Here is a 72,089-nt window from a genome sequence, read left to right as displayed (position 1 = left end):
TACATATTTTATCCTTTTCTTCAGCATCTACATGCCGCCACTGGCTCAGATTATGGGATAAAGAATGTTACCTTAATTATGCAGATGACACACAAATTTACATAAACATGTCACCATGGGGACAATGAATCGAGTCGACCTGCAAACACAGCAGCAACAACAAGCCTTTGGGAACAACGAGCAAATCAGCGATTGGGATGTGCCAGACTTTTCTACACTAAAAAAAACTCAAAAACTGTTATGTTAAGTTTTGGGAGCAAAGGAAAAATGAATAGAGGTCTAGTGCTCAGCTTCAATCTGTGATTCGGTATTGCTAAAAACCACGACCCAAGCCAGAAATATTGGATGTAGTCATTGACTCAGACCTGAATTTCACCAGCCACCAGAGCTGGCCCATAGGTCCGTCTATGAGGCACTGGGCGAGATCTTGAAAATGGCCTTTTATTGCCTTAGAACATGAAACTTTTTTCTTTCTTTCTATTCTGATACAATAAACCGACCTCTTTGTAAATGAGAATGTTCTGCCCTTCCTCGAGTCTTACTCAGCTCAATTTGCAACTGCAATCATAAAGTACGAGGGGCGGCCATAGCTGAGTGGTTAGTGAGCCCGCCTAGGGAACCAGCTGGCCCCTGGTTGCCCCAGGTTCGATTCCAGGCTATCCCAGCATATGTGCCGATGATATGAAATTTGTCCCTGAGCAAGACTCTTAACCCCAATTGCTCACAGGTTCTCATTGGAAACAAGACCGCAAGGACTTTCATGAACGACCTGTTAAAAGGAATTATCCTTATCCTTATCCTTATCCTTATGTGCACTATAATCATTATTATTGATTGTTTTTCGGTTCACTTGCTATTTTTGGTTCGGATTGCATTCACACCTATAAGTGAACCGAACTCTGGTGCACCTGGAAGTGAACCGAGACCCCGTTTTTTTGGGCGGACCAGAGTTGGTACGCATCAGAGTTCGTATGAGCGTTCACACCAGCGCAAACGAACCGCACTTTCCCACAATACGCTCCAGGGTTCGTTTTAATCGAACTAAAGCGTCTGAGTGTGAAGGCACCCTAATGCCAGTGAGTGAGCAGTCTAGCCCACGTTGACTGGGAGGTCAGATGACTGACAAATTGACAAGAATTACAATCTCACCCATTATCACGATGTTTATTAGCGTTTCTCTCAAATGTGCATCGTTTATCAATGTGGGTATAATAACTAAATAAATAATCAAAGGTAGCAGATCCACAAGCTCGAAACGTGGTGCGAATCAACGTGTTTTGAGCTTGTAGATCTGCTATTTTTGCTATTTTTGAATTTTAATCCTGAAAAGTAACAGTTTTAGACATATGAGGTTTCCACCCGGCAGTGACGATATCAACGATCAAAGGACTTATGTCTCAGCCCGATTTGGAAAAACATTGACAAACTTGCATTCATCTTCAGTATTCGACTACTGTATCGGTGTCTTTACAAAGCTTCCCTGCTATTCCCGGCTATTTTCACGGGGAAACAGCAACACTGTCGAAGTATGAATCTGGCTTAAGTGTTTAATTTACACTCCATCGCGCGACAGTGTCGCTTGTGGAAAAGAGCTGATTTTCAACTTGACAGCGCGTCACATCTTGTCAAACTCAGCAAGCAACAGGGTCAACCTGTGGGTCGGGACCCCCTGGTGCGTCCCCAAATGATTTTGGGGGGGTTCCCAGGTGATTGTGCAACATATTTTTTTCTCACTCAACAGTAAACAGACCAACATACAGTATAAGTGTGTATTCACCTGTTTCCTAGGCTGCGTGGGCATCACTTCCTGTCGATTTGATCCAATGAAATCCAATGAAACTGGTCAGATGACCAATGATATCCAATGAAATCGACAGGAAGTGATGCCCACACAGCCTAGGAAACAGGTGAATACAGGGTATCTGCACATTTCTAAAGTGACAATTTAAGGACTTTTAAGACCTTTTAAATACAGCTAAAATAAAATGAATTAAAAAATATATATAAAGACCCTTACTGTGTCAAAGGTAGTCAACAAACTATACCTATACAAATGGCCAAACATTGGCCAAATTGGCAAAGATTCTGAAAATAGTAAATCTACAAGCATATAGATCAGCTATTCTCACAATTTTTATCTGTGGAACCGAGTCAAACTAACTCAACTGCCTCAACTCTTAAATTCTACCATTCCAAGTGCTTGTCACAGTAGGCCTAGTTGGTAGAGCATGGAATAGAACACAGGACTGTAGTAGTGTCGGACCCAAAGGTTAGTGTGCTTTGGAATTGGTGTGTAAATCAATGTAATTGAATTACCAGGGTGACTTTGAGCGATTGCCGGGCGATCTAAGACGCCTAAGAAACGCTTCCAAGGCTCTTTACTGTGTCACTTCTGACTCCTCCTCACTCCAACACTCTGCAGCATTAATCACTGCTCAGTGCTCACAGCTCAATCACGCCATGACCCTTTGACACAACTCTGTGTGTGTGTGTGTGTGTGTGTGTGTGTGTGTGTGTGTGTGCGTGTGCGTGTGCGTGTGCGTGTGCGTGTGCGTGTGTGTGTGTGTGTGTGTGTGTGAGTGTGTGTGTGTGTGTGTGTGTGTGTGTGTGTGTGTGTGTGTGTGTGAGTGTGTGTGTGTGTGTGTGTGTGTGTGTGTGTGTGCGTGCGTGCGTGCGCGCACTTGCGTGTGGTGTGCAGGTGTCGCTGTGAGTGTTTTATTAATGATTCAGAGATCAAGGAGGTCCATGCGACACACACACACACACACACGCACGCACACACACGCACGCACGCACGCATGCGCACACACACACACACACGCACACACACACACACACACACACTACTATCTACTCAGCTATTGATTGATACGACAACGGTGTAACGCCACATATACAGTACACATAGTGACCTCACATATAGCATGTAATATTACATACAGGCTACTGTGAAGGTGATATTGGAATATAAATCATGACAAGTGACGGCCAACACTCAATTCCAACGTGTGCGGAGCTGCATGCTGCATGAGTGCAGGGCTGCAGGCGCAGGGCGCAGGAGAGAATGCAGCGAGGAAGACTATCAGAAGAAGTGAGGCAGTTCCTATAACACACTGTTATTATATCTGACACAGAGACAATTGGAGAGAGAGAGAGAGAGAGAGAGAGAGAGAGAGAGAGAGAGAGAGAGAGAGAGAGAGAGAGAGAGAGAGAGAGAGAGAGAGAGAGAGAGAGAGAGAGAGGGGTGGAGAGGGGAGTGGGTGAGAGAGGGGGACAGGGAGAAGGCGGGAGAGACAGAGAGAGAGAGGAGGGTGAGAGAGGGGGACAGGGAGAGGGAGAGAGAGAGAGTGGGGGTTGAGAGAGGGGGACAGGGAGAGAGAGAGAGTGGGGGTTGAGAGAGGGGGACAGGGAGAGACAGAGACAGAGAGAGAGAGAGGGGGGGGAGTGAGTGAGAGAGGGGGACAGGGAGAGGGAGAGAGAGAAAGGGAGAGAGAGAAAGGGAGAGAGAGAGAGAGAGAAGGAGAGTGAGTGAGACCAGAGGAAACAGGAGAGAAAATGACAGGCGACGGGAGAAAGACCTGAAGTGGGAAGTGGGAAAGGGAGGATGAGGATGAGGGAGGTAGAGGTTTAATCAGTGAGGGAGGGAGGAAGCCGAGGAACAGAGAGATAGAATCTTTCCCGGCCGTCTCCTCATGTTATCTCAGAGATCGATGGAAGTCCTACAGAACAGTGGATCTCAGACATTTTTTCATGTCAAGGATCCCCAAACTGATATGAATTAATTTACCCACGGACCCCCATCTGAAAAGATTTTGTGTCAGGGACCCACAGGCCCCATCAGAGAAGATTTGTGTATTTTATTTTATTTATCTCAAAATGACTTCAAATGTTTCTAGATTTAAAAAGAATTCATTTGAAAATAGCCGTTCTACAAGCTCACAACGCAGAGGCGTTGTGAGCTTGTAGATCGGCTATTTTCGAACAGCCAAGCCAAAGTATAAGTAGGGTTAAATTGGTAAAAACTGCATTTTGATGCAATCGTTTTGCTGGGTGGGGACCCCCTGGAACCCCCTCAAGGACCCCTTGGGGTCCCCAGACCCCACTTTGAGAGCCACTGTCTTACAGAACATATTATTTATTATTTTTGAATAATACCTGTGCTGCGTCCTGTGGTCAAACAACTTTCTTTAGTGCAATAATAGTCCTATACTCCTTGTGTAACCGTGCTCGACATCTTCATTAGTGGGTGATTTAAGGTGTGATGATTAATATAATATTTGGCTATATTTTTTCTCAGAGAAAAAAAACAACACAGTGTGTCTGGGATTACTGAATAATAACACTTATTGGTTGATATAGAAACCAAGTTAATCACCAGTGTTCTTCTTATCCTAATATTATTGAAAAATAAATAAAGTCACAAGAGCCAAATGTCGATAAGGAGTCTCAAATAGAAGAAAATACTGGCTTTGCATTTTTTGTCACTGTCCTATATCTACAGCAGACTTAAATAATGACTATTAATCATTACAGTATATCAACCAACCAACCAACCAATGATGATCCTGTTCTCATGCACCAGGACAGGTAGATAGGTAGACGGTCTCCTGCATGCGGTCAGGAGGAGGAACTCACCTCAGCGACCAGGGAAAAGGATCCGAGCCGAGCCGGAGGAGAACTTCACAGCCGTGGTGGTGGACTTCACAATCACGGATGATGTCTCCCAGTCTCCGGAGACCCTGGCATCTCCCTCTCTCACCTTCTTTTTGATGTTTGTTTCTCGGCACCCCTTTTTTTGTTTGTTTAAACTACAAAGCTCGCAAAGGGTTTTATGTTGACAGCAACCGAATCCTAAAATCCCCACCACCACCCCTAGAACAGACGAGAAGATGCGGTCCGGTCCGTGGTGCTGCTCCTCCTGGTGTTCCCTCTTGGTGAGAGATGAGGAGAAGAGGAGGAGGACAGTGTCTCTTGGTGAGAGAGGAGGAGGAGAGGAGGACAGTGCAGCCAGTTAACAGGAGTTTGTAATCCGCTCGCCCCAGCGGGGCACCGCGCTCTGGGAATACCGGTGGTGGCCGCAGTACACGGTGCGATAGCGGCATCTTGTGGCTCGGGGGAAGGACTGCAATTATTAGTCCATTTTTTTAGCTCGTCCTATTTCAGGACCGTTATCTCTGTTTGTTTATTCCAAGTCAACACAACTGATTTGGAGGAAAAGCTGACAACGCAATTTTTACATATATTTAAAGACAATAGTTCCGTCTTCTTGGCTGATTTGAAAGCCGTATATTTTTTCTTATTACCAAAAATATGACAGATACCCTGCTATAGCATTTTAAAATAAATGAAGACAATTTTATTCAGTTATATCCTGTCCCAATTCCGTACATGGAAATAAAAATGTTCACCTTTTTTTTTTTTACCAGGATTAGTCCCATTGAGATTAAAAGTTTCTTTTACAGTTACACATAAAAATAACACACAATCAACAAAAACATAAAATCCAATAAAACAGAACAGTATTACGTTCAAAATGCCAGGACATGAGCAGACAGTGGTCAACAAGTAGTGCTTTATCATATATATATATTTTTTTAAACAGCCATGCAGTTAACCCCAGTTTATTCATGTTCATGTATGTTCAAGAATTGTTCGCACCTACATACATAGGGGAGTAAGGGGACCCCAGGGGTCCTTGGGGGGTAGGGGGTCCCCAGCAAAATTAGTTAATACAGTGTCACAATCATTTTAACCACTTTAACCATATTTTATACTTTGACTATATTTAAAAAATAGCAGATCTACAAGCTCTATGAGCTCATAGAGCTCATAGAGCTCTAGATCTGCTATTTTTGAAAAATCTTGAAAATGTGTACAAATCTTTAAATATATATATTTTTAAAGGCGAACATTTTACCAATATATTGATCACTTTGCCAGATGACGTGATAATTGTGTTTGTCTTGGGGGTCTCCATAAGAGCATTGCATTGTGCAGCCAGCCCAGCCAGCCCCAGACCCAGGCAGGGCCACGCCCCATGGCCGTGTGAAGCAGCGGGCCAACACGGCACTACATCCGGGCGTCTGGGCTCCCGGTTGGGTTGACAAGCCTGCGAAGATGGCGACTTCAGGGAGGAGTGCGTTATTATCCTCCACCTCGGCAGGACCTAATAAGAGCACGCTGGAGAACCAGAACAACCCGGAGGACGACGACGGACAGAACCTATGGTGGGTGACGGAACGAAAGATGTGTGGGGGGGTTTTATTATAAGGGTTTATTATAAGAGAGTAAGCAGGGTTATAGCGGGCTGTGCCTGTTAGCGGGGAGAGGAGAGGATGGTTGGTTTGACAGCTAGCTTTAGCTAAAAAGGGTAGCCAGCAAGCAGCCTGGGCTGGATGGTGACAAAGCAAGCAAGCTCCTTGGTCGTTTTTGTTAATGAATGATGAGCCACGTTCTTTGCTTCTTTGTTCTTCTGATAAAAGGCGTGTTGTTGTTGTGTTTTGCAGGTCGACCATCCTCAGCGAAGTATCGACCCATTCCAGGTCGAAGCTACCGTCCGGGAAAAATGTCCTGGTCATGGGTGGGTATCTGTTGTCTGTTGTCTCCCTGTCTGTCTGGTGGTGGCTATACTGCCGACGCTTTCGGCTGGCCTCCATAGCCAAATACACAATAATAATAATGGTAATATAGGACACTAGCTGGCGATCATTAGCCTATACCGTCTACTCTTTATGTTCATAATATTGCTTGATCGCTAGCTAAAGCAAGCGTAAAGCTTGGTCTGTGCCAGGCAGCTCACACGCCCAGGCTGTGCTTTTGTTTTCCAGCGCCTGCATGGTGATTTGATAAGGCGTTCATCCATCCTAGTGTATATTATGAGGCTCTCTCTCTGCCCTGGGCTGCTACAGGGGGACAGGTGCGTTATATGAGCGCATCCGTCCATCCACGGCAGCCCAGCCTCCTCCTCCTCTAGCTTGTTGATGATGATACTGGGCTAGTTGTAGGCCCTGCTGCTTTGAAACAGTGCAAGTCATTCTAGCCACTGATGCTTTACGAAGCATGCATGTTGTGCAGCGTGGAGATGTGAGGTGATGATGATGCTGAGAGGTGGATGAGGTGGATATTGTGTGCTCCCTGACTTGAATGTATTTGTATACATTGGATTATTTGTTGATTTGATTTGTGTCTACAATATATCCCTGTTTTAATCTTCTCTCTAATGGACTCCTAATGTGCCAGCCCATGATGTTTATTCCAAAGTGCTACACATTTTAATATGATAGTAGCCTATTTCTACATTAACCACTGAGACAAAATCTAAATGTGAGGTTGTAGATCTGCTGTACACAAATAATTACAATAATTTCTCCATCTCATTCAAATTATATACTAAATTTACCGGCACAGTTGCACATTAACTTCTGGGATATACAGTTGTGTTGCTTAGGTTAACTGCTGTAAATGTTTTAACTGTTGGAGATGCTCTATTATGCCTTATTTGATTACATCACTGTTTGACTATTGATAGTACAGTATACATCATCCACCCCGGTAGCATCATCATTCTCTGGGTAAATCCTCTGTCTGCTCGGCTGCCTTTTGCAGCTAATCAGCGTTGGTTGTCCATCTATTCTATACAGTATCTCTGGCCATCTCAGTCCTGTCTGTAAGAGTAGCTATCAGAACAGCAGCAGGCTTCTGCGTTACTAATGCATTGACCCTACCCCCCCCTACCCCCCCTGTCAGCATAATTCTGTCACGGTGCAGGAAATGCTGTGGCCTAATGGCAAGCCCCTTCAGCCCCCTTACAATAATAAGGTGCATTGATAAGTGTGTGTGTGTGTGTGTGTGTGTGTGTGTGTGTGTGTGTGTGTGTGTGTGTGTGTGTGTGTGTGTGTGTGTGCTTTATAAGTCAGAAATGTGAAAAGCATGTGGTACTGTCAGACATTAAGGCCTAAAGGATAACACAAAAAAGTCCTGGGGACTTGTTTCCATTGCGGTCCTATGTATTCAATTTATCAACATAGCATTGAAAAGAATAACACAATGACAAACATTTATCTCCCCTTGTGGTCTCCTGATAAATGATTTTTATTTGTTTACCATGAAAAATGTACCATGTTTGTTCTAATAATAATGAAATAATAATAATGGAATAACTAAACTTATGGCTGGTGGTCGGCTGGTGGTCATGGGATTAACATATCCAAACTATTCAAGCTATGTGGCTGTTCTCCCAGGGTGGGGGTGTATGTATGTGTGTGTGTTTGTGTGTGTGTGTGTGTGTCGAGAGAGAGATGATATAGTCTACCATGAGAAAATAGAACAGATGTTAGTTAGTTGTGGATACACATTATTACACATGACATGATAGATATTACAGCACATGTGGAAGGTGTTGACAGACACAGGCTCACGGTCGCCATGGCAACGTATTACAGCAATTATTAGATACATCAGGACAGCTCTGCTCTACCTCTTATCTCCATATTTTAACTTTTTGTGTTTTTTCGTAAATGAACGCCCTACTTGATCATACTACAGCGTCTTTACACAAAAGCATAAAAAGTAGCAGATCTACAAGCTCGAAACGTGGTGCGAAGAGTGTATTTGATGCCATCACTGACATGCATATGTTAGATTTATCCTTAGTTATGCATACATTAATTATGCATGCATAAACTAAATCTGGTGTGTTTTATCAGTGTTTGGGACATTTCCCTGATGGCCTCTGCTGCGTGTCACTCCCTGCCTCCCTCTCCCTGTTTCCTGCCACTCTTCCACTGTACTGTAACTATCTAATAATAACAATAATAAAAGTCAGAAAAGCCCCCAAAATTATCTTAATAAATAATAAATAAATAATGATAATGTGTTTAATATTATACCCAAAAACGACGGCCAATTAAAAAAGAATATATATATATATATAACCGTGTTTTAACCACAGTACCAAAGAAAATCATGCATAACCTGGACAGTATAGTAGGTGAGTGCTTTGGTGGTCTTCCTAGGGAGCATGGTGGATGGATTGCATATGATTTGTGAATCTAATTTCTGGGTTTGGGTCCCTTCCACTTCCTTTTGCAAATTCAACATTCAAGTTTTAGTTGTATATGTATCCTGGCCTTGCATAGTTATGGTGTAAAGCATAAATCAAAATATGTCTTTTTCACCAGTTTTCAGGCTACAGGCAACAACAAATACGGATAAAAACTATATATATATATATATATATATATATATATATATATATATATATATATATATATATATATATATATATATATATATACATATATATATATATATATATATATATATATATAATATTATTCTTCATCGCGTTCTGTGTTACGAGCAGATGTCAATCCGGGAACCCATTTGGTAAAAAAAGTTGTATTCCTTTGTTTTTGCCACCTTCTTTTTTGTGTAGAAACAGGAACTCTGTTTGGCTCCTCCCCTTTCTTAGTCCACTTCCTCCTGGGTGCTTCTGTGTTTATTCCTGCTAATAACAACACTACATGTTTAGGGCAGTAGAATCTGTCTTGAGAGATTAGGTACGGTAGATGTAGACACTGGGATCACTTTGTTTGGCAGGTTGTAGATGCAGTGTTATTGTTTGTTTTGATTAAGATGCAACCTTATGAATCCGGCTTCATGGTAGAAGTACTACTTGGAATACTTTGTTTGGTATGTCCATGTTTTTATTCTAACTCATAGCAACTGGTGAGACTATTCGTTTCAACACTTACGTGGGGGAACAATAACACCGCTGCACAAACCGGACACAGAATATTTTAGAGAAGTCTCTAGAGTCTAGACCGATCACCGATTCAGAATAGAAACAAACCAGGCTTTCCACAAGTACTGTGGAAAGCCTGGTGGTGACACCAGGTTAGATAGATGTTCAGAAAAGGATAAGACCTCTCTAGATGGTGATTGGTTTCCTCCCAAGGTCACTGACAGAGCAGGCAATATCTCAGCCATACCAAAACGATATCACCATTTGCGTGGTGATATTTTCCCACATTGGTGTTTGTTTGGCACAAAGACTTGACTTGACACAGCTGAAGGAATCTAGAGCGAGGGACTGCAGCAGAGGGAAGTGCATTGGGCCGCTGTATAACATGTTATGTAACAGACTGCTCTTACTGTACTCTAGCATTAGCCTTGGATCAAGAAAGACTATCATATATGTATTTTATCGAGTCTGACTTTTGCTTTCGTATCTATGATAGTCTTGGATAGTCTCTATGGCCCTATAGTCACTGGAAACCTGCACGCAAAAGTGCTGACCCTGTAGCCACGGATGTTAACTCGACATGAGGACCCTGTGTTTACTGTATTAGTCCGCATTTTTCAATAGATATGCGTTTTAATACCGCCTATGCCTGAACACCGTTTTATTTCCTCATTTACGTCCTGTTTACATCGAGTGTAATACCGGCTTTCACCTGATGCACCCCGCCCCAACCACCCACTTAGGAATACAGGTAACACAATCCGACACAGACATACAGGATTAAAACACATACTGTATCTATTGAAAAATACAGACTAATACAGTGCACACAGGTTCCGAATGTCGAGTCAACATCCGTGGCTACAGGGTCAACACTTTATATGGTTTTGTACAGGCTTTGCACGTGGATATCCAGTGTCTATAGGGCAAAAAATAAGAAAGCAAAAGTCAGACTCGATAAAATACATATATGATAGTCTTGATCCAAGGTTACTTTAGCATTACCTGGAATGCTCAGACGAGCGCATTGCCCTACATCATCATTAAGCGTTGTGTGTTTTTATTTGTGTGTGTTTCTCTATGTGCAGGTGAAGTCGGATCGGGGAAAACCACACTTGTTGCTAAACTGCAAGGGATTGAAGAGTACATGAAAGGGCGTGGCCTAGAATACCTCTACTTCAGTGTCCATGACGATGACATTGACGGTAACCAAGCAACTGAATGATGTCCCGACTGTATCTTAAGCCTGATTTGTCTTAGTCTTAGTTGCCTGGCGAAAATAGCCAAACTTTTGCCAAGTTCACAATGCGTCGATGCAAGCTTGTAGATCAGCTATATTCGCTGTGAGATAAGTATAAATTAAGTAATCCACTTCTTTAAAGCTAAAATGGAAACGCCATCAAATATGCCACAAGTAGGACATGGCCATTTTTACAGTTACATTTTTTTTATACAGAAAACAGAGTTTTGTGCAGATTGTATGCTTTCAAATGGCGTGTCATACTTTGACATCTGAAAATAGTTAGAAATAGAAGAAATACTATTCTATCAGACCCTGTTACATTTTATTCTTGCAATATTGTTAGATTAGATCATCTCTGTGACAATAGTGTAACCAAGAGCAATGATGTGAATGTGTGTATTTGTATACCCTCCTGATGTAATTCTTGTGTTGTGTGTGTGCGTGTTTAAAGACCACACCAGGTGTAATGTGTGGGTGTTGGACGGGGACCTGTACCACAAGGGCCTTCAGGGCGTGGCCGTGCCCGTGGACTCCATAGACAGCACGTTGCTGGTGATCACGGTGGACATGTCGCGGCCGTGGAACGCGCTGGACTCGCTGCAGAAGTGGGGCGCCGTTGCCAGGGAACACATCGACAAACTGCGCATCCCCCCGGAAACGCTGCGGGAACTGGAGCACAAACGTGAGTCGGAATGTTATAGAATGCGACACAGAACAGGAGGAGGGGGAATTCTATACAGGTGTGTGTGCGGGCGTGCACGTGCACGTGCTTGGGAGAGAGAGAGACTGTAACTTATTGATTGTTGCAGTGCTGCCCAGCTCTTCAGAGGAAGTGAATGCACTTAAAGGGATTGTTCACCCAAACAATAACTTTTTCTATCGATTAATCACCCCATGGAGACTTGAATTCATGGATATTTCTTTCCAAGCCAATAATTTGATGACCGGCAGCGGTTCCGTATGGAGACACATAGAGTCTCCTTTGTGTCTCCATATGGAACCGCTGCCAATTATCCATGAATTAAAGTCTCCATGGGGTAATCGATAGAAAAAAAAACATTTGGGGGGTGAACTATCCCTTTAAATAGTGAATACAAATCCCTATTAACTCTTCGGAAAACACACTAATATCAAGTGTACAAATAGAAAACAATTGTAGTATGTATCACACCTTATGTGACTGTAAACTGTCAATCCAGTCTGCCAAGTCCTGTGTTATTACGTCATTGTAGTTGGCCAAGAAGTGTCATGTGTGAGGTACCTTCATTATTTATAAAACTGCTAACGAGAACAGGCGTGTAGAATTAGTTCACAGCTGAAAAACATCATGTGCACATGGGCAAACACCATACTGTACAATGTTTTTCTAATTCGCGGAAGACAGTAGACTGGTTCATAATAAGCGACACCTGGTGACAAAAAGCCATATTGAATGAATGAAAGACAATCACAGAAGACTTTTCTAACGGGACATTTCACGTTTTGCCCATTACAGAGACTTTGCAAGTGGTTGTGGTATACTGTAGGTGGGATAATGAGCTGTGAGAACTTCATTTAAAGAAAATGTACTTCTTTTTTTTTTTGGGGGGCTTTTTCTGCCTTTATTAGATAGTACAGTAGTCTGATAGGAAATGAGGAGAGAGATGGGGCGCGTGACACACAGCAAAGGCCGTCGGGATCGGGATTCGAACCCGCGACAAGCTGTCAGTGCCCGGACCGCTAGCCTAGCCATAAAGGAACTCTTAAGGGAGGAAAACAGTTTAACCAAGTATAAATCAGGCATTACATGTTTGTACATTTGTGTGTGTGTGTGTGTGTGTGTGTGTGTGTGTGGGTGTGTGTCCGTTTGTAGTGGTAAGGCAGTTCCAGGAATACACGGAGCCCGGGGACGAGGGCACTCCACAGAGGAGGAGCGAGGAGGAGGAGAGCGTGCTACTACCTCTGGGAGACAACACACTCACACACAACCTGGGCATCCCCATCGTGGTGGTCTGCACCAAGGTACGCACGCACACACACACACACACACACACACTCACACACACCCTGGGCATCCACATCGTGGTGGTCTGCACCAAGGTACGCACACACACACACACACACACTCACACACACCCTGGGCATCCCCATTGTGGTGGTCTGCACCAAGGTACGCGCGCGCGCACACACACACACACTCACACTCACACACACCCTGGGCATCCCCATTGTGGTGGTCTGCACCAAGGTGTACACACACACACACACACACACACACACACACACACACACACACAACCTGGGCATCCCCATCGTGGTGGTCTGCACCAAGGTACACGCACACACACACACACGCACACACACACACACACACACACACACACACACACACACACACACACTTTTACATGTTATACTTCAGGATTTCAGTTGACTCTCCACAGCAACTTGCAAGTAGAATTTGAGTGTCTTGCTACGGGACACAATGCAGCTTTTGTGAGGACATGTGGCTACAGCAGAGGTGTAAACTCATGACCTACATGTTGGTACTTGGCCAGCTTGCGTACTCACTGAAGACGGTGGCTGTATACTGTGTATACTGTATCTTTCATTCAGTATATTTCATTCAGCGTTGTGTAAAACCCTAGTCACTCACTACACAGCAATTGCCAGCAGCAGGATACTGTAATCGGTCCTGTCTGTTAGAAAAAGAACTAACCGGTTTTACGAAATAAAAATAAAAACATGATAGGGTGTAATCACGGCATGGCATCCATGTGGACTTCATGTTGCAAGTCTGTGACTTCAGTCACCTGTGATGTATCTATCACGTATGACAAGGTTTCAGCCTACTCTGACCGCCATTGACTTACGAAGTTAAATGCCCCCTTCCCCCCAAAAAGAAGACACACACAGACATACACGGACTGACTGTCTGATTCACTCACTCATTGACTCACTTCTAGACGGCTCGCCTCCTACAGATCCAAGTGCTGTAAAAGTATGGACACACAGGAGTAACATAATTTCACCATATATTATGCAGATTTGCATAATATCTAAACCTTAGTAGCTCCATTTGGAAAGAATGTATCACTCTAGCAATGATTAGGCATTCCATTACGGGGGAGAAAAGAGAGAAGACCGTTTGCTGTTTTATTAGCCTCACCGGGACACACAACGGGCGCGTTGTGTGTCTGCTGATGAAGACAGAGTCGAAACGCGTCCGTTGTGGCTAATAAACTAGTGAACGGACACAACTGAGTGCTGGCTTCCCTATTCTTTTATTGTACTCTTTGGCCGTGCACCTAAAAAGCCTCTGCATTGTGGGGGAGTGTTGCAGGAATTTTGGTTTCTCTACATTTCAGTGTGGTTGACTCAACATAACACCTGCATGACACAAAATGTGTTTGTTTCCAAGAAGTCATTCAAGGTAGTGTAAGTGATACTGTTTTTGTTCAAATAAGTGTTAAATAGCTCTATGTTCAGATAGTAATCATTGTGTAGAAATTAGAGTGTTTGTTCAGTTACAAGAGTCTCCCTGTTTCCAGCTTTTTAGAAATCAGACAATGCATTTTCAGGTCAGGATTCCAATTTTATATCCAATTAGGAGAGAGAACTCGCACAGAATACAGATTAAACAAGTGAAATTGGAAGTGATGACACAAAGAAATGAGCAGACAAAATTGAAGCTGGAACACTATAAAATTGAAGCAGATGAATGGGTACTCTCTCCTGAATCGCTGAAATGTAGCCACCCACCTGAAAATGAGTTTTCTGTTCATCAAAGAGCGACAAAGAGAGACGGGGAGACTGTTACTGAACAAACACTGTAGCAATGATTACTTTCAGAATGTAGTGCTTTAACCTTTTAACAAAACACTTTTTGTTTTAACCACAAAATATCACGTACCCTACCTTTTTTAAATTATTGTTCTTTTATCAGATGGACTGTACTGTTTTTATTCCAGATTAGTCATAAATGTGAACATTGCATTGTTTTCAAGAAGTACATTATTACAATGTGACTGACCCTATTTGCCTTAGCTATCCTTTGCAGTGTCACTATTGTATATGTTTACATTGTAGGGTCGATGCTGAAACATTATTATACAGTATTGTGCAGCCCTAGCAGATATTCTTGAAACTTGGTTGGAATAATGAGTAGGCTGCACCAAAGCCGTGATTAACTTTTGGGTGGTTGCGATCGAGGTCAGACACTTTTTTGTCTATATGCTAATAACTTTTGTATTAGCCACTTCAGTAGTTCACCCAAAAAAATACTTATTTTCTATCAATTACACATACACACCCCATGTTAGTTTATGTCGTATTCCTTAGCCAATAATTTGATGACCGGCGGTCTCTCCAGTAGGAGACTCAAAGAGTCTGCTTTGAGTCTCCTACCGGATACATTAATCAAATTATTGGCTTAGGAATGTGACATAAAATACTTTTTTAAGGTGAACTACACCATTAAGCCCTGGCATCCCAAAATGTCTCAAATTCGTACTCACTTTTTCTCACCATTTCTAAAAAAGAATGGCCGATCTAGCTCACAATGTGTCACGATGTGACGTGTTGGGGAGCTTGTAGATTGTCTATTTGTGAATTCTACATGATCAGTTTTATGAAAGCATCAAGGAAATCATACTTTTGTTTTGGAGCTACAAGGGTTTTCAGCCTACGGCAGCACTATGCAGATGCACTGCATTGAAACATACACTCTCTGGTCCTCTGTGTGTCCTCAGTGCGATGCCATCAGCACGCTGGAGAAAGAGCACGACTACAGAGATGAACACCTGGACTTCATCCAATCCCACATCAGACAGTTCTGTCTCCAGTGTATCCTTTCGCTGTCATCATGGCGCACCTGCCCTCACCTGGGGGCTCTCAGCTGGTATTGGCACCGGAACCCGGATTATGCCCTGACCATGAAGTCAGGACCGAAGTGTATTGGATAGTACAATATTTCCTTTTTATTAGAATTGTTAAAGGTTGTTTGTAGCCTAGTCAGAGCATTTCACTGCCCACTTTTGTGTCTCAAACCGGTTGAGAGCAGCTGAATTTTTGACTGGTGTTCACCTGAACAGGGTTTGGTGTCTATTGAGTGTCTTTTTGTTTTAGTTTTCAGACGAAAGTGTGGAAAAAATGAGCCAAAAATATTTTTATTTTTGTGGGCGTCTGGGCGGCATAGAGGTGTTTTTGGCGGGCGTTTTCTGAGCCTTTATTTGATAGGTATACAGTGTAGAGAGACAGGAAACACAGAAAGACAAGAACAGGGAACTCGCTCTGTCGGGCATTAGAGCCCATGGGGAATCAGAATCAGCTTTATTGTCACATCACAGGTTTACAGAAGTAAAAAAGTGGGTGAATTTGCTTTCGTGCAAGTTTTCGTTTTGTTATTTACATAGAAAACCTAACCATGCATCCTAACCATGCAGTCTTATGCATAGGTTAAATGTAATTGAGATAACATGCTATTTAGACAGATGAGAGATTCATTGTTGACCTGGAATCCTATAGTATGTATAGTTTCAATGTACAGATTGATGCTAGGTCCTTCGTTTACCTGTGATCCTAGATTTACTGAGGCACTACACTGTCTCTATGCATTTGATGTTATGTTGTTTTATCTCGCTTACTGTAAGTCGCTCTGGATGAAGTGACAGCCTAAATTGTAAATGTAACTATTATCAGGTCGCCACAATTATTGTATGTGAAAACATAGAAAAAAATATAGGTATACTTATGGATGATGCAGGAATAGTGTCCTTTTAGTCAGTGTCATTACTGACTGCCCTGGGTAACACTTGTGCCAGTGAAACTCCTTGACAGTCCTGCCAGACGGGGCGTCTCTGCTCTACACGTCGGTGAAGGAGATGAAGAACCTGGACGTGTTGTACAAATACCTGGTTCACAGACTCTACGGCTTCCCCTTCCACTGCCCTGCACAGGTGGTGGAGAGAGACGCAGTCTTCATGTAAGAGACTGTCTGTGTTTTAGGATGGATGAGTGCGATTTATTAGATTATTTTGCATTCTTTTTTACATTACGCGCACGCGCGTGTGTGCACGCGAAACAATTTGAGGGCAAATCTTCCCCTTTGTGTGAACATTCTAGGGGCAGTTGATACAATTTAGATTTATTATAAAGTGTATATATATACATTTATTATACCTGGAGTTGCCGCTGACAGTGTGGTGTAATAACATCATATTAATATGAAAGCTGTTAATCACTTAAACCCTAAATACTTAGTTTTACATAAAATTGTGAAAATGGCCAATTTACACGCTACGAACCGTTGTGAGCTTGTAAATGTAAATGTTCGCCTATTTAGACATGCCCAGAAACGGGATACTAGGTGTTTAAATTATAAATAATTTAAACAGAATTTATGGAGATAATTTTATAGCCCTCAGTGTCCATCTCATTTTGATTCTGATGCTCACAGAAGTTGCATGTTTCTGTGAATTTTGTTGTGTGAGTGTGTGTGAGAGAGAGATGTGTGATGTAACTGTCTCTCTCTCCTCTACCAGTCCATCAGGGTGGGACAATGAAAAGAAAATCGCCATCCTCCACGAGAACTTCCAGACGCTCAAAGCAGACGACAATTTCGAGGAAGTAATAGTCAAACCGCCGGTCAGAAAGGTACGGACGCCCATCAGTACTGGACAAGATTCTCTATGACACTGCAAGAAATCTGGGACTTGCCGTACACTAGATTATTTCAGGCTATCATATGACGTAATCGTTAACTTTAAACTAGCCATTTTTACTGTAATGTAACTGACGGAAATGAAAGAGTTCTGTTTTCTGTTTTGTTTTTGCTCGGATCTCACCAGTTTGTCCATGAGAAGGAGATTCAGGCTGAAGACGACCAGGTGTTTCTGGTCAAACTGCAGGTGAAAGAACTTTGCCGTTCATTTTGTCTGTCTTGCGTGTGCACTGTAAAATATGTGTTCATTTAACTCTGACCCATTATGGGTCTGGAGTTACAAATGAATTTGGAGTTTCAAAAGATTTACACTGAGGATCTTACCGTGTATTCTCTTCATTAGTAAGTTAAGATCATTCTGGGTTGACATGAGCATTAAATGAAATATCTTAAAAGTTCTATTCGCGCTTAATTTAACGCTAAATTGTATGTGTGTGTACACCCATGTGTATCTTCCCATTTCAGTCGTTGCTAGCCAAACAGCCTGCTGTGACAACAGGCCGACCAGTGGTGAGTTATCTCACGTCCAATTATGTCTCTCTAGATTGTTTCCTTAACTTGCACAGGCACTGCCTGTGTGTTTTTATCGTGTATTTAAAAGGAACTCAGTGATGTCTTGTTCTTGCTGATCGTAGGACCCCACTAGCAGAGCGCCCAGCGGTTCACCCCGGACGAGTACCCCCCGCTCAGCAGCGGCTAACGTAGCCAACGCAATGCCTCAGTCAGGTACTAAAATCCTTTGTGTACGTTTTATATACTGTACATGTTGATGTCTTTACCTATTGTATAAAAGCACCCATTCACCAGATTAAAGGTAGGGTAAGAGATAAATGTTTTTTGTTAAAAGGTGAAAGCTCTATATTATAATACTAATCATAAGAGTGTTTGTTCAGTAACAGGGGTCTCCCTGTCTCTCCAGCTCTTTAATAAACAGAAAATAAATGTTCAGGTGGGTTGCACATTTTCAGCAAACCCATTTATCAGCTTAAATTGTAGTGTTTTCTGCTCGTTTCTTTGTGTCCTCACTTGAGACGCGTTGCCTGATAGACCAGTCACGCATGCGTAGAACCACTTCCGTTCTACTTCCTATCACAGCTGTTTGTTTACACCGATGTAATAGCATACGCGCCGTGAGCTGACGGTTCCTGACGGAGCCATGATGTCACAAGTTTTGTCGTTTCCCCCGTATTGCAAGACACAAGGTGGAGCGTTTTCAATGATTTCCACTCTGGAAGAAATATCACTTACCCTACCTTAACTGTGTGTGTGTGTTTGTGTGTGTGTGTGTGTGTGTGTGTGTGTGTGTGTGTCCAGCAGGTCAGACCAGTGAGGGGGTGCTTGCCAACTTCTTCAACAGCCTACTGACGAAGAAAGCCGGAACGGGCGGTCCTGGGACGCCCGGCGGGGGAAACAGCACTCCAGGGACTGTACGCAAGTCAGGTGCGGTCTCTCTCTCTCTACACACACACACACACACACACACACACACACACACACACACACACACACACACACACACACACACACAGAGTGATTACAAGTGGTTAAAGCTGCAGTCTGCACCTTTTTTTTATGTCCTACCCAGGATTCAAATCTGGGTTGAGAGCCGAAATTAAAAAGGAAGGCCCATTTGGGCACAGGAAATATTGTGCTTTGAGCTTCATGTAATGCCACTTGTCAAACAGTAGTGGTCCTACTGTACCTCCCCACAGGTTCTCAATAGAAGAGCAGGAAGACCAACTACAACCACCAAAACATTTTTATTTCTTTTTTGGCCACTCGTTTGGCACGGGGAGTGTACCGAAACCGAGCGGCCCCGTACTGAACCGGTTCGGTATGGGTATGTGTACCGTTACACACCACTGTTATAATCTATTAACATACTCTGCCATATAGAGTGGTCAAAATAATGTTTTATTCACTAAAAGGTAATGGATTGCAGATTTAAGATATGCTGTTCTGCTTACTTAAGTTGTATGTGTTTGTATGACAGAGGAAATAAAAGGGGTCGTTCATTCCACCCATATAGCATGTGTCTGAAAGAATCGTCTGATTTCTCATTCCTCAATCTTTCTCTCCATCGCCAAGCTTCTCTCTTTTTTTTCTCCCCCTCTTCCATCACACACAATTTAGTTTTTCCAACTGTCCTGTTCTGTTTTCCAGATTTATGAAAATGACACATGCTAAAGGGGTCCATGACCGGGGCAGTCCGTCTGTCTGTGTCTCACACACACACACACACACACACACACACACACACACACACACACACACACACACACACACACACACACACACACACACACACACACACACACACACACACACCCATCATGAGGTCTCTATGCCTGATTTGTGATTGTTGTGTGTGACAGTTCCATTTATTCATCAACATAAGTCACAGTGTTCGTAAAAATGCCATGTCATTAACATCATTCATAATGTGTGTGTGTGTGTGTATATGTGCTAGTCAGAGGATGCTGGCCACGTTAAGGTGTGTGTTTGTGTGTGTGGGACACTCTCATCGTTTGCCTGTGCATCTCATACCCTGGTTACCAACCCCAAGCCTCATGAACCCCTCCCCTCCCCCCCTACTATCCCCAGCAGTGTTAATTTCGTCGACTAAAACTATGACACAAAATGTTCGTCGACTACCTTTTCGACGAAAACTAAATGAAAACTAAGCTATGCTGACTAAGACTAAATGTATTGACAATTTCGTCAACAAATAAAAACTACCGGTAGACTAAAATGTTAGGGAGGGACTATAGTGGAGAAGAGATCCAGTAGAACTAAAAGACAAGTCATTGTATGTTTGTTTGCGCTCGGGTGTTGCGCTCTGAAAATAACAGATCTACGAGTTGTGAGCTTGTAAATCAGCTATTTTCACCATGCAACCAAGTGTAAAATCAGCCATTACGACGCCATCAAGGCACTGCCAAAATACATTTTTGTCGACAAAATCAACTGATATTTAGTCTACTAAAACTAGACTAAAACTTTTCAGATGACTATTATGACTACATTTTTTTCAAAAGACTGTGACTAAACTAAATAAAAAAAATTGCTGTCAAAATTAACACTGGTCCCCAGCAACATTAACACTGGTCCCCGGCATTCTGTCAGGGAACACCGCCTGGGTCCACCCTCTGCTCTGGCGGCAAATTAACTTTTGTTTAGACTCGACCCGTGAACCACATCTGCAGTTTAGAATTTCATCCTTCAGGGAGGGGTGGCTGTAGGCTGCAGATTCTTTTGAGGATACAGTTCAGTCTCATTAGCGTGACGCTGACGTTGGCAGCAATGTCTGCTTCTGGGCCTGGTCTGTAGCAAGGTTATTACAGTTTTACATTTTTCATTCTTTTTTATTTTACTTTCTTTTGCGTTTTAATTACTTTTCAAAGAGGGTTTGCTAGTTTTGTTCTTTTTATTTGGCTTGGTTAAAAGGCTTAGTTTTAGTTTAATTTGTATTAGTTTTAATGTTTAATTGTGTAATAAAAGCTCAACAAAACACTGTACCATTTATAAATGTATTGACAGAATACTGGGCTTACGTAAAGACGAAAACCAAGGACATTTTCTCCATGATTTCAGTTTGTTTTAGTTGGTTTTGTAATTGTAAACAATAAGAGTTAACTTATTTCAGTTAACTATTATTTTTACATCTAGTTTTTTGTTATTTGGTTTTGGTTTTTAGTTCACAAACGAGTGCTTCACACGTGAATGCAAACAATGCAGGAAATGTCTTCCTGGGGTCTGGAACCAGGCGAGGGGGGGAAAAGAGAGTCAGCGCTGTGACAGGAGTCTCCTATTCATAGTGCATGACACACGTGCATAACTATAATTCCCAACAGTTGGGGTCCCCTAAATTGTTGGTCAGAATACAGTTGTGAGGATCTGGGATCAGTGTGGCCAGGTCGCTGCTCAGAGCCATGCTCCAAAGACAGTCTATAAGACGCTGGCCTCTGCTCTTTCATAGCCATTCTTCCCTAATATCAGATTCTTATGGCGCCAGTGACCCTTCTAACTGGTAAATACTCCCTCGCCACCTCACCACCTTTGATCAACTAACTCCTCCCCATCTCAAAGTTCCCTCCCTCTGAAATCCGACCCGGTCCGTTTCTCATACCGGGTCTCCCGGCATGCTGCATCACATCACTCATAACCATCTGTCTTGTACGTCGTAACGCCAGCCAGCCGTGCATCATCATCATCGTCTCTCCCCTGGCCCTACACCCCCCCCCCCCGACCCGACCCGGCATCAACTGAAGTATGCACAGCGGTGTTTGCATATGCATGCTCGATTCTGCACGTCTCCTCTGTGATCATCAGGCACTGATGGTGGTTTTTCCTTTTTTTGTGTGTGTGCGTGCAGGTTCGAAGCTGGGCCTGAGCGACGTGCAGGCGGAGCTGGACCGCATCTCCAACCGGGAGTCGGACTCCGAGCCGCCGCCCAACGACGTCGTGGACGGCCAGGACACATGAACAACCTCCCCCTTCCCCCGCCCTGCCCCGTCGCCTGCCCTGTCCACCCCTCCTCTCTCTATTCCCCTCTATCCCTGACCCCGCCCACCCACCCACTCCTCCCGCCCCATCTCCCATGCAACCTCCTCTCATCACGGAGAGGGAGATGGATCGTGGGAGAAGGGGGGTTTCTGCAAACCCCCAGGCCCCCCACCACTCACCCTGCAGGACCGCGAGGAGGCGGCATCATTTCCTCCCCTCCTCCACATATCCCCCCCCTCCAAACCTTCCTCTATCCATCCACCTCTCTCTCTGTCTCTCTCTCTCTTTTCTTCTGTAAGACCGAGGGAGAGCAGCCGTCACTGTTACATGAAGAACTGTTTATCACTCCGAGGGGAAGATGTAAACGAAATGGGGAGTACGGGTTGGAGGGGGGGATAATAAGAGTGTGAGAAGGAGGGAAGATGAAAGGCAGATGGATTGAGAAGGTAGATGAGAAAGATGAAATTGCGAGAGAGAGAAAGGGGGGGGGGGGGGGGGGGTGGACAAGTGGATGGATGGAGAGGGAAGGACTGAACGTGAGTGGGGGAGAAGGAGATGCTTTTTATCCATCCATCTGGTGTGATGGTATGGTTAGTCTTTTTACTGTAGGAGCTATTGAAGGTTGTGTGTGCGTGTGTGTGTGTGTGTGTGTGTGTGTGTGTGTGTGTGTGTGTGTGTATGTGTGTGTGTGTGTGCGTGCGTGCGTGCACGCGTTTTACATAATGTGGGTCGAGGTACTGTATACCTGGCCAGTAGTTTGGACTGAGAAAATAGAAATTATGAAAGAACAAAAAAGAAATTGCCTGAAACAAAACTTGTCTTGTTTGCTAGCAGAAGGGATTAACAAACATACCAGTATTAGTGTGTGAGTGAGTGTGTGAGTGAGTGAGAGAGAGTGTATGTGAGAGAGAGAGGGAGAGTGAATGAGTGAGAGAGAGTGTGTGTGTGTGCGTGTGTGTGTGTGTGTCGGTGTGCGCGCGTGCGCCTGCATGTGTGTATGAGCTAATGAATGTGTGTGTGAGCGCCTGAAAATGGGGGAAAGTTACTTTGACCTAGAGCTGTACTTCAAGGGATTTTGGCTGTTGGCATCGTCGACCAAAAAAAGATAACATGGCTTAACGCTCCTTACACTACAAGCTCTTACAACAACAGCGCATCCACTTTTATCACTATTAGAATCATTACACTGCTCTGCTCTCCATGCGCAGCATTCCACCACCACTACAGGAACCAAACTTGACAATGACTACAAACAAAATACCACACTACAGCACACAACTGACGAGCACTTGTCTCGCGTGGAAGGTGCACGCCTTGGGTCCAACATTGACCATAATCGCACCGCACGGCCAAAGATGGCCGTCCGCCGTGTGAATATGGTCTGTGGCACCCAGTTGCGACACAAGTCTCCCCATGCGACACAAGGCTTCAACCTCTAGACAACAAGACGGTGCACTGAAGAAAAGATGGGTGAGAGAGGGAGGGAGGGAGGGAAGGAGGATGGGTAGCCCAGCTTTATTTGTACAGATAGGAGCACTAGTGATGCAACTGCATAGTTTCTTTGGGTGGGGTGGGCGGGCTTAGAATGGGGGGGGGGGGCTCAGGTTGGGGGGGATGAGAGGGGGGGTGTCACGTTCAACAAGAATGTACAGTCATTGTCTCGCTGATTGGTCCTGTTATTTCAGAGCTCCGTGTTGGCGTTTGTATAATCAGATCTGTCAATTAAAAGGTGTATTTATTCGGATTCAACAAGCCAGTCTCCTCATCCTTTGACCCTTTATCTCTGTTAAGTAAGATCTCTTAAGTAGCAAAAAAACATGTGGATTTTACTGTCATTGATGGGAAGTTTGGACATACACACAGAACCATCAATGATGTGAACCGATCACTTTAGCTTCAAATCTTCTCTGAAAAACAGCCTACTTTGACGTACTCTCATTGTTGATGATCTCTAGATAGCGACTTGTTTAATATGATGACATTTCCAAATGTTTTAAGCTATTTATTAGGTCTTGCGACCTTTAAAACGTGAAACATGAATTCCCGTCTCTGTCAACGCGGATGCCTCTTTAACACACAAGGGTAGCTTATTCAGGCTGCATTCTTGATATTTCCACAGTGCTGTGTATGATTAATAACCCATGCTAAAAACATATCTGGAGTGAATCATTTTGACACGATGAATCCATTTCACCCACCAATCATTCTAGGCCACGCTGCGGCGCATTTGGGTGAATTACACGTATCACAAATCTATTTAAATGGGCGCCCGCATCGCTTCTTTCGAGGGGGTAATGAAATATGTCCATAATGCATGAAATTACATAATGATTGCCAACATGTGACTTTGCATTAAGTTGGGTTCATTAACATTTCAAGCACATGACTGTTCCATTCCATGCTCCGTTAGGTATAGGAGTAGGATATACAGTAACGCCTCATCTCTTTGTGTGTAAATGCTAAACTCTGGAAATATGAACCACAAATCAAATGTTTCAACTAATAAATACTCCTTTGCACGATACGTCGCCCCCGATGTACATCATGATTAGGTTGAATTAACCACCCTAGTATATACTTACAGTAGGGATACCAAATAGTTTCAGCAAAAATAGCCGATCTACGAGCTCACAGCGTATTGTTTTGCGATGTATTGTGAGCTTGTGGAGTGGCTATTGTTGGCGAATGTTTACCAATCTTTGCTGAACATTCGGCCTTGTATGACATGCCCAGAATAGGGGCGCTCTATGGTTCATCTGGTTAAGTAACTTGTGCTGCTGTAGGTGTTCTTCATGCTAAAACTCACATCTATTTACCTGATAAGGGGTTGTGTCTCATTCACCATAAGATTAGGACATTGAATAAGGAAATGTGTCATCAGGTTTGCATTTGAATAAGCCATGCCTTTATTCCATTTTTGTCAATTCTGAATAGTTTCTTTGAGAAAGGCTCCATATACTGTGTATACTGTAAGTCACATTAGAATATCATTTTACATTTTGTATGCCAGAGATGCTGGCATGACAACGGACTTTGATAATGCAAACATACTAAGGGCATACTAAAGTGACTAAAATCACATGCATCTGCAAATTTGGCCCTCCTTGTCTTTTGTTTACAATAAATCATCTTGACAAAGCAAACCTACTATGAACTGTCTTAATTGCAACTACTTGATTGGGTGACAGGTCCAGCTTAGGCAATATTCCGATGGGGTTATTAGTACTGCAAAAACAAGCATTTGAGAGGGGTCTGTGGTTCGATTCGCTGCCTGAATGGGCTGCGACCAGTTCTCAACCAGTGAATACACCAAAGGTCTCTATATGCTTGTTTCCAAGGTGGACTAGTGAAACGAAACCAAGGCTCTGAACTTTTTTTTTTAATATATAAAAAAGAGCCTAAAACTAAGGTGTTGTGCCACAAAATCAATCAAAATCAAGCCAAACGTCAATGTGAATTTACATCATTAACTTGCATCATCTCTAGGTAACAATGCAAGATGTGAAATGGCTCGAGACAAGCTATCAGATGAACTCAATCTCATCCTATGCTTAATACAATGTGCTGACCTCAACCTTGAACTTAACCCACCAAATAGCAAGTTTAATGACCTTGTGTTGTGATGTTAAATTGGTAAAATGTGTATTGAGTCATTTTGGGCAATTAATACATAGACTGCCTCATTACAATAGTTTTGCAAATTTTTCAATGGCTCGATTAACAATGTCCCTAGGTTTCAAGCATCATAAAAACTGCTGTACAAGTATTCTTATTTTTGATTAAAACAAGAAGTAGAGTAACTTCAGGTATTATAAACAAGTAGTAGAGTTGAAACCCTTTACAATGTGTACTCTGTGTGTCTATATTTATTCCCTCTGCAAATGTGTGACTCATGATTTTCTGCCTTGTCATGCGCCACTACACATTTCAGTCATACTATTTTTTATTATCATTGATATGGATGGAATTACGTGAATAACGTAGGCCTAGTAATATTAATGAGCCAGACTAAATCCCTGTGTCCTTGTCCTGCTGCACTTAGAATGTATTAACCCCCCCTTTCAGATAGTGACTGTACTTTGACCTATCCTGGATGAACAAATGCTGAGCTATACACACACCACATATGGATAGCTGAAAATAATATTTTGCCAGTGCTTTAAACACATTGACCCTGGCGTCCTTATTTCTTGGCCATGTCATTACCCTTGTGGTTCTCAAACTTTTACATTTCAAAGATCCCCCATAACTCTGACAATATACAAATGGAACCAAATGGACCTGTTAGGGTCCATTTGGTTCCATTTGTATACTGTCAGTTACATTGTAACGGTCAATTTAGAACCCACGGCTCAAGGAACCCTGAGTCTCTGGACCCTACTTATGAAAGATCCCACACACTGTCTAGACACTCTAGAACTTACAAAAAAAATCTTCATTACAAAAGCAATGAGTTAGACCTTCATCAGGACAAACATGCATGTTATTACAAAAGTAGTGACAATAGCAGATCTACAAGCTCACAACACGTTGCCATGCGACCTGCTGTGAGCTTGTAGATTGGCTCTTTTCACTGTTTGTTGTAAATAATGCAATATATAGGGCTTTGGTTTAGGCTACATCACTCTTTCTTGGTCTATCAATCATTTAATTAATTAATAAAAGACGATGGGATTATGTTCTGTTGCCTCAATTTAAATTACCTATTGCCTACCCAAGGTACCTTGAGTTTCTCAGTGAATTGTGACTTTGAAATTGGGATTTTTGCATTCTTGTGTCAATGTGTGTCTCTTCATCATACATTTCATGTTGATTCAAGCCATTCTGGTGTTATTTGTTTCTCAGGTGATATGACACTTTGTAGCCTTCACCTGTAGGCTACTTTTTGATACAAAAGTGAGTTCAAGGCCTTGGAAAAAAAAGTGAGCGAGCATGTTTACATCCAATCATTAAAGTTGTGTGTGTGTGTGTGTGTGTGTGTGTGTGTGTGTGTGTGTGTGTGTGTGTGTGTGTGTGTGTGTGTGTGTGTGTGTGTGTGTGTGCGCGCGCGCGTGCATGCGCGTGAGCGCGTGTGTGTGTGTGTGAGAGAGAGAGAGAGAGAGAGAGAGAGAGAGGGGGGGGGAGAATTGATTGACATGGTAGTAACGCCAATGATTGCCACAGTAATGACAGGAATGAAGATAACTGTCTTTGTGAGTGAGTTACACAGCATCATAATTCTCATCCTTTCTCAGATTACTGCCCACCATGGCTCACAGACATTCCAATGTAATGAATGCACCTCGCCCTTCTTTACAGCACTATCGCAACGCAGCGTTGCCCGGTTGTGTGAGAGAAATAAGCAAACGGGATCTCTACAAGCCCAAAAGAAGCAACTTGAGCTTGAAAGTAGCAGATCTACAAGGTCACAGTAGATGCTTTCAAAAACAACAAAATTAAATAAAATGTGGAATATTTGGAAGATTTTTTGAGACATTCTAACAACACAAATCTGGTACGGGGGGGCTCCCTTGCACATTTTCAGATAGGGGTTATGGATGGACAAATACATAATTAATTTGGGGGTCCTTGACTTGAAAATATTTGAGAACCACTGATTTAAATAATATAAAAAAACATTTTGAAGCAAGCCTAAATAACAAAGTACACTTTGGAAACAAGCCCAAAAAAACGCAAATACCAGTATCAGAAAAAGGAGCCCAAAGTCGCTTATAATCAGCCGACATGGCAACAGTAATCGCAACTATTGCTCTTATTTTTTTCCCCCACTATTAACCGCTATTAACCAAGTGACGAAAAAATATTAAAGTTTGAACGCTCCATTGTTCTCGGCAAAATAACACGGTCGATGATGTTGCGGTCAGTGTGACATCCGTGCAAAACGGACAATTTGGTGGTCTCAATAAAGTTAATTTTAACAGCACGCCCTATATTAACCGAGTGCGGCAGAACCCTTTTTTCCACATTCGCCATCTTGACGTCGCGAGCAGTGTTGCCAGATTTTGCGAGAGAAATAAGCAACCGGGTCTAGAAAAACAAGCCCAAAAAAGAAGCTAGGCTGATTGAAAATTGCAGATCTCCAAGCTCACAACTTGTCGTGATGCGACACGTTGTGAGCTTGTAGATCTGCTTTTTTTTTTTATGGGGGGGGGGGGGGGTCCCCGGAACAAATACATATTAATTTGGTGGTCCTTTCCATGACATGCAAATGTTTGAGAACCACTGGTTTAAACAACATTTAGGAAACCTAAAGCCCAAATAAGCAACTACACTTTAGAAACAAGCCACAAAAAAACGCAACTTGCTGCAACTACCAATATCCACAAGCGACTTTACAGGAAAAACAAGCCCAACGTCGCGTATAATAAACAGACATGGCAACGCTGGTTGCGAGGAGCGTATATTATGCACACGCGGCGGAAGGATTCCAGTTCAGTTCGGCGGAGCAGTCAGCAAAGCGGTTGTAGTGCGGACGGACAGTTTTTTTTTACGGGTAGGTTCACCTCCTCGTCGTAGCTCTTTTGCTCCCATTTTAATTTAAACCCCGGAGAAAAGAGGACAATCGTCCCGACAACCAAGACGGAGGAGCCACTCGACACTGGTAAGAACACGCGGAGTTGTGCGGTTGTCTCGCGGCGCGTTTTATTAAAAAGAAGTCGGTGTCTTCATCAAAGGAAAAAAAAAGCCGCCGTTTGTCCGCTGTGGGGCTACGGGGTGGCAAGGCAGCAGGTTCTGGATCTACTTTTCACAACGAGCTAGCTTGCTAAGCTAACACACCTTTTTAGGAGGAAAAAAAAACATTTGTTTGTTTGGAGCGTGGATGTAAAAACGCTTGACTACGTCGTTGGAAAGATACTTCATTCTAAACACGCGTGTCGCCCTCTTGCTTTTCTTGACGACACGTCTTGGTCGTGTGAACTGGTGAGCGGAGGTTGGCTCTATAAGCGGTGTTTGTTTATGTTAGCTAGTTAAAGCTAGGCTAGCTTAAGCGTCGGCTACGGGTTAGCTATAGCCAACCTGTTAGCTTGCTAATGGAGGGTTAACGTTCAATGTTGAATTGACCACTTTTCAACCTTGCGTCCCTTATTTGAGACATGTCGTTGTATGGCGTTGTTTGTTTGTTAGCCCTATCTAACATCTTAAATGAGCTTTTAGGTCTGCTATTATAAAAAATAAAAATAACGGGGCTTATGAAGTGGTAAAAAAAAAAAATCGTATGGAGGTGATGATGATGGGTGAATTAACTCAATCATAACCAGGTTCATCATAGTATTATTATTGTCATGCGTAATTATTTGTTTTAATAGTCCTATGTATCTACAAGATCGCGACATGAGCTTTTAGGTCTTATTTTTTTTAGATTTTTTTTTAACTGGTCTTAAAGTGGTTTAAAAACATTCTTATGGAGGTGATGATGGGTAAATGAACTCAACCATAACCAGGTTCATAGTATTATTATCGAAGTTAAACGTAAAGAGCGAGAAGTGATTGAGGGGGCATATATATATATATATTTTTTTTTAGGTATGCTATTTTGTATGCGTTTTTACCAGGGCTTAAGAAATGGTTAAACATTCGTATGGAGTTGATGTTGGGTGAATTAACTCAACTATAACCAGGTTCATCGTAGTATTATCAATGTAAGTTAACGTGAAGAGCGAGGAGTAGTGGAAGTGATTGAGGGGGTTTAGGGTTTTCTCTTGTGTGGAAACCCAAGCTGCTGCTCAGTGGGAACTTGGCCGTGGTGGAGCTGTTGGTTGGTGGGGGGAGGGGGACAAATATGCCTTTGATGTTTTTTTTTTCTGTGCCGCTGAATGGTGAATTGTGTTCACGTTGGCCTGGAAATACCCACCGCCCCACACTCTCCTCCTCTCTCTCTCCTGCTCCGTCCGTACCGAGGAGGTGGAGGAGGTGGCATTTCCCCTCCAAGAGAGGGCTGCGTTTACTAAGCAAAACACAAGCGAAGTTGAGATCAGTCTGGGAGAACTGTGGCACAGGACAGGTACACATTTGAGTCTGAGAGGTTACACATTTTGTTCCACTGTCTTTAAAAGGGGGACTTCAAAAAAGACTTTAACAAGACATTTGCCTAGAACTTTTTCTTAGCCGTGTATAGTCGGGGAGGGGGTCTCTTGCCATTGCTCTGAATATTCATTAATGTTTTAGGGTCTTATTATATATTTTAGGGTCTTATTTTTAATCTTTTATTTACTTTTTATGCCATATATCACACATCATTTGTGTCAAATATATAAAGTGCGTTACAAATAAAATTAATTATCACTCAGAGCTGCAAATGCCCACAAGACAACATTGGGAGTGGACTAATATCAATCCTGAGGGAGCTGGTTCAGGTAGATTGCAAAATCCTCTTTGTTTAAATCTGTGATCCGTTTATGTCCTCATCTGGAATTTGGGTGCCCTGCGTGGGAGACCACATTTACTTTTTGCTCCTTCCAAGAGGGAATCCCTGATTTTGCCAGGGGAGACATTGGGCTTATGAGCTTCAGACGGTACTACTTGGCAACCAGTGGGTTGTCCTCTCCTACCCTTTCTCGATGGGAGAGTAGTTAGTTGGACCACCTCCAACCACTGCAGATGTTTTAGTTATATTGGATTTGGATTAACATACTGGTTAAAATAACATTGTATTCAAGTGCAGTGGGGTTTTTTTATGCTTGCGAGTGTAGAACTGGATGGATAAATAAATAAATGACACTGAGGATTTGACTGTAGCCCCAGAAGACGACATTGGGACTATTCAGTCGGAGCCCCGTGTGGATGTGAAATATATAAACATTAGGTTTGCCTTGGCAAACACGATTAGAGACACCGCTCTCATGTGTGAATTAATTTTCTTTTGCACACACAGACTTCGAAGCTGTGCGGACTGAGGGCAAGCGAGAACAATGGCTACCCAGTGTGAGTATGAAAAAAAAATTGGGACCCTTTGATCTCCCAGTGCATTCCGTAGAAATTCGGGTGTGTTTACATTTCTGAAAAATACTTTAATTACACTTAATACGCTATCTGTGTTCTTATGAATATATTGAACGTGTGTTCAGGTAAGCTCTAAGTCCTCAAAAACCATGGAATTAAGTGGAATTAATATCTGTCTCTAGCCCGAAGTGAGCAAACTTTAGCCAACTTGGTTTCTTTTGAAGTTGAGGATAAAAGCTCGTTTGATTCATTTAAATGGAATTTGATGTTCACACACCCAATTTAAAACGGAACACCTGGGTATATCAAATAAATGTGAGTTGTTTGCTGACAAATGTGCTACCTAGTTGCATGCATGTGTTTTCTTTCATGTTTTTTATTTTATTTGTTGCGTCTCATATGAGTACACTAGAGTAACATTCTTTGGTTTTGGTTCCTCAACATTGTAGCAACAAGAAATATTTAAGAATTATACAAAGTAAGTAGAAATAGCTGTGCTTGAGTCAAAATATTATAGTGTTGCTGAATTGAATACATAGACCACAATGGAAACGAGTCCTGAAGACTTTTGTGTTATGCTTTTAGCCTTAATGTCTTACTGTAGCACTTGCGGTTTACATTTCTGACTAATAAAGTATTCAATCAAAAAGTAGGGGTGCAACAGTTATTTTAAAATTTTAAAATCATGTGTGTAATGTTCAAAAACGCTATTGCCATCTACAAGCTCAACATGTCATGTGAGCTTGTGAATCTGCAAAAAACACCCGTTGTACAATGAAGTATTAAATGGGGCCCGATATTGTATGCATACACATTTAAGCTTTTGACTATGTTCAACTGGAATTCTTATGATTCTTTTCCTACCTCGCCCCCCACACTTTCCCTCCCTTGTAGCTGATTTGATGGAGTTGGACATGGTCATGGGGGACAGCAAGGCTGCAGTGACCCAGTGGCAGCAGCAGTCTTACCTGGACTCTGGCATCCAGTCTGGCGTGACCACCACAGCACCATCTCTGAGCGGCAAGGGCAACCCAGACGCAGAGGAGGATGACCCCGGCCTGTACGACTGGGAGTTCAACCAGCCCTTCACCCCCGAGGCTCCAGGTATGCATGTGCCGCCGTCTCTCACACAAACCCAACCAAATGATCAGTCGAAGTCATCATCTTTGAATTTATTCTCTTGTATGACGTGTAGTGGTAATCCATTGTCCCCTCTTCTTTGCCAGACATGGAGGGCTATGCCATGACCCGGGCACAGCGCGTGCGCGCCGCCATGTTCCCAGAGACACTGGAGGAGGGCATCCAGATCCCGCCCACCCAGCTGGACGCGGCTCACCCCACGGCGGTGCAGCGTCTGGCTGAGCCCTCCCAGATGCTGAAGCACGCCGTGGTCAACCTCATCAACTACCAGGACGATGCAGAGCTGGCGACACGGGCCATTCCTGAGCTCACCAAGCTGCTCAACGACGAGGACCAGGTTGGTGCACAAGTGAAACTAATTAAAGCATGGAAGTTCGAAGTCGCCACGACTGATTTCAGTAATTTGAACACAAACCAAAATGAGCAAATCTCATCATAACTAAAATCTCGAAAATGGGTTAATTGGGAAACCGTGGATGACTAGACACTGGTTAAATTATAATCCAACACTCCGTCTCTCTCTCTGACAGGTTGTGGTGAACAAGGCTGCGGTGATGGTTCACCAGCTGTCCAAGAAGGAGGCGTCGCGCCACGCCCTGATGCGCTCGCCCCAGATGGTCTCCGCCGTGGTGCGCGCCATGCAGAACACCGGCGACGTGGAGACGGCCCGCTGCTCCGCCGGCACCCTGCACAACCTCTCCCACCACCGCGAGGGGCTGCTCGCCATCTTCAAGTCCGGGGGCATCCCTGCCCTCGTCAAGATGCTGGGGTGAGATTCATAGCCCATTAAGACCTGAGGCCGATTCTACAAATGCCTTCGAATCTTTTCTGGAAAAAACGTGTGTATGTTCCTATGTATATCGTTGCTGTTGGGCAGAAACCTTATCTCCATATTTTTTACTTTTTGTGTTTTCTTTTTTGGTAAATTAATGCCCTACTTGATCAAACTACAGCATCACTCAAAAGTATCAGATCTGCAAGCTCGTTTTGAGCTTGTAGATCTGCTACTTTTGCTATGTTCGAATTTGAATCCTGAAAACGAACAGTTTTCGACAATGGCCATGTGATATAGAGCTCTCTCTCACTCACTCATGCATATGACACGGATGCTTTCCCGATTTTAATGGGTTAACACCAGGAAACGAGAGGCATGGACGTTTGTTTATGAATGTTTGGGGATTGTGCATGCACAGGCTTGGTAATGTTTTTGGAGCACCTCTGCAGCATAGAAAACAGTTTGGAGACCAATGGGCTTTTGATTAAAAGCCGCATTTCGGTTGTGTTAATATGCTAATGGCTGAAGTATTGGGCAAGCAGTCAAACATTTGGAGCAACAAGACTCGATGTTGTGCCTTCTTCCTTTGCAGTATGCACAGGCCTTTAGGTGGAACTTAGTCTTTCTAGTTTCAGTTTTGTGACCATAATGTGTTTATATACAACTCTGGATGTGACTTCAGATACGGATATCCTTGCATGATTAATTGCACAGATTTTAAGGAAATGTGATAAAATGCCTGTCGGAAATACTCCTTTTCATTGTGTATATTGCTAATTGGCTTGGCTAAAAACATCTCATCCCTTTTTCAAATATGCAGTTCAGTTTTTTTCTAGCTACCTTTCCAGTAATTAACTATTTATTTGATAAAGTTTGTGGTCACGTGGTTGTTTTAGTGGTTTCACTGTAGAATGCACAGGTACACAATACACTTTGTAGCCCTGTTTGTTCCTAAAGACATTAGTGGAGGTTCTTATTTACATGATTATACCAGGAACTGTGTTCGCGGGTGGATCTTGAATTGTCTTGGTGAATATACATCCCTCTTAGCCTTTTTCAACCGTGTCCTTATTTTCCCCCTATTCATTATAGGTGGAAATGTATAAATTACTTTCAAAATTACAATTCTACAAGCCTCACTACAGATCGCATGGTTGTGAGCTTGTGTTGCTGCTGTTTTTAGTATTTGTCATACAACAACGTATATCTAGGGTTTTAAGTGGTTATGGGTACTCTGCAGATACATGGCTGCTAGGCTGCTATATCTTACGATGCAGTAGGAATCTGTGTTATTGAAGTGCTGTGATGGAGAAGGAGAAACTATCTCAGGTGAAGGATTATGCAAACTTTAGACGATCCCGTTTCTTTTGACCGTAGTTGCTGAAGGTTTAGTCACTGAGGGTTTGCATGCAGGTGAAGACGGGAACTTAAGCCCAACCACAAGGAAATCCTTCACACCATGTTAAATGAACAAATATGAAGGTCTGCCTCTTTGGAGTTTTTGATCTGATGGGAGGACAATAAAGTCTTTAGTTATCTACAGCCTTTGATCAGGAAACAATCTATTTGGCATGTTATACTATTAACCACTTTCAACCTGGTTGTGTTTTGGGCATGTCATCATTGCCAAAAATGGCCAACCTACAAGGTAACAATTGATTGATTGAATATTTCATTAGGCAAAAAATGTAAAACAGCACAGTTACATTTAAAATACTTTGTCTAACAGGTCCGTTCAGGAAAGTCCTTGCGGACTTGTTTCCAATGAGGGCCTTGGTATTCAATTCATAGACATGTATAGTGGCACCACAGTTCGAATATCATTAAAAAAAAAACAGCAAAAATAAATAAAAATAACACTATGTACAAAAATAAATAAATAAGGGCTACAAGGCATTGTGCGCTTGTAGATCTGTTGTTTTTGCTATTATACGTATACTCAGTTGAATACATATTCTGGGGGCAACTATAGCCAAAGATGGCAGATCTACAAGCTCACAAAACATATGCTCACTCATTTTGAGCTCGTAAATCAGCTATTTTTGGCAAAGATTTGTTGTAGGCTGGGGGGGAAAAAGTGTCAGACTAAGTACAAGGCCAACGCTGTCCAGTTTACCAAGGCTAGAGGGGTTCTATGTGGTAAAGCCTCATGCTAACATGGTGGAAAACACTATTGTTGAAACTGAGATATTAAATGGGGTTTTCTCCGTTTGTCATCAGCTCACCGGTGGACAGTGTCCTGTTCTACGCCATCACCACCCTCCACAACCTGCTGTTGCACCAGGAGGGGGCCAAGATGGCCGTGCGCCTGGCCGGCGGTCTGCAGAAGATGGTGGCGCTGTTGGCGAACACCAACGTCAAGTTCCTCGCCATCACCACCGACTGCCTGCAGATCCTGGCTTATGGCAACCAGGAGAGCAAGGTAGGAGGAGTGCTTTCACACTCTGTGGAGGCGGGCATTTGCATGTTGGCGTCTCTCCAGCCCCCATAACGGGCGTCGTATGCACGGTGCAGCCACACATTTTTGCATAATAGCCTCCGCACGACCTGTACCAGATCACTCTGTCACCAGCAACTAGGGCTGCAACTATCGATTATTTACTTTAACTACATTTTTGATAAATCGATTAACCTGAGGCCAATTCAAAAAATGTCTATCCTCAGTTTTCTGAAAAACGTATGTTACTATATATCAGTGGTTCTCAAACATTTTCAAGTCCCACCCAAAATGATATGTAATTGGCCGCCAACCCCATTGCCGACCCAACACATTTTCAAGATTTTTCAAAAATGGCAGATCTACAAGCTCATAGCGTGGCACTCGGTACCACGCTAGCTAATAGCTAGGCTATTTTTGAATGGCCAAAGAAATCTAAAATGACACCGCTGCTTCCCAGGTCTTAATGGCATAAGTTGTGAGCTTGTAGACGGACTATTTTTGGTTATTGGTTAGTTTAAGAATTGAAGTGTTCAAACTGGCAATAGAATACATGTTCAGTCTTAGCCTGACACTGAGGCTGAATTTTCATTTAGTTTCACCCCATTATTCAGCCTTAAAGCCCTCTCAGTGGAGCCGTTTTCTGATATTTCATGAGGGCAAAGTTTCTCAATCTGCATTTCTTCAACTTGGTTGGCTGTATGGCTACCAGACTTCAGAATTTTATACATTGTGCTAATTGCTTATGAAACACTGTGTGAGCTCCTTTCACGCCATTTCTCAAATCATAGTTTAGGACTTGGCCTAATCTTCATTTGATTAAAGCAACATCTTGTTTTGCTTTAATCCCTGCATAGACTGGAAGTGAACGTGACACTGACACGGATGTGACTGTGCACTAACTCTCTTTCTCTGTTTTTGTCTTCCTAGTTGATCATCCTGGCCAGTGGTGGCCCTCAGGCCCTGGTCAACATCATGAGGACCTTCACTTACGAGAAACTTCTGTGGACCACCAGCAGGGTGCTCAAGGTTCTCTCGGTCTGCTCCAGCAACAAGCCTGCCATCGTGGAGGCTGGTATGTGTACATACGAAATAGTCCATTACTGGAAGCTTAAGTTTCTTTTGAGGGCTTTCTTTACTTGTATTGTCACTAAAGTGTACTGTTAACTCCTCGAGTTTATCACAGACGTTTATACCAAATACTCTGTTCTGATTGGGCTAGAGGGTATGAATTATTTTCAGTTAATTGTTGGTGTCCATAATGTATCTGGGATAATCAACTCGGAGCAAAAAGCAATGCACTCTTGTAGAGTGAAGCGTAATTAACCCCACAGCATCACATGCATTTTTATAAGAACACTCGTATCTTTTGCTGTGGGTGTAGGTGGCATGCAGGCACTGGGGCTCCACCTGACAGACCCCAGCCAACGACTGGTCCAGAACTGCCTCTGGACCCTCAGGAACCTGTCGGATGCCGCCACCAAACAGGTACAACACTTTAAGCCCTATATACGCCGTTGTACAATGAATGGCAAAAATGGCTGCTCTACACGCTCCCATCTGATGCCTTGTGAGCTTGTAGACCTATTCTGAAAAACATCCGTTTTTTTAAATGTACAAAAACACCTAATGAGGTATAATGGCACAAAACAGCCCATGAAATAACGCATTCCTTTTGTTCACACATTTGCTCTTTTTCCATTCTCCAGGAGGGAATGGAGGGTCTTCTTGGGACTCTGGTTCAGCTGCTGGGCAGTGATGACATCAACGTGGTGACATGTGCTGCTGGCATCCTGTCCAACCTCACCTGTAACAACTACAGCAACAAGCTGATGGTCTGCCAGGTACATATGATCACACGCATGGATTAAGTTCTCAATCACCACGACTGATATCATTCATTTGGATTGGATGCATGTAATGCACTGAAAATAGGCAATCTTTTATTTTAAAAGTGGTCAAACTAGCAACAGAATACGTTGCGACTGTTCAATCTTCCAGAAAATCCTAATGATCTAAGATATTCCATAAAGGCAAAGGTTTAACCCTCTAGAGTCTGGCATTTAGTTTTAAAATACAAATTACCTTTTTTTTTGTCAGGGCTGTAGGGAGTTTCGCATCAATCTGCGATTTCTTCATCTGGTTGGCTGTATGGCTAGTTCAAAACATAATTATTCTGCGTATTGTGGTGTTTATGAAACGGAGCATGTGTGTGTGTGTGTGTGTGTGTGTGTGTGTGTGCGGTCTACTTTCATGCTCGCAGCACTAGTGCGTGTGGGGGAGGCTATTTTCATGCTGTTTCACAAATCACAGATTAGCACTTGATCTAACAAAAGATTTCATTTTGCTTTAATACATGCGACACACTCTTATCTCACACTGACACAGTTTGGTGTCTTGCCTTATCAGGAATTTAAAGAGACTGTATCCCAAGATGGCTGTCTAGAGTGTCGTCTCTGTTGCTAAACTGATATATTGGCTCCGTTATGTTTATTTATTTGACATAGACATGACAATCACATGCATTGTTTAAAGTGTGTGTGTGTATATAGCACAAGTGGAGGCATTTCTAAATGGAATAACAGTAGTCTAAAACCCAATTAATCATAGTACAAAAAAAGAATATATTGTAATGATTAACATAATCAAACTAAATCATTTCAGATAACCAGTCAGAAACTATTCATGCGAGTGCAGTTGATTTCATTTCAACTATAGTCTGAGTCCTCTGTTAAACGCGTTTGCGTTCTCCACGCCGGTGTCCCCACATCGGTCTAATGTTTGCTCCCTGACTTGGCATTGGTTCTCAGGTTGGCGGCATCGAGGCCCTGGTGCGTACGGTCCTGCGTGCTGGTGACAGGGAGGACATCACAGAGCCAGCGGTCTGTGCCCTGCGTCATCTGACCTCCCGCCACCAGGATGCCGAGATGGCCCAGAATGCCGTGCGCTTGCACTACGGCCTGCCCGTGGTGGTCAAGCTGCTGCATCCACCCTCCCACTGGCCACTCATCAAGGTAAAGCCTGAGACTTAATACTTGATGTGGAACACTGAAAATAACTACAAGCTCAGTGTGAGCTTTTTAAAATTTGCATATTGTTCAACTGTCTATTGTATTTTGTGGTGTTCAACAGTCTGATTTCAGTAATTTAAAGACAAAACATGGGACAGCATTTTTGAAGTGTACCGTTAAGGCTTGTGTTATTTGCTTAGACTACTTATTGTTACATTTTCTTGTGTGTAGTTGCGTATATTATTGGATGAAATGCCAAAATATATGGTAATGAATATCATGGTCAGTGGAATTATAAGTTATCAGTTAAGTGTTTTACAAAAAGTTTTAATTCTTCATTATCCAACTTTGTTACAGGCCACGGTCGGTCTGATCCGCAATCTGGCCCTTTGCCCGGCCAATCACAGCGCTCTGCGGGAACAGGGAGCCATTCCCCGATTGGTCCAGCTGCTGGTCAGGGCCCACCAGGACACCCAGAGGCGCACCAGCATGGGAGGCAACCAGCAGCAGTTTGTGGTATGGGAGCTCAAACTACATTGTTTTTAACTTTAGATTTAATACTTTATTAGTCAGAAATGTAAACGGCACGTTGTACAGTAAAACACTAAAGCTAAAAGGATGACACTAAACAGTCATGGGCACTTGTTTCCATTGTGGTCCCATGTATTCAATTCATCAACATGGCATACAAAATTAACAATGCATATCATCTACAAACACTATGTACAAAAGGGATGGGGGAGGAAATTTACATTTACCTACTCTTATAGTCTCTTGATGATTTCTTTTTTCTTTTTTCTAAATTTGGGTGGTACCAGATCATGGTCTCTCCCTCTAGTGTTGTGGGTGTCATTCACTTTGGAGAAATAGTTCGACATGTATGAGGGCAATGTCTCTGACTATCTTAAATGCCAATTTCGAAAAGTCTTCGCCAGGGCTGTAGAATATTCAAATTTTTAATAACTAGGGCGTACACATTTTGATCAGTTTCTGGCATCCCTAGTTGGGAGTTGGCTGTCCATTTGGTTGACGTTTTGTGTCTCACACAGGAGGGTGTGCGCATGGAGGAGATTGTGGAGGGCTGCACAGGGGCTCTACACATCCTGGCCAGGGACGTCCACAACAGAATTGTCATCAGAGGACTCAACACCATTCCACTCTTTGTCCAGGTATAAGAAACGCATTTATCCGCAACGTGTCACGTTTTTATATTTACTGTTATTGGTCAGAATTTTTCACCTCGCTTCCCATGTTCATTTCATCCTTCTCATTGGCTGTGTCTCTCATTGGTTATTCATTGGTTTTCCTCTGTGGTTCAGTTGCTGTACTCTCCAGTGGAGAACATCCAGCGCGTGGCAGCTGGCGTGCTGTGTGAGCTGGCCCAGGACAAGGAGGCTGCAGAGGCCATCGAGGCCGAAGGAGCCACCGCACCACTCACCGAGCTTCTGCACTCCCGCAACGAGGGCGTGGGTAAGTGTTGACAAAACAACGTTCTAGACACGCTGTGCACTGCAAGTGAGCTTGATTTCCATTTGGGAACTAGAGCTGGTTTAATATTGGATCATTGAACTGCTCACATTAGAGCAGCGGTCAGCAACCTTAGATGTCAAAGAGACATTTTGGACCAAATACAAAATCTGTCTGGAGCCACAAACGTATTTAAGCCTCACAATGAAGGCAACCCGGGCTATTACCGTAAGTGTGTATTAGCCTATCAAAATTATTAAATACAAAAACATGTTTACGAACATTCATTAAATATGATAACTTCTCGGAGCAGACTCAAACATACCGGTAGTCCAGCAGCATTGGCAGTGACTGTCACTGTCACAAACTATTAAATTCTCTGCTTTCCTCAGTTATTTTTTGCCTTTTTAATCCATTATGTAGCAGAGAATCGCAACGGTTTGTTTACACAAGCCACCTGGCTGGCGCCTCACCAATAAATGTGTCGCATGCTGTGAGGCAAAATTTAGTTGGCAGACTTTTTTTTTAACTTATCATTTATTCTACACAATTTTACATTATGTGTCATGTTTGGCCTACTAAGCAACGATAAATAAGAGATGAAGAAAATAAACGTAGAAGAAAACCTTGCCCGATAATCGCTCCTAAGGGGCGGGCATGCCACCCCTGATTGCCCCTTCGAACACCAAATGTCCCCGCTATCTTGCGCTGCGACGCTCAACGAATGCCCTGCTCACATTGTGACACGTGAGCTTGTAGATTAGCTAATCTCATTAAACAACTAAGTGTAACTACACAAAATCACATTTTATCTGTTGCTTCCTCTTTTTAATCAGTTTGATTTAAGTACATAAAGTGGTACATTTGTTGACGTGTGTGTGTTCTCCCACAGCCACCTACGCGGCAGCCGTCCTATTCCGTATGTCTGAGGACAAGCCCCAGGACTACAAGAAACGCCTGTCAGTGGAGTTGACTAGCTCCCTGTTCAGAACTGAGCCTATGGCCTGGAATGAGGTATGCATGCACTCGCACTCAAATGTACAGTATTCCACAATGCAATGTGTCTTTGCTAATCTGTGATGTGTCATTTCCAGACTGGAGACCTGGGTCTGGATATGGGGGCTCAGGGAGACCCTCTGGCCTACCGACAAGACGGTGAGTGTTGTTGACGTCACACTGATGATCCATCAGCCTGTGCAAATAACATCACAGCCCTGAAGCATCTTTTTTTTTTTTTTCATGAGCATCATGAAGGGGGAAACCCAGAGCCTCGTCAGACTTTCATTTTCCTGTCAAACTTCCTCTCAGCCGCAGCACAAGGTTGCATTGAGCTGTCAAGATACAAGATTTTGTCATTAAAGATGACAAATGTTCTTCTGTGCGACTTTGGCTCCAGTCCTCTTTGCCCTTGACTGGCTCACAGTGAAACGCAGAATACACTTCAAAATGCCACCTACAAGGCCCTCGACAACCTAGCTATCCCCTACCTCAACCAACCTCCTCCACCATTTTGTCCCTTTCTTTAAATTTTTATCCCACGATTTTGTAACCCTATTTTTTACACCCAGTGCCAATTGTCTATGTAATCCTGGGCACTACCTTCCCTCTGCCAACCTAGGGAGGCCAGGGCCGAGCTCATGCCTCCTTCAATGCATGAGAGCCAACTGACCTTGTCACCTGACAGGGGAGAGTTTCCCTGGTTGGACGTAGCGCGTGGAAGGAACACGTTATTCCAACCAGTTCCCTTCCCCTCCATCAGGCGCCCCGGCTGGCCAGGGGGAGGCAGTATAGTGACCAGGATTACTGCATGTTTTTGTGAGGGTACCTACCCTAGGAGACACGGGGAGAACATGCAAACTCCACACAGAAAGGCCCTTTCGCGAACCCCACCTAGGGTATGGGCACTGATGACGCGGAGGAGAGAACACGCCCCCAGCGCCCACAGCGTCCCCTGCGGGAATCGAACCCAGGACCTTCTAGCTGTGAGGCGCCAGCACTACCGACTGTGCCACCGTGCCCACCATTTTGTCCCTTTCAATCCTTCTCCCTCGTGTCCAGTGACAGCCTAACATCCTGGTGGTCCCTAGGACCAAGCACCAGACCTGGTGTGACGGGGCCTTTTCAGGTCCCACACCCAACCCAGATCAAAGAAGCCCTCACCCTCATCTTTTAAAAAACACACCGCTTCAGACTTTCCTTCCCCACCTAATACTGTTTGAGTTATTTTAACATTCTATTTTTAACAATATTCAAATTTAAAATAAACTGTTGCTTAAGATATTTTGTTAAAATATCTTGAGTACCTAGAAAAGGCACCCTGTATGTTGGATATATTGATAGCATGACAATCTCCTATTCAGATGCCTACCGGGCCTACCCTGCTGCCTACGGCCAGGACTCTCTGCTGGACCCCATGATGGACGGGCCTGACTATCACGCCGACGCCCTGCCCGACCTGGGCCACCACACCGACCCGCTGCCCGACCTGGGCCACACCCAGGACCTGATGGACAGCAGCCAGCTGGCCTGGTTCGACACCGACCTGTAGGATAGGTAAGAACCACAACTAATTTGCATTATACTAATGTAATGTATACAGGATGTCATGTGACAAAAATAATAAATCTACCAGCTAGAAACATGTTGCACCGTGATAGTGTTGGTTTGTAGATTATTTTTGTCACGTGGCGCCTTTGCTCGAGTCTGTCTTGGGGCATTGATGGCACATTGGAGTAAGAGCCTCATTATTGCACCGTATGATTGCTATAGGCTTGGAGATGGGGTAAAATACTTTGGGGGTTTTGAAAATTCTTTGTTAAAAATGTGTTAAGCCTGAGAACCCTGTATGTATATCTCTTCCTTGGACTTTACATAGATTATAGCCTCTACAGTGCCATAATTTGGATTAAAAAAAATACATTATGGGTGATGTCTCGCACAAAAGGCTGAAATACCCCTTTATGGTCACAACATATTTCCCACAGGTGTATGATATTAAAGGGGTATTTTTTTTTTTTAACACTTAATTTATCCCTGTCTGTGTCTCATTTGCAGGTGTATTCCCATAGAACCTGCATTGTGATTGGCCTGTATCGTCTGAAGCTGCGGTGGTGATTGGCTGAAGGTGATGGAGAGGGAGGGATCTTAGGAAGTGCCTGACACATGAACACATGGAAGATGGTTACCATGGGGAAAGTTGGAGCAAGTCGGAGCAGTGGGGGGGAGGGGTGGGGGGTTTATAAGGCATTAGTAAGAGGCGTGGAAACACACAGTGGTGGTTATGGAGCAGGTTGCCTAAAGACGGATGCGTGCACATGAGTTGGATCTTAAAAGATGGAATCACATATGTTTTAGCCTTGCCTGTATTCTTATCATTATTGTTTTTGTTTCTTACTGTTTTCTTATTCTATTTTTTATTTCATTTTTTGTATTACTCATTTTCTGTTATGGTACTGACCCAGCTTGCCTTGGCATTATGCCATCTGTTAATTTTCTTTTCATTTGCCAATCATTTGTTATCTTTTTTTCTCTTTTTTTTGTCTTTTTTTAAAAACGTATATTATGTAGTGTTAAGTTATAGTGGTGTTATACAATGTTCCTTTTTGGTTTATGGCCGAATGTGTAGAACACTAATCAGTTGAATCGTACTCTGACTTAAAAGTGTAACATTGTGTAGTTCTTTTTTTTTATATAATCTCAACAATGGAGAATTATGCATTCTTAATATGTGCTTGTTAAAGCATAAAGAAAATATGTCGGTTGTCAAATGTTCTAAAGGGGGGGGGGACACGGGGTCAAATTGAGGGTGGGACAGGGGATAAATCTAGAGTCAAGTGTTTTATATACTGTATCACTGGTAGGTTAACAACTATTTTGTATGCTCATTGGATGTCTGATAGAAAAAAGTCACTTATGCTATCACTGTTGGTGGTCTGATAAAACCAAGTTTTATGTGCTATCAACGGTAGCTATAGGTTGATGATGAACCAGTTGTAGTCCTGCTGTGCTTTTGGAGACATGGTTATGACAACGGCTGAACAATAAAGTGGCATTTTATTTCACTTTTGGTGTCTTTGTTCTAATTTACCAGTTCTTGACCTGCAATTTCCTATTGCAATGCAGCATAAACATGGCCTTTTATTTTGCCCCATTAGAGGTAAAAACTGTTTATTCCACCACATTTATCTGATTCTACTGTTCTGGAATGGTTCCCTGAGTTGACCATAGTGAGAAGGGAGATTTTGACCACACCACCACCAGGTTTTGGGATAGAAATTCGCAACCAGGTCTATGAAAACGAGCCCAAAAGAAGCGACTACAATGGGCCACATGAGCACTTCATGTACATCGGCTATTTGAAAATGGCTGATCTTCAGCTCGCAACGCGTTGCAGTTGTGAGCTTGTAAATGTACTATTTGCGGCTGGCATAATGTTTTCAGAAGGGAACATGTGGACAATTTCGTATTCATTTGGGGAGTCCTTGACAAACGTTTGAGAACCTCAACAGAAATTATGTTTAAACCTAACATCACAGAAATGATGTCTAAACCTAACCTCAAAACCCTGTCCACCTGGGCGAAACGGCAGGAAAAAATACTCTCCCATTGGTCACAGAGAGAACAGTTGGACTGAAGAGGAACCATGTTCCATGTACAGCAAGGAGCATCAAAGAGAATTAACTCCCTGGTGAGGATGCTGGCAGATCCATGAAGTTCATGAGTTCTTTGACAGAAGACCTAGCACTTGTTCCTTATTTCTACAATTACTGTATGCCAAGTATGGACTATTATTTAATCCTGACCCTGATAGTGATGTTTTCTGTAAGAATTAATTGTTAGCTGTACTTCACATCATACTTATGGATTGCAGTTGAGCAAAAAGCATTAAATTTTTTCATTTTCCATGATTACATTTATTTAAAAAATATAAATGGATCAATATACACCATACGTATATAAATGGAGTGAGCTGAGGCAAAGGCCCGTGTCCACCAAGATGTTTTTTCCTGAGCCCAGCGCATGTTTTTAATTGTGTGCTGAAGGCAGCCTTAGCAGCAGAATCAGAGGATAACATGGATACATTTTGTATGTCTTGTTTCCATCCACAAAGGTATGACACAGGGACTCAAGTAAAGACCATTGCTGCCCTCTTGTGTTTATAACAGTAGTGCAGTTATATGATGAATCACCAGAGGTTATGATCAGTATTTTGTGCATTTAATGTAATTTTCAGTGGAACCAATAATGACACATAAGCAATTACAAGGACAAAACAAGGTTGAACAATCTCGTCATCTTTAATCAGTATCATCGTTATTGTCACATCACAGGTTTACAGGTGTAAAACAGTGGGTGAAATTCGTTTGTGATTTGTTTGTGTTGTTTATGTTATTACAACATTTCTAACATGCATTTACAGACTGGACCCTGTTGTCTGACAAGTATGTCAACTGTACATTAACATTCACACTGCTGTTGGATTTTTATGAATCAAACTTTAAAAATCAGATATTCAATGTGATAGATCTCTATACTTAATAAGCATAACAGGGCGGACATGTGCTCGCCAGCACTCAGCTTACCGCATGTAACTTTCATATATATCCCTGAAGTGACAGTTCATCATTAGAGTGATATCATTGTGGAATGTGGATTCCCCCCCCCCCCTTTTTTTTTTCTTAAAGCAACATAATGTAATTCAATATATGGACAGGAACCACCTGGGGTGGAGATAAAAACATTTTTCTTTACAAAATGTTAATTATGAAAAAATAATATTTTTTACCATGATAACCTATGTTTACCTTTAACCAAGAACAAAAAAAATGTAGATCTCTTGCCTAAATACAAATATACAAACTTGGATGTATAAAAACATCCAATTGCTTGACAATTAACACTACTAGCCCATACCCGGTCGACCCAAGACACCAAGACACCAAGACAGACAGACAGAGGTTACTCCAATTATATAGTAGGATATTATATAGTATACAAAAATATATTACCTTTTAACTATTATAGATTCCTAAATACCAGCAATTTTACAGTTACCAAAATGCAATTTGATGTGGTCTTCTGGGGACAAATAGAGCACCAAATAAAAACGTGTTCGAGGGACAGCTTTGATGGTTATTATGTGCAGCTGGTTCAGAGCCTAATAGATGAAAGAGAACACAGACAGGAGGCAACATTATTGACAAAATAGTTATCAATGTGTGTGCAGCAAGTATGTCCAGCAGTGTGATAATTATAATAAATTGAACATTGAATACTAAGGTTGTTGAGGTGATGATACACAGTGCAACAGGTGGGGACAATGATGGCCAAGTTTCATTATTTGACGTTTATGTCCCAACATATTTTTGTCATTCAACTCTTGTCATTTATATCCCACTACTACGTTGTCCATACAGTAGATAGGCAATCCCAATACCTGCTGAGGCCAATATTACTATATACTCTATATAGATGTGCATCAACTATGTGTCATGAAGTTTAGCATGACATGTCTTGTTAAGAAGTACCTTCATTCTACTCCTCTGCTGGTCCTTCTTGTTCCATTGCCTCCCTGTCTTCTAGCTCTCGCTCCTCAATTGCCCTTGGACTGTGGTTGAAAACTGAAATAAACAAAGAGCATCTTTTCATTGCATCCTATGGCAAAGATAACTGAAGACTTTTTTATTTTGACAGGTGGGTCACAGTTGTAAAAATTACATCTGTAGACAAGTGCCCCTGTTATTAGAGCTGCTGCCCCTGCTAGTGCGATGGTACAAGCAGTACCAGACATCTTCAGGCCTGTTAGTTCTACCTCAATGCCATCTTTGTTAATGACAGCTTTGACTATGTCCCTGTAAAATATGGAGAAAAGATCATTAATAACTTTTGTGAATCATAATGCTTGCATCAAAGGATGCTCCATTTAATTTGGAATATATATATATATATATATATATATGTATATATATATGTATGTATTGGTATTATTCTTATCAAAAAACACTATGATCAGGTAGGATCCTCTCACCCCCTCCAGTATTCCTTCCAGTTAAGCGCTATTTCAAAAACATGAGCCCTACGACTTCAAAGTATTCCTGTTTTGGTGCCCGGATAGATGATTTTTGATTTATAGGATAAATTTGCATGACTGTAAAGAAACAGTATGGGGAGGAGGCGTCACATATAGATCTGAAGGTCCAACTAGGACAATTTGAGTGCTTTAGCATTTGCAGAAAACAACCAGAGATCCGGTGGCAAAAAAGGTGGACAGAAGAGGAAAGGGGCAGGCTGTATTTTTCTGTACAGCCATCGATTAAAAAAAAGAAGTGTAAAATGAACTCTGGGAGAAGGGATGACATTGTCATAACCAGGCTGAGACTGGGACACTGTGGTCTAGCCAGCTGTTTAAATATCATAGGCAAGGCCCGGGCTGCCGGCGTGGCGGTCCGGGCACTTAGGCTGCAATGTCTAGAATGATCCCGATGACCTTTGCTGTGTGTCACTCCCCATCTCTCCCCCCATTTCCTGTCAGTCTACTGTCCTATCAATAAAGGCATAAACCCCCCAAAAATGTAATCTTTAAATATCATAGGAAAACATCCAGACTACTGATCTTTACTTTACTTTATTATGGATCCCCATTAGCACTTGCCTAAGCATGGCTATTCTTCCTGCGGTCCGTCACACCCAAATACACATCATACACAACAACACAGGCCTACAGATATACACAGACAATAGTTCACCTACTAAAGTTAAGAAATACATTTCAGCAATTTTACAATATTGTACATTTCATGATAAAAGGGAGAAAAGGGTTACCCATACCTCTTACAGTTTTTGCAACAAATCATAAATTTCATATTTAAAATAAAATAAACAAGTCAATTAAATGATAATGGTTAAACACAAATCAGTAAAGTACATGAAATATTGGAAGATACTGTTTTACCATCATTTTGAATCCTTCTTTTATATTGGCTTGAATAATATAACCTGGCACTGAATTCCACCTTACAATAGTTCTATACATGACAGTTTTCTGTATAACAGATGTTTTCACTTTGGGAAAATTAAACCTTCCTTCTATTGCATGTCTTGTTTGATATTCATGATGAGCACAATGTTTTAATAACCTTTTATATAATATCTCTGGAGACTGTGTGACCTTTAACAGCCCTTCCCATTTTGCTCACAATATTATCAACATGATGGGACCATGATAAAGTGCGGTTGAAACTAATACCTAAGAGTTTTGTCTCTTGTACCTGGTCAATGTGAATATTGTTTATATTTAAGTTCAATTTTGGTTCAGATATCATCTGATACTTTGATCCAATAAATATATACTTTTTCTTACCAACATTAAGTACAAGTTTATTACTCTTTACCCATTCTATTACTAACTTTAATTCATTATCTAAAATATTATTAATTTCATCTGTAGTTGATTGTGCAGCATATATGGTCGAGTCAATAGGGTCAATAGGGTCCTTAAGCAACTTCCCTGAGGAACTACACAATTAAGATGAGTGACCTTTGACAAACTACCATTAAAAAAACGGTCTACTTTCTGTTAACTCTCCATCCAATTTAACACAGGGACAGTGAAACTATATTGTTCATGCTTATCTAATAACAAAAGATGATCTATCAAATCAAACGCTGCACTAAAATCAAGTAAAACAGCCCCCACCAATCTTCCATTATCAATCTCACATTGCCAATCATCTGTCTTTCTGAGTCAAGGCTGTGCATGTAGTGACCAGGCCTGTAGGCATGCTGATATTCTGTATTTAACCCATTTACATCAAAATAAAGTTGTATTTGTTGAAAAATAATTCTCTCCATTACCTTTCCTAAATCTGGTAACAAGCTTATGACTATTTATATTTGTTGTACCAGATCTATATTCGAAAGTGTAGGGTAACGCAGTTAAACCGTTATATTATACCTCTATGAGTTAAACTCCTCGCCTGTGGAGGGCAGCATTACACGTGACAGTGTACAGTTCTATGGTACAACCCATTTATATATATCTATGGCATAGATATATATAAAGGCTAGATGACTCACCCGCGCTGCTGGCCAATGGAGTACGACGTTGCCACATGGCGGCCATCTTGAAACAGTCATTCATAACATTATGTCTATGGTGCATATACTTTAAAATAACCATAGCGTGCTCAATTTTCATCCGATTTTCAAACGGTTTGGTGTTTTGTAAACACCAAAGATGTAATAAAATTATAAAATTATAAAAAAAAAAAAAAAAAAAAAACATGATTATAATTATAGTATGCAGTATCATAACTACATCTTTGGTGTTTACAACACACCAAACCGTTTGAAAATCGGATGAAAATTGAGCACGCTATGGTTATTTCAAAGTATATGCACCATAGACATAATGTTATGAATGACTGTTTCAAGATGGCCGCGGTTGAGCTACGCTTGCTCCGTCCCCTTGAGCCATCTAGCCTTTATATATATCTATGATCTATGGTACAGCCTGCCGTAAACCATCGGCGGAGGAAGTGGCTTCTCGGCTTTTCAGCAAAGCACACCATATGAAGTAGCGTTACATATGAAGCACCGCTTCACAAACGAAACTTAAGTATTCAATTCAATTTAGATTTCAGTTATTATACGGAACACAATTATTTCTTTCAGCAACACAGAAGTTGGGCTTGACCAATAATACCAGTCGCTTTAAGGTAAGATAAATATAAATATTGTATATATAGTTTTTATATTGTTTTTTTAGGTAAAACATTCGGATCTTCTAACTACCAATACGCCGCCCATCTAGTGAAAGGGTACACCCCCGCATTCCTAAACCCCCCCACTTATACACCCCCCCATTCCGAAAACCCCCCCCCCCCACTCCTACACCCCCCCACTCCGAATTTTTTTTTCGGAATGGGGGGGTGTAGGAGTGGGGGGGTTTTGAAAATTTGAAATAAACCCTGCCATTCCGAAAAATATATATAAAAAAAATATATATATATAATTTCTTTTTTTTTTTTTTTTTTTTGCGGGGCTCCCCCAAGTTTGGGAGCCCGGCAAAAAAAATGTTTTTTTTTTTTTTGTTTTTTTTTAATAGAAAAAAAAAACCGAGGAGGGAGTATTAATATATTAAAGTATTCTGGCGCAGCTGTTCACCCCCCCCCCACCTGCGTGACCCCCCCCCCCCCCCCACCGGGACCCCCCCCGGACCCCCCCCCCAGGCCCAAGGTGTCACTCATAATAATTTTATATTTTGCGCTTTGACACAGAGCGGTTGAGATTTCATTAAGCCAGATCTTTGTCAATTTTACTTGAATTCTTATCATTTTAATGTTTATATGATCTGTAAAATGTAGATTTTCATTTGGTAGCAGTCATGCATTTATTATAATGTATTTCTTATTTTCTGTCATTTATTTCCACGCACGTAACATTATCTGTCTGTCTGTCTGTCTGTCTGTCTGTCTGTCTGTGTGCGTGCGTGTGCGCACAGACAGACAGACAGACAGACATCTTTCCTCTACAAATGAGACTAACAAGTCAGTCGAATCCCATGCTATGAGCTTGTAGATCTGCTGTTTTTGAAAGCATCAGAATCACGTGCGCGTGGAGGGAGCGCACACGCGCGCAATATTAAAGTCTTCTGGCGCAGCTGTTCACCCCCCCCCCCCCCCCCCACCGGGACCTATCTATCTATCTATATATCCATCTATCTATCTATCCATCTATCCATCTATCTATCTATCATTCATCTGTCACAAGGCTTTTCAGCCCAAGGACCCCCTAGCTGCCGTCCACTCATCAGTGGGCTGATTGGCACAGTATTAAAGCAACGCACCTCCAAACACAGTTAGCTGTCTGTCTCTCCACACTGGTCTATTATCAGTCCAGGCTGGCCTGTTGGGCCCGCCTGTGTTCTCATCGCGCATTAGCGCAGGTATGTCTCTCCATCTTGCTGTTTATGCAATTGTCTTATGCTGCGTAGTGCATGGTCTTGAACTTGACCATGAGCGTTTGTGTCCTTTGTAGCCCTGGTGTGTCGGGTACGTTGGTGGTCCTCCTTCTCCGCAGTATAGCAAGTTAATTTCAGGCACTATAATAACCATGGCCCTTTATTATTACAGTTTGTCTCCTACCGGTGTTCGCCGCTGCAGGCAGGCCATTGTGGCTTACGCCTTTGCTGCACCGCGGTACGTGACTGTCTCTCTCTGCTCCTGTCACCCGTCTTAATGAATATTAGTATTATACTGTAAATGGTAGAATGACACGGCCGTTTGTCCTTTCGGGCACCGTGATACTCCACTGCTGCTTTGCGGGTTTCCAATAACCCACGCATTAAGAACCCTCTCACACTGATAATCCATTCTGAGGTTCCCCTCCAGCTGAGCTTATGCCCTTATATGGGTGAACGTATTCTTTTCTGACGCATTGGTCCACACTCTCAGGCTCACAGCCAGCCTCCCTGTTTATTTTGTTTTAGTGTTATTGCTTATTTTGTTATTGTTTATTTAGTGTTGTTTCTTTGGTTTGGTTTATTTTCATGAGATTGTAGGCCTACAGACGGCATTCTATTATAACTTGCAGCACTGGCCCTATAGGCAAATAGATTTTATTAAGTGCATTGCCCGATTGTTTTTTTCTTATTAAATGTTTTGTTACTTTTATTATTGATGAGATTACCCTGTTACCATTATTACAATAAAGCTTTTTGTACTTTTTACTTTTCTGCCTTTTTATAATTGTACAACGAACTTGTGTGAGGAGTAATATATGTTCAGGTGGTTGGTTTACATTATAAATATTTCCTGGGGTGCTACTCCCCAGGTGTTGGCTATATTATATAATTATTCATACCGCCCTGCTACACTTGCATGCATGTATGAGGTGGGTTAATAATTATTTGAATAAAAGTATATTTTCAGCTCATTCTGTTCAGTCCATAAATGTTGTGTTCAGAATAATAAAAAACATAGTGTCATTATTATTATTATTATTATTATTATTAGTAGTAGTAGTAGTAGTAGTATTAAGTTATTATTACTACTACTATTATGCTATTATTACTGTTATTATTATTATTAGTAGTAGTAGTAGTAGTAGTAGTAGTAGTAGTATTAAGTTATTATTATTACTACTACTATTATGCTATTATTACTGTTATTATTATTATTATTATTATATTTGTCAGTGTGTTTGTGTGTGTCAGTAAAAAAGGCCAGTGGGGGGGGGGGGGGAGAGAGAGAGAGAGAGAGAGAGAGAGAGAGAGAGAGAGAGAGAGAGAGAGAGAGAGAGAGAGAGAGAGAGAGCATGTGTCTCTACAGAGAGAGAGAGCGCACTGGGGTAGAGCGAGCATGTGTCTCTACAGAGAGAGAGAGCGCACTGGGGTAGAGCGAGCATGTGTCTCTACAGAGAGAGAGAGCGCACTGGGGTAGAGCGAGCATGTGTCTCTACAGAGAGAGAGAGCGCACTGGGGTAGAGCGAGCATGTGTCTCTACAGAGAGAGAGAGAGCGCACTGGGGTAGAGCGAGCATGTGTCTCTACAGAGAGAGAGAGCGCACTGGGGTAGAGCGAGCATGTGTCTCTACAGAGAGAGAGAGCGCACTGGGGTAGAGCGAGCATGTGTCTCTACAGAGAGAGAGAGCGCACTGGGGTAGAGCGAGCATGTGTCTCTACAGAGAGAGAGAGCGCACTGGGGTAGAGCGAGCATGTGTCTCTACAGAGAGAGAGAGCGCACTGGGGTAGAGCGAGCGTGTGTCTCTACAGAGAGAGAGAGCGCACTGGGGTAGAGCGAGCGTGTGTCTCTACAGAGAGAGAGAGCGCACTGGGGTAGAGCGAGCGTGTGTCTCTACAGAGAGAGAGAGAGCGCACTGGGGTAGAGCGAGCATGTGTCTGTACAGAGAGAGAGAGAGAGAGAGAGAGAGAGAGAGAGCGTATTTGGGTAGAGTGACTAAATTAACGTGAATTAATGTATCCCCTAGCTGCTAGATTGATATTTAGATCTTAGTTGGTTCAGAGAAACGTGGCACATTTATCAGTACTGATTAATAATAATTATAATATTATAGATAATAATATAATCATTTAATTCCGAGATGAACTCGATAGATAGAGATAGATAGATATATAGATAGATATATGGGCAAAAGTGACGGTTTTAAGTAACGTCAGGGTTAACTGCGTGTGTTTGTTTGTGCATTATGGCCGCTGACCTTTGAGACAGACAGACAGACAGACACCCAGGCTGTGGTAGATCGGTGGTAGACGTCTGTCTGTCTGTCAAGTTGTGAGCTTGTAGATCGGCTATTTTCAAGCCTATAAAATATGTCTGGAGTGGTTAATATGGCTAATAGTTGACATCTGCAACTGCAAAGTAGCCTAACTACTAGGACTAAAGTGTAGTTAGTTACTTTCATAACTGGCTGAAGTGGACAGTGGTGGAGAAAGTACTCAAAGGTTTTACTTAAGTAAAAGTATCAATACTGCAATGTAGAAGTAGGCTACTCCGTTACAAGTAAAAGTCCGGAATTAAAAATGTACTTGAGTAAAAGTACAAAAGTATTCGCATCAAAATATACTTAAGTACCAAAAGTTAAATTACAAAAATATTTGAAAATAGCACATCTACAAGCTTACAATGCCTCGTGATGCGAGGCGTTGTGAGCTTGTAGATCTGCTATTTTCTGCTATTTTATTTTCTGCGATACTTTTTCTTTTCGTACTTTAAGTACATTTTGATACCAATACTTTTGTACTTTTACTCAAGTAAATTTTGAATTAAAGACTTTTACTTGTAACAGAGTACTTTAATTGCAGTATTGGTACTTTTACTAAAACATTTGAGTACTTTTTCCACCACTGATGCGTATATTACTTCATGTGAGATGTGACGAGATGTGGGTTAATTAACGAGAAAACATCTGAGGAACCTGAGCATGTGAGCGTCTCTGAGAGTAGGCCTACGTGATTACTGACCCGTCAATCAACGTGCGCGCATTAATAATGATAATAGCATGATAATAATATTTTTTTTATTATTCTGAATACAATATTAATGGACTGAACCTGAATGGTAATAACAAATGACGTTGTGGTCTTGGTCTGATGAACAGCTGCGCCAGAAGACTTTAATATTGCGCGCGTGCGCGCTCCCTCCTCGCGCACGTGATTCTGATGCTTTCAAAAACAGCAGATCTACAAGCTCATAGCATGGGATTCGACTTACTTGTTAGTCTCATTTGTACAGGAAAGATGTCTGTCTGTCTGTCTGTGCGCACACGCACACACACACACAGACAGACACGCACACACACAGACAGACAGACAGACAGACAGACAGACAGACAGACACCAAAAAATAGCCAATCTACGAGCTCTGTAGCGCGATAGATAGATAGACAGACAGACAGACTAGACAGACAGACAGACAGACAGACAGACAGACAGACAGACAGACAGACAGACAGACAGACAGACAGACAGATAGATAATGTTACGTGCGTGGAAATAAATGACAGAAAATAAGAAATAAATTATAATAAATTACAATAAATGCATGACTGCTACCAAATGAAAATCTACATTTTACAGATCATATAAACATTAAAATGATAAGAATTCAAGTAAAATTGACAAAGATCTGGCTTAATGAAATCTCAACCGCTCTGTGTCAAAGCGCAAAATATAAAATTATTATGAATGACACCTTGGGCCTGGGGGGGGGGTCCTGGGGGGGTCCCGGTGTGGGGGGGGGGGGTATCACGCAGGTGGGGGGAGGTGAACAGCTGCGCCAGAATACTTTAATATATTAATACTCCCTCCTCGTTTTTTTTTTTCTATTGAAAAAAAAAAAAAAAAAAAACTTTTTTTTTTGCCGGGCTCCCAAACTTGGGGGAGCCCCACAAAAAAAAAAAAAAAAAAAAAAAAATTATATATATATATTTTTTTTATATCTATTTTTCGGAATGGCAGGGTTTATTTCAAATTTTCAAAACCCCCCCACTCCTACACCCCCCCATTCCGAAAAAAAAATTCGGAGTGGGGGGGTGTAGGAGTGGGGGGGGGGGGTTTTCGGAATGGGGGGGTGTATAAGTGGGGGGGTTTAGGAATGCGGGGGTGTACCCCTAGTGAAATCCAGCCACAGACGGGATTAAACACCTCTTTATTGAATAATACGGAATATTTCAGAACACAAACAGTCGGATATGATGGGCAACACCCGTGGCTTTATGATATGCCAATATAAATATAGTATATTTATATATATTTATTTATTTATTTTTTAAGCCGAATTTGAAACTGGAAGATGCAATCACTTGTGTTTCCAAGGCTCCAATCGCTGCTAAAATCAATAATCCTGATAAATGCGTACAAATTGCATGCGTGCATGTAGCCTACATGTGTTGTGTAGGAAAGTTCGGTTTGTTTAAGGATCTGTCTGTGTCACGGTTTAGTAGCAATTAAGACCTGCAATAATCAACTCCTGTGCCTCTGTGTTCTATGGAGGTAACATTATCTTACATAGATTGCGTTTGATATTTTCAGGGCAAAACGTTTAAGCAATGCCGTATATCAGGTAGATTAAACTAGCAATAGTAAATAGTTTATACAGTTGTTTACATATAGTTAATACAGTCAATGCTTACCAGATAGGCTTCAAACTTAACTTAACTTCTCTCTTTTTGTATTACCATTTTGGAACTGAACATGGAATCGTTAAACACCAGACTTAAAACATTTCGTTAACAAGAATTAATAATTGTATAGAACTTACACCCCGAATGCCATTGTATGTTGTTCTCTGTTGGAGCAGTCTGACAACCACACTAATGAATACTATCTGAGAACTGATGGATTTTTTTGGTACACCCTATAGAGCGCCACCTTGAGTTTCATCTAGGATCAGTGGTGTAAAGTAACTAAATACTTGTACTCAAGTACTGTACTTAAGTAGAATTTTGACCAATTTTTACTTGAGTATTTCCAATTTTCAATACTTTTACTTCTACTCCACATTTCAGAGGCAAATATTGTACTTTTACGCCACTACAATAATATGAAAACTTTAGTTACAACTAGTTACTTTGTAGATCTTGACTTCTTGTGATATATACCAATACTTTTATACTATTACTTTAAATTTATAATAAAAAACGCATATATGCGTTCTTGGCAAGCAAGTGATGAATTCTAAAGAACGCAAAGAACGCATATATGCGTTCTTGGCATTCAATGTGTTAAGTGCACAGTAATGATGTGGAGGAATATCTGTCTAGTTCACTTATGAATTGTCTAAAAAATTTTATAAAATTATGTTGCAAATATTAAATACAAGAGATGGAACCATCTTCCATTGTTAAAAATAAATTAATAATAATAATTTACTGGAAAATTAAACAGTGGTGCTCAAAATTAAGCATTGGTGGCACACCACTGTTAAATGCATAGGGGAAACACTGACTGTTGCAGTGGTAGCTCCAGGTGTAGATCATAACTGTAGACTTGAACACTGGGCACTTTCTTTTTTTGGGGGGTATTTATTTTACATTTTACAATCCCATCAGACGATAATGTCATATGATGCAAGTACAATTGCTTTATCATACAGTAGTCATTCCTTTTCTCTGGTGTTTTACAGAATGAGGATCAGTTGGCAGAGAGGACAGCTGCAGAAGAAAGGGTTCTTGTCGGCTCTGAAAAGGAGGATGGGGTATGTGATATGCAGTCTACCTTACAGTAGGCTACCTGACATTTTCAGCTCTTCCTTTTGTTAATCCGCAGTTGTTTAGATAGTGCTGCATATGCAAAGATTATGCACCACAATTACACATTAAAATCCTCTTCATTCAGCATCACTTTAGAAAATTAAATATTCCTCCAGGTAAAAATGTACAGCGGTAGAAATGCATGTATTTCTCTACGTCCTATAGGAGAAGCAGCCCTTTATAAGTTTATAAGTAGAGCTTATGAAGCCACTGGACGGAGAAGGAGCTGTCATAACCTCTGTGAAGCCGCAACATGATGGACCAAGACAGCTGGTAAAATGTTTCAATAAACATTTACGTCAGACTATCATGTTTTTTGAGGAGATAAGCAAAACTATGAATTAGTGTCTCTTTTGAGAAGCACAGTTTAATTGAGTGCCTTCATTTGATATTTACCATCGAAATAAAGGCATTTTTATCATTCTTGAAATAGTGCCTTGGAGTTTGTTCAGTACCTAGTTTTACACCACACACTGCATTTCTGTTGGTTAGGAAAGGTAGTGAGTACATTGCAAGGGATAGGATTATTTTGTTGTATTTATTTGGTTGATTTAATCATGGCTGTTTTTTTTTACCACTTTGCACATTCTTTATTGTCAACATGTAAATTCAAAATAAAATCAGTTTCTCTTATCCTAGTCCTTATGTTACCTCCCTTCTTCCCCTTGATACACATGTGGTCACAAAGACAGAGAGCTGTCCATCAGCATACAAGATTTTGTCATTAAAGATGACAAAAATGTTCTTCTGTGCGACTTTGGCTCCAGTCCTCTTTGACCTTGACTGGCTCACAGTAAAACACAGAATACACTTCAAAATTCTACTCGCCACACCTACAAGGCCCTCGACAACCTGGCTATCCCCTACCTCAACCAGCCTCCTCCACCATTTTGTCCCTTTCAATCCTTCTCCCTCATGTCCAGTGACAGCCTAACATCCTGGTGGTCCCTAGGACGGGGCCTTCTCAGGTCCCACACCCAACCCAGATCAAAGAAGCCCTCACCCTCATCTTTTAAAAAACGCCCTCAAAAACACACCGCTTCAGACTTTCCTTCCCCACCTAATACTGTTTGAGTTATTTTAACCTTTCTATTTTTAACAATATTCAAATTTAAAATAAACTGTTGCTTAAGATATTTTGTAAGATATCTTTGAGTACCTAGAAAAGGCACCCTGTACGTTGGATATATTGATGGCATGACAATCTCCTATTCAGATGCCTACCGGGGCCTACCCTGCTGCCTACGGCCAGGACTCTCTGCTGGACCCCATGATCACGCCGACGCCCTGCCGACCTGGGCCACCACACCGACCCGCTGCCCGACCTGGGCCACACCCAGGACCTGATGGACAGCAGCCAGCTGGCCTGGTTCGACACCGACCTGTAGGATAGGTAAGAATCACAACTAATTTGCATTATACTAATGGAATGTATACAGGATGTCATGTGACAAAAATAATAGATCTACCAGCTAGCAACATGTTGCACCGTGATACAGTGTTGGTTTGTAGATCTGTTCTTTTTGTCACGCGACACCTTTGCTCGAGTCTGTCTTGGGGCATTGATGGCACACTGGAGTAAGAGCCTCATTATTGCACCGTATGATTGCTATAGGCTTGGAAATGGGGTAAAATACTTTGGCAGTTTTAAAACTTAATTGTTAAAAATATTTTCTGAGAACCCTGTATGTATATCTCTTCCTTACTTACTACTTATAGATTATGAGCCTCTACAGTGCCATAATTTGGATTAAAAAAAATACATGTCTCCCACAAAAGGCTGAAATACCCCTTTTTGGTCACAACATATTTCCCACAGGTGTATGATATTAAAGGGGTATTATACTTTGAAACTTGAAATTTCTGGGGTCAATTAATTTATCCCTGTCTGTGTCCCATTTGCAGGTGTATTCCCATAGAACCTGCATTGTGATTGGCCTGTATCGTCTGAAGCTGCGGTGGTGATTGGCTGAAGGTGATGGAGAGGGAGGGATCTTAGGAAGTGCCTGACACATGAACACATGGAAGATGGTTACCATGGGGAAAGTTGGAGCAAGTCGGAGCAGTGGGGGGGGGGGGTTTATAAGGCATTAGTAAGAGCAGGTTGCCTAAAGACGGATGCGTGCACATGAGTTGGATCTTAAAAGATGGAATCATATGTTTTAGCCTTGCCTGTATTCTTATTATTGTTTTTGTTTCTTACTGTTTTCTTATTCTATTTTTTATTTCATTTTTTGTATTACTCATTTTCTGTTCTGGTACTGACCCAGCTTGCCTTGGCAATTGGCATTATGCCATCTGTTCATTTTCTTTTCATTTGCCAATCATTTGTAATCTTTTTTTTAAAACGTATGTTATGTAGTGTTAAGTTATAGTGGTATTATACAATGTTCCTTTTTGGTTTATGGCCGAATGTGTAGAACACTAATCAGTTGAATCGTACTCTGACTTAAAAGTGTAACATTGTGTAGTTCTCTTTTTTTTATATAATCTCAACAATGTGTGCTTGTTAAAGCATAAAGAAAATATGTCAGTTGTCAAATGTTCTAAAGCGGGGGGACCGGGACACGGGGTCAAATTGAGGGTGGGCCAGGGGATAAATCTAGAGTCAAGTGTTTTATATACTGTATCACTGGTAGGTTAACAACTATTTTGTATGCTCATTGGATGTCTGGTCTGTCACTTATGCTATCACTGTTGGTGGTCTGATAAAACCAAGTTTTATGTGCTATCAACGGTAGCTATAGGTTGATGATGAACCAGTTGTAGTCCTGCTGTGCTTTTGGAGACATGGTTATGACAACGGCTGAACAATAAAGTGGCACTTTATTTCACTTTTGGCGTCTTTTTGTTCTGCTAATTTAGTTCTTAACCTGCAATTTCCTATTGCAATACTACATAAAGATGGCGTTTTATTTTGCCCCTATTACATTAGAGGGAAATACTGTTTATTCCACATCGGATTCTTTCCATACTGTTCTGGAGTGGTTCCCTGAGTTGACCATAGTGAGAAGGGAGATGTTGACCACACCACCAGTGTTGCCAGATTTAGGGAACGAAATTAGCAACCAGGTCTATGAAAACGAGCCCAAAAGAAGCGACTATAATAGGCCACGAGCACTTTAACCTATATACATCGGCTATTTGAAAATGGCTGATCTTCAAGCTTGCAATGTGTCGCAGTTGTGAGCTTGAAAATGTGCCCTTTTTTTCCCTTATTTTTGAAACGGGGGTCCCTGGCGGCTGGCACAATGTTTTCAGAAGGATGTTGACAATTACGTATTCATTTGGGGAGTCCTTGACATAAATGTTTGAGAACCTCACAGAAATTATGCCTAACCTTAATCCTAACCAGAAATTATGCCTAAACCTAAACTGAAAACCATGTCCACCTGGGCGAAACAGTTGGACTGAAGAGGAAGGTCAGCTGGGACTCTTCACCTGTGGACACGCACCTTGTTCAATGTACAGCAGGAGGCAGCAAAGGGAATTAACTCCCCAGTGAGGATGCTGCCAGATCCATCAAGTTCATGAGTTCCTTGACAGAAGACCTAGCACTTGTTCCTTATTTCTACAGTTATGCCAAGTACTATTTATTATTTGATCCTGACCCTGATAGAGCTGTACTTCACTTCAAATTTTGTATTTTCCCGGATTACATCATTCACAAAGTATAAATAGATCAATATACGTATATAAATGGAGTGAGCTGAGGCTAATCACATCATGATCAAGATGACAAAACAAGGTCGAACAGTCTTTGTAATCTTTAATCGGAATCATCTTTTTTGGCACATCACAGGTTTACAGGTTTAAAACAGTGGGTGAAATTTGTTTTTGTATATTTATGTCTACATATTACACATCCAAACATTGGCTTATCCATCCAAACATTTATGTACATGTGCTATATGAGCATAGCAGCTGGTATCTGTTCCTAGACATTAGTGCAAGAAGAGTAACAGTGCATGTACGTAAAGATTAAGGTGCAAAGTATTTGCAAATGTATACAAACTTGTATATATAAAAACCTGTATAAAAGTGTAAAACATTGTAGTTGCTTGACAATTAACACTATATTCTAATCATCAAAAATATATTACCATTTAACTATTATAGATTCCTAAACACCAGCAATTTTAGTGACCAAAATGCAATTTGATGTGTCATTCTGGGGCAACGAATACAAAATTACAGATATAAAAGAAAAAGAAAAGGGTTTAATGTCTTCGAGGGGCGGTTGCACATTTTTGATGGTCTGATTATTATGTGCAGATGGTTCAGAGCCTAGATGAAAGAGAACACAGACAGAAGGCAACATTACTGACAAAATAGTTATCAATGTGTGGGCAGCTTTAGCCAACATGTCCAGCAAGGTTCTTGAGGTGATGATACACAGGGCAACAGGTGGGGACAAGATGGCCAAGTTTCATTATGACATTTATGTCCCAACATATTTTTGTCATTCTACTCTTGTCATTTATATCTCACTACGTTGAACTTGTCCATGTAAAGCAGATTGGCAATCCCAATACCTGCTGAGGGCAGTATTACTTTTTTTATGATTCAATGTTTATTCGTTTTTTGTTATACACAGAAATTAGAATATAAACAAAAGGAGTGTTAAACACCAGAAGCATACATACGAATAGACAACAAAAGCAACAAAAGCAATACAATACAATAAATCAAATTAAGAAGAACAAAACAAAACAAAACAAAAAACAACAATGCCAAGTGATCCTGGGTATTTCCTTTACATACATTATATTCAATGAGGTAAAAGGGGGAAAAAAGAATAATCGTAATTTGCGCTACCACCACATCTCAAGTCTTGTTAGCAATGTACATTATATAGCCTCCCCACTTACGGATGTATTTATCCAATCTGTCAGACCTCCTATAGGTTATCTGCTCATAAGCAGCAACTTTGCCAATCTCTACAAACCATTCTTGGAATGAAGGACTCCCAGCATCCTTCCAACCCCTCATCAGAACCTGTCTACCGATCATGATAGCAGTCAGGATGAAATCCACATAATCACAGTGGGCAACCTGCTTTGGGTCACCCAGTATGTAAAGCCTGGGGCAGAAGGGAAAATCAACCTTTGTCATTTCTAAGATACAGTTATGTATTTGCTTCCAAAACCTCTCAATTACGGGACAGTCCCAAAGAGCGTGAACTAGGGTGCCCACCGATGATGGGTCCTTGCACTTCCAACACTCAGCTGTGTCCTTAAGACCAAGTCTGTGCAAGGTGTGAGGGTGTCCAATAGAAGCGGTTGTGAATTTTAAATTGAATCAACCTGATTCTGATATCTTTAGACATTCTTGTTGAATTTTTGCAGATTCCATCCCACTCCTCCACTTCGATATCTAGGTTCAAGTCCTTCTCCCATAGTGTTTTCAACACATTAGGTACCTTGGTATTTTCCATAAATATCTTAGAATAGTAAAATGAGGCCTCGTGCCCTGTACCAAACACCATGGTGGTGCCCTTCAACAGTTCAGAATATTGAGGCAGAGTTCTAGGTGAACCAAATACTCCACATAATAAGTGTCTCAGTTGCAAATATTGCCAAAATGTAGATCTGGGTAGGTCAAATTCTGTAACTAGATCATCAAATGATTTAAGAGAATCTTCTTTGTATAAGTCGCCCAATGTAAGAATCCCTTTATTAACCCATTCCTTCCATAAAAATGGAGTTTTGTTAATGTGTAATTTAGGATTCCGCCAAATGCTCGATTCTGAGTTAAGGTATGGGTTTGTATTGAAAATTTGACATATTTTTTTCCATGTGTCTTGTAAATGGGAAATGACAGGGTGCGCTTGAGCTCGGGGAGACTTTTTTGTGGATAAACAGGTAAGAGGTGGAAGAGGGGAAAGAGCCAATTGTTCAATCTGATACCAGGGCGGTGCTCTCTCAGGAGGGAGAGCCTGAGGGCAGTATTACTATATACTCACGATCTGTACATCAACTATTAATTAACTATTAACTAACATCAAGTTTAGCATGACATGTCTTGTTTTACAGGTACGTCCTACAAGAAGTACCTTCTGCTTCATTCTACTCCTCTGCTGGTCCTTTCTGTTCCACTGCCTCCCTGTCTTCTGGCTCTCGCTCCTCAATTGCCCTTGGACTGTGGTTGAAATCTGAAATAAACAAAGAACATCTTTTCATTGCATCTTATGCCAAAGATGAAACCATTAAACCACCACAAATATTAACTGAAGACTATTTTGAAAGGTCACAGTTGTAATACTTACATCTGTAGACAAGTACCCCTGTTAGTAGAGCTGCTGCCCCTGCTATTGCAATGGTACAATCAGTACCAGACATCTTCAGGCCTGTTAGTTCTACCTCGATGCCATCTTTGGAAATGACAGCTTTGACAATGTCTCTGTAAAATATGGAGAAAAGATCATGAATAACTTTTGTGAATCATAATGCTTGCATCAAAGAATGCTCCATTTGGGATCCTCTCAACCCCTCCAGTATTCCTTCCAGTTAAGCGCTATTTCAAAAATAGAGATAACAGGTGCAAAACGCGTTTGGTGGGCATGAACCCTACGACTTCAAAGTATTCCCGTTTTGGTGCCCGGATAGATGATTTTTGATTAATATTAGGATACATTTGCGTGACTGTAAAGAAACGGTAGTGGGGAGGAGGCGTCACAGATCTGAAGGTCCAACTAGGACAATTTGAGTGCTTTAGCATTTGCAGAAAACAACTAGAGATCCAGTGGCAAAAAAGGTGGACAGAAGAGGAAAGGGGCAGGCTGTATTTTTCTGTACAGCCATCTATTAAAAAAAAGAAGTGTAAAATGAACTCTGGGAGAAGGGATGACATTGACATAACCAGGCTGAGACAGGGACACTGTGGTCTAGCCAGCTGCTTAAATATCATAGGCAATGTAAAACAATAGGGTCCTTAAGCAACTTCCCTGAGGAACTACACAATTAAAATGAGTGACCTTTGACAAACTACCATTAAGAAAAACGGTCTGCTTTCTGTTAACTCTCCATCTAATTTAAAGCAGGGACAGTGAAACCATATTGTTTAAGCTTATCTAATAACAAAAGATGATCTATCAAATCAAACGCTGCACTAAAATCAAGTAAAACAGCCCCCACCAATCTTCCATTATCAATCTCACATTGCCAATCATCTGTCATCTGTGTCAATGCCATGCATGTAGACAGTGACCAGGCCTGTAGGCATGCTGATATTCTGTATTTAACCCATTTACATCAAAATAAAGTTGTATTTGTTGAAAAATAATTCTCTCCATTACCTTTCCTAAAGCTGGTAACAAGCTTATAGGATGACTATTTCTATTTGTAACCAGATCTATATTCGAAAGTGTAGGCTAACGCAGTAAAACTCCTCGCCTGTGGAGGGCAGCATTACAAGTGACAGTGTACAGTTCTATGGTACAGCCGCGAACGGGCCTTTTGCGTGTTGTTGAACATAGATATATATAAAGGCTAGATGACTCACCCGCGCTGCTGGCCAATGGAGTACGACGTTGCCACATGGCGGCCATCTTGAAACAGGCATTCATAACATTATGTCTATGGTGCATATACTTTAAAATAACCATAGCGTGCTCAATTTTCATCCGATTTTCAAACGGTTTGGTGTGTTGTAAACACCAAAGATGTAATAAAATTATAAAATTATAAAATTATAAAAAAAATAAAAAAAACGTGATTACAATTATAAGTATGCAGTATAATAACTACATCTTTGGTGTTTACAACACACCAAACCGTTTGAAAATCGGATGAGAATTGAGCACGCTATGGTTATTTCAAAGTATATGCACCATAGACATAATGTTATGAATGACTGTTTCAAGATGGCCGCGGTTGAGCTACGCTTGCGCCGTCCCCTTGAGCCATCTAGCCTTTATATATATCTATGTTGTTGAAGGCAAGGGGCCGGGGGGGGCGGGGCTGGTGACGCCTCTAGTTACTGCGTCACATCCTGGACGGATAGCCCCGCCCACACCAAGCGAGGGGCAGACGCGAACGGGCCTTTTGCGTGTTGTTGAAGGCAAGGGGCCGGGGGGGGCGGGGCTGGTGACGCCTCTAGTTACTGCGTCACATCCTGGACGGATAGCCCCTAGTAGCCCCGCCTCACATCACAAAAAGACTGGAGACGGGTGCGTTCGAAAATACAGCACTGAGCGCACTGACTAATACAAACTAATAGGCGAGTGTGCTCCGGTGTGTCATTTTCGAACGCACCTTAATGATGAAGAGTCAAAGAGTTTGTGATGAAGAGATGATGAGACTTTCAGCCACAGACGGGATTAAACACCTCTTTATTGAATAATACGGAATATTTCAGAATACAAATTGTCGGATATGACGGGCAACATGCGTGGCTTTATGATATGCCAATATAAACATAATATATTTATATTTATTATTATTTTTTTTAAGTCAGCCGAATTTGAAACTGGAAGATGCAATCACTTATGTTTCCAAGGCTCCAATCACTAAAATAATCAATAATCCTGCTAAATGCGTACATACATCTAGCCTACATGTGTTGTGTAGGAAAGTTCGGTTTGTTTAAGGATCTGTCTGTGTCACGGTTTAGTAGTAATTTAAGACCTGCAATAATCAACTCCTGTGCCTCTGTTCTATGGTAACATTATCTTACATAGATTGCGTTTGATATTTTCAGGGCAAAACGTTTAAGCAATGCCGTGTCTATCAGGTTGACTAAACTAGTAATAGTAAATAGATTATACAGTTGTTTAAATATAGTTAATAAAGTAAACGCTTACCAGATAGGCTACAAACTTTAACTTTTTTTATTTTCTCTCTTTTTGTATTACCCGGTTTGGAACTGAACAGGGAATCGATAGCTAAACATCAGACTTAAAAAATGTTGTTAACAATAATTAATAATTGTATAGAACTTACACCCCGAATGCCATTGTTTGTATGTTGTTCTCTGTGCTGCAGCAGACTGATGTGCGTTCGGAAATTGCGCACCGGAGCGCACTCGCCTATTAGTTTGTATTGGCCAGTGCGCTCAGTGCTGTATTTCCGAACGCAGAAGAACAACTGAGAACTGTATAGCTCCACCTTGTTTCACCTAGGATGGAAAAAAAGGAAAAACTATTGGTGCTCAAACTAAGGCTAATTGCACAGTAATGATCTGAAGGAATATCTGTCTAGTTCACTTATGAATTGTCTCTAGATTTTTGTAAAAAATGATGTCACAAATATTAAATACAAGAGATGGAACCATCTTCCATTGTATATAAATTAATAATAATTTACAGAAAAATTAAACAGTGGAGCTCAAAATTATTGGCGCACCACTGTTAAATGCATATAGGGGAAACACTGACTGTTGCAGTGGTAGCTCCAGGGGTAGACCATAACAGTAGACTGAGAACACTGGGCACATTATTTTTTGTATTTATTTTAAATTTTACAATCCATCAGACGATAATGACATATGATGCAAGTACAATTGCTTTATCATACAGTAGTCATTCCTTTTTTCTGGTGTTTTACAGAATGAGGATCAATTGGCAGAGAGGACGGCTGCAGAAGAAAGGCTTCTTGTCAGCTCTGAAAAGGAGGATGGGGTATCAGATATGCAGTCTGTACCCTACAGTAGCCTACCTGACATTTTCAGCTCTTCCTTTTGTTAATCTGCCGTTGTTTAGATAGTGCTGCATGTGCAGAGATTATGCACCACAATTACTCATTCAAATCCTCTTGTTGCTATTCAGCATGACTTTAAAAATAAAATATTCCTTCAGGTAAAAATGTACAGCGGTAGCAATGCATGTATTTCTCTACGTCCTATAGGAGAAGCAGCCCTTTATAAGTAGAGCTTATGAAGCCACTGGACGGAGAAGGAGCTGTCATAACCTCTGTGAAGCCGCAACATAGATGGACCAAGACAGCTGGTAAAATGTTTCAATAAAACTTTAGGTCAGACTTAAATATTTTTTAGGAGATAAGCAAAACTATGAAATTAGTGTCTCTTTTGAGAAGCACAGTTTAATTGAATGCCTTCATTTGATATTTACAGTATATGGTTGTCTTTTAAAAGTCTATCATGACCGTGCCATCGAAATAAAGGCATTTTATCATTCTTGAAATAGTGCCTTGGAGTTTGTTCAGTACATAGTTGTACACCACACACTGCATTTCTGTTGGAAAGGTAGTGGGTACATTTCAAGGGATAGGATTAGTTTGTTTCGTTGTATTTATTTGGTTGATTTAATCACGGCGCTTTTTTTTTACCACTTTGCACATTCTTTATTGTCAACATGTAAATTCAAAATAAAATCAGTTTCTCTTATCCTCTAGTCCTTATGTTGCCTCCCTTCTTCCCCTTGATACATATGTGGTCACAAAGACAGAGATGAAGGGAAATATTGCATCAGCGACTACTGTACCTACAACATGCATACGTTGAGCAGAAGCCTTGGTCACAGAGAGAACTGTTGGAACGTAGAGGTAGTTTAATCTGTGCTCTGTGCATAACTAGTCCCAGTTTACCAAAGGTGGCATTTTTACCATGAATGGTTTTCATATTTTTACCATGAATGGATTTCATATTTTGTATTTTTGCACTGTTTGTCCAGGTTGTTTGAGTGTTGGATGTTTTAATGGATCTCAATGTCCAATTGTGTCTCATCCATTTGGTGTTTTTAAGTTAACCCGTTGCTGAATTTAAAAAAACAATGTTAGTAAAATATTCAATCAATTAATTTTCCCATATTTGTTTGATTGGCTTGGCATCAGATTTGAAATGGAAACAAATATTAAAGCTATGGGGAAACTGGGAGTTATGCTCAATGCACAGGTGGCAGTTACTCACAACGGGTGAAATGAGGCAGCACAGACCATGGAAGCATAAAGAACATATGTCAGTAGTTGTTCTAAGAAGGGGGGGGGGTCAAATTGAGGGTGTGCCGGGGCAGGGATAAATAAATCTAGAGTCAAGTGTTTTATATACTGTATCATTGGTAGGTTAACTATTTTGTATGCTCTCATTGGATGTCTGACAGAACAAAGTCACTTATGCTATCACTGGTGGTCCAATCTTTTTACGTTTTAATTATGTGCTATAATCAACGGTAGCTACAGGTTGATGATGAACCAGTTTTCCTTAGTATTTCTATGGCATTACAGCATAAAGAGTGTTTTATTTTACCCTCATTTACATTACAAAGGGAAATACTGCATTCCACCACATTTACCTGAACGCTGTATTTACTGATGAGGACTTCAGGAGTGGTTCCCACCATAGTTGACCTCCATAGTGAGAAAGGAGATGATGAGCACACCACCACCGGACCTCTACTCCAGTGGTTCTCAAGACATCCTTGATGGGGTTCCGTTCCGGGGGTTCCTAGCTAAATGATTGATGATTAAGAACCAGGTGGAGTAGTGGACCCTTGCAGGTCTGTAACTCTGACAATACGAATGGAACCAACTGTCCATTTAGTTCCAGTCGTATACTGGCAAAGTTATGGGGGTCCGTAACCTTATATATACCAAACTGGGGGTCTGTGAAATTAAAAAAGTTTGAGAAGCACTACACAATTCTCTACTCCTGAATACACGGAGTGAGCTGATTTAAATGTGTTCTGAATCTGATACAGCAAGGCTGTATCAAGCAATAATAATACATTTGAGTAGCATCCTTACCCCTCCTAGTAAGCCTCACTGCTGCCATCTAGAGGATATATAATTTCAACGGAGTGTTACTAGTGTGATACATGATAAAAACAGACTTTTGAGTATATCACCAAAGTTCATGATCGATATGTTGTGTAGTGTACTGTGATAGATTTGTATTAAATGTAACCAGGTAAATACACACACCTAAAAACACAACTATGTAAAAAATAGCCTTGAGAAGAGAGAGGGCTCAAAGGCGAGAGTCTTCTTTGTCACGTCACACGTGACTGCCAAAGTCACGTGATAATTGTGACAGTATCGTAGATCGTACCGGATGTAGGAGTTGTGTTTACATCCGCTTTCCTCCACATCAGATAGTTTAAAAATCGCAAATCGGTGTGACTGCACAGTGGCACACAGGTAAGACTCTAATGCACAGGAATTTAGTACGAAAAGCAATTACGTTGTTTAATCTTAGTTTTTAACCACTGTAACCCTAGTGAAAGGTAGCCATGGTTCACATGACGCTCGTTATATACGTTCAGATTTTAAATATAATTTTCTCATAGAGTTTCATAGAGGCGTTTGCCTAGATGGGACTCATTGATGCCATGTGTGCTGTTTTGTTTAACTCTATAAGCGTTTTCTTAGCTGTGCCTGTGTATAGCTGCATTTTGATCCGAATTTAGTTAATTTCACTGTTTTATTATTATTATGTTTTGTTTTATGTAGCACTTTGAGATTTGGTTCAAATATAAAGTGTGTTACAAATGAAATGTATTATTATTCAGGCCCTCAGTCAACGGATAGCCTGATCAACTTGATAATTTACACACACACACACACACACACACACACACACACACACACACACACACACACACACACACACACACACACACACACACACACACACACACACACATGCTCATAATTATGCACTTAGCTATTGTATTAATGAATGCCGTAGAGCAGGGGTCTTCCACGTTTTTCAGCTCAAGGACCCCTTAGCTGAGAGAGATGAAGCAGGGACCCCCACCACTACATATTGTATAAAATTGTGTTGTAGATTAAACTTTTTTCATAGATTCCATAGATAGCTGGATTCATGTTAATGTGTATTTTCAGATAGTTAACCTTTAAACCCTCAATATTTAGTCAACTTGACCCCAATCTGTGAGATTGTAGATCTGCTATTTTCAGCTAATGTTCCCCATCACACAAAGATTTGGCGGGCCCCCTGTTGTAACTCGGGGGTCCCAACCCCCTGTTGAATACCCCTGCCATAGAGTCCAATTTGAACTTGGGATGAAGTATAGGTTACTATGATTCATAATAATTCTGTTTATCCTATACTTAAATGATATGGATAGCTAGATCACAATGCTGCACATTACACAAACTCGTGGCCTTATTGCCTCAAATACGTCTAATAATTTATGTCAATGCTGACTGGAAATGATTCTGTTCTCTCTGTGAATAGGCCTAAACACATTGAAGATTATCTAATTACTTTATACTTTCAACTTCAAGAAAACAGGGAATGTTAAAAGTGGAAATAAAAATGTATGTTATTTGTCACATCTGACTTCCGGAACTTTTGTTTACAAAGCCCAAAAGCCAAACAGAAATTAAAAATGTATTCATAATGTTATAATGTTCAATGACAGAAACACAATTAAATCGTTAATCGCAATTGTTGGAGTGACAATTCATCTTCAAGTAAACTTTCATAATCGTGACAGCCCTACTCTGTGTGTTTCCACAGGGTGTCAGTCAGAACAGCATTGATGTCCACTCTGTTTCCCTCTGTGTGTTTCCACAGGGTGTCAGTCAGAACAGCGGAGATGTCCACTCTGTTTCCCTCGCTGTTTCCACGCATGACCGAGTCCCTGTGGTTCAACCTGGACCGGCCCTGTGTCGACGAAACCGAGCTTCAACAGCAAGAACAGCAGCACCAAACCTGGGTACAGACAGAGCTAGGCCTATCACAATTATTACAGGTCGTTGCTGTCGGGCAGAAACCTCTTATCTTCTTAAAATTAACATTTTGTGTTTTTCTGTAAATGAAAAAAGCAGCAGATCCACAAGCTCGAAACGTGGCGCGAAGCGATGCGTTTTGAGCTTGTAGATCTGCTGCTTTGAGTAACAGTTTTGGACATATGAGGTTTCCACTCGACAGAGACGATAATCGCCTGATAATCACAATTATTTGAGATAATCGCAATCATTTTACATAATCATCAGAATCGTTTTCCATTCATCTTATAAATTCATGTGTTGAATAATGTTCATACATTTTCAAAAATAGTGGAAATAGCTTAGCAGATCTACAGTACAAGCTCATAATGTGTTGCATCATGACAAGTTGTGAGCTTGTAGATCGGCTATTTTCGCCGTTTTTTTTTAAGGTTACATTTATAAAATGCATGGCTTGTTTTGGCCATAGTATGTTATTTCTTTTGATAATTTTGTGTGACTCTGTATTATGATCAAGTATGGCATTAGCTTACTTAATATGGAGATAAGAGGTTTCTGTTATATGCTTACAAACACCTGCAACGGGTGTACGCTCACATACACCTGCATGGGCACACATACTCACAAAATGTTTGCTTATATTGTGTGTCTTAGTTACAGAGCATTGCTGAGAAGGACAACAACCTCATGCCTATTGGGAAGCCCATCTTTGAGGTATTTACTGAGTCTTTTAACATCATGTAGAACAGGACCTCACATCTTTGTTTTTATCCAAAGGCAAATTGAAGTTGCTTTAAGTGCTGTTTGTTTGTTCAAAATAAGACTTAAGTTGCTCTCTATTCCCATAATAATCATTACAATAGACCAGAGTGTTTGTTCGGTAACAGGATTTCCCTGTGTCTCCAGCTCTTTAGTAAACAGAAAACACTTTAACAGATCGGGATACCTATTGTATCCAATTAGGAGAGAACTCGTACAGGTAAACAATTGAAATTGGAAGTGATGAATGAGAGGACAAAATTGGAATTGGACAACTATCAAATTGAAACTGATAAATGGGTTCTCTCTTCTGATCGGATGAAATTGCTGACCCACCTGAACATGTATTTTAATGTTTTATTAAAGAGCAGAAAAGATGGGGAGACCCCTGCTACTGAACAAAGACTCCATAGTAGTGATTATTGTTGGATGTGGAGCTTAAACCTTTTAACAAAACACTTCTTGCTTAAATCAAACAATATCACTTACAGCACCTTTTAACTTGCTGCCCAAAGTGTTGCTCTAGCGTCAGCATTAGGAGTTGAATTGTCGCAAATGTTATTAATGATGATGCACTGTGCAGTGTTTTCTATAAACGTGGAAAAGATGGAAGCATTAAGATTAACTCACAAATGTTGTTGTACCCTTTTAATCGTATTAATTTACAGTGGCGTATCAGTGGGTCAGAATGAATATAGTCTCTGTCAGATGGAAACCTCATATGTTCAAAAACTGTTACTTTTCAGGATTCAAATTCAAAAACGGCAAAAGTAGCCGATCTACAAGCTCGAAACGCTGCGGATCTGCTACTTTTGATGCTTTTGTGTGACGCTATAGTATGATCATTCATTTTAGGGCATTCATTTTACGAAAAAACACAAATTTAGAATATGGAGATAAGAGGTTTCTGCCCGACAGCAACGATATACTTGGTGTGTTTCTTTG

General features: G+C 41.5%; 3 protein-coding genes and 1 long non-coding RNA gene across 8 annotated transcripts in view; all 4 read left to right on the top strand.

Moving 5' to 3' along the window:
* Positions 1-6,092: 6,092 nt before the first annotated feature.
* dync1li1 (dynein, cytoplasmic 1, light intermediate chain 1) lies at positions 6,093-23,452 on the top strand. 2 transcript variants are annotated; one of them, XM_080442951.1, is made up of 13 exons: positions 6,093-6,227; positions 6,507-6,580; positions 10,834-10,950; positions 11,440-11,670; positions 12,841-12,989; positions 15,719-15,812; positions 16,815-16,950; positions 17,510-17,621; positions 17,816-17,875; positions 18,154-18,198; positions 18,324-18,414; positions 19,006-19,128; positions 22,064-23,452. In XM_080442951.1, exons 1-13 carry the CDS (start codon positions 6,118-6,120, stop codon positions 22,171-22,173), a joined length of 1,452 nt encoding a protein of 483 aa, XP_080299077.1. In that variant the 5' UTR covers positions 6,093-6,117; the 3' UTR covers positions 22,174-23,452. The 2 variants fall into 2 exon arrangements, with proteins under 2 accessions (XP_080299077.1, XP_080299076.1); XM_080442950.1 differs by having other exon boundaries at positions 19,003-19,128.
* A 5,187-nt stretch (positions 23,453-28,639) lies between these two features.
* LOC308095848 (catenin beta-1-like) lies at positions 28,640-44,025 on the top strand. Of its 2 annotated transcripts, none has more exons than XM_080442961.1 (17): positions 28,640-28,795; positions 31,067-31,116; positions 32,029-32,238; positions 32,361-32,611; positions 32,805-33,043; positions 35,270-35,471; positions 36,417-36,561; positions 36,871-36,974; positions 37,196-37,330; positions 38,297-38,500; positions 38,855-39,013; positions 39,547-39,666; positions 39,817-39,967; positions 40,857-40,978; positions 41,059-41,119; positions 42,325-42,517; positions 43,019-44,025. In XM_080442961.1, exons 2-16 carry the CDS (start codon positions 31,104-31,106, stop codon positions 42,510-42,512), a joined length of 2,304 nt encoding a protein of 767 aa, XP_080299087.1. In that variant the 5' UTR covers positions 28,640-28,795; positions 31,067-31,103; the 3' UTR covers positions 42,513-42,517; positions 43,019-44,025. The 2 variants fall into 2 exon arrangements, with proteins under 2 accessions (XP_080299087.1, XP_080299088.1); XM_080442962.1 differs by lacking the exon at positions 28,640-28,795 and adding an exon at positions 28,982-29,115.
* A 5,564-nt stretch (positions 44,026-49,589) lies between these two features.
* Positions 49,590-57,199, top strand: LOC308095849. The gene is made up of 3 exons (XR_013934083.1): positions 49,590-49,680; positions 56,607-56,678; positions 56,899-57,199. It is a non-coding gene; the product is annotated as an uncharacterized lncRNA (long non-coding RNA).
* Positions 57,200-68,788: 11,589 nt separating this feature from the next.
* The window catches only part of anapc15 (anaphase promoting complex subunit 15), an 8,813-nt gene continuing 5,512 nt past the window's right edge, over positions 68,789-72,089 (top strand). For 2 of the 3 annotated variants that reach the window (XM_080443207.1, XM_080443206.1), the window contains exons 1-2: positions 70,162-70,372; positions 71,040-71,099. In XM_080443207.1, coding sequence (XP_080299333.1) covers positions 70,196-70,372; positions 71,040-71,099 — 237 coding nt within the window. In that variant the 5' untranslated portion in view covers positions 70,162-70,195. Of the gene's footprint in view, positions 68,826-70,161; positions 70,373-71,039; positions 71,100-72,089 lie in introns of those variants that run through there. The other variant, XM_080443208.1, reaches the window with a different exon arrangement.

The sequence above is a fragment of the Gymnoscopelus braueri genome (genome assembly GCF_963280865.1).
Source record: "Gymnoscopelus braueri genome assembly, chromosome: 11".
Taxonomy (NCBI): Eukaryota; Metazoa; Chordata; class Actinopteri; order Myctophiformes; family Myctophidae; genus Gymnoscopelus; species Gymnoscopelus braueri.
This window is presented reverse-complemented; position numbering and strand designations above follow the sequence as displayed.

Bases quoted from the DNA above. Each gene is read 5' to 3' on its own strand.
- dync1li1 (XM_080442950.1), top strand. From the start codon at position 6,118: ATGGCGACTTCAGGGAGGAGTGCGTTATTATCCTCCACCTCGGCAGGA. The intron at 17,622-17,815 runs GTACGGACGCCC...GGATCTCACCAG, and splicing joins TCAAACCGCCGGTCAGAAAG to TTTGTCCATGAGAAGGAGAT. The intron at 18,415-19,002 runs GTACTAAAATCC...GTGTGTGTCCAG, and splicing joins CAACGCAATGCCTCAGTCAG to CAGGTCAGACCAGTGAGGGG.
- LOC308095848 (XM_080442961.1), top strand. The intron at 32,612-32,804 runs GTTGGTGCACAA...TCTCTCTGACAG, and splicing joins TGCTCAACGACGAGGACCAG to GTTGTGGTGAACAAGGCTGC. The intron at 41,120-42,324 runs GTGAGTGTTGTT...TCTCCTATTCAG, and splicing joins TCTGGCCTACCGACAAGACG to ATGCCTACCGGGCCTACCCT.